The sequence below is a fragment of the Neoarius graeffei genome, chromosome 3 (assembly GCF_027579695.1).
Source record: "Neoarius graeffei isolate fNeoGra1 chromosome 3, fNeoGra1.pri, whole genome shotgun sequence".
In the NCBI taxonomy this organism is placed as follows: Eukaryota; Metazoa; Chordata; class Actinopteri; order Siluriformes; family Ariidae; genus Neoarius; species Neoarius graeffei.
This window is the reverse complement of record NC_083571.1, coordinates 2,021,586-2,093,674: the sequence shown is the minus strand read 5'-3', so window position 1 is coordinate 2,093,674 and position 72,089 is coordinate 2,021,586. Positions and strand designations below refer to the sequence as shown.

General features: G+C 41.8%; 1 protein-coding gene across 1 annotated transcript; it reads right to left on the bottom strand.

The window, feature by feature from the left end:
* Positions 1 to 15,112: 15,112 nt before the first annotated feature.
* kcnk10a (potassium channel, subfamily K, member 10a) lies at positions 15,113 to 63,768 on the bottom strand. The gene is made up of 7 exons (XM_060915596.1): positions 63,711 to 63,768; positions 58,425 to 58,807; positions 26,859 to 26,976; positions 23,558 to 23,718; positions 20,142 to 20,334; positions 19,173 to 19,315; positions 15,113 to 15,700 (listed from the first exon to the last, which is right to left on the bottom strand). The coding sequence occupies exons 1-7, from the start codon at positions 63,766 to 63,768 to the stop codon at positions 15,113 to 15,115; spliced, it is 1,644 nt and encodes a 547-aa protein (XP_060771579.1).
* Between the last annotated feature and the right edge of the window lie 8,321 nt (positions 63,769 to 72,089).

Here is a 72,089-nt window from a genome sequence, read left to right as displayed (position 1 = left end):
GCCGGCGAGGGCCTTTCTGTGCGGAGTTTGCATGTTCTCCCCGTGTCCGCGTGGGTTTCCTCCGGGTGCTCCGGTTTCCCCCACAGTCCAAAGACATGCAGGTTAGGTTAACTGGTGACTCTAAATTGAGCGTAGGTGTGAATGTGAGTGTGAATGGTTGTCTGTGTCTATGTGTCAGCCCTGTGATGACCTGGCGACTTGTCCAGGGTGAACCCCGCCTTTCACCCGTAGTCAGCTGGGATAGGATCCAGCCCGCGACCCTACACAGGATAAGCACTTATGGATAATGGATGGATGGAATATGTCATCCATATGAATCAGTCTATCTTTCAAGCAAAAAAATCAAGTTGACATGATAACACTGGCCAAAAATTTGCTTATGGGGGAAGGGGCGGAGCTTCCATAAGATCAGTTAATATCAGAGAGTTCAAAATACTTACACAACTGTCAATCATTCCAGATTCATGGGTCGGTTGGTTCATTTTTATTAATTTGCTTGTTTGTTTATTAGGGCTAAAAGGAGACTGTTGTAATGGTGTATTTCTGAGTGCTAAATCATAGCAGTGTGTGCCGATGTTAAAATCCGGAGCTCTGACGCAAAGTGTGTAAAGGTTGAAAGCTCTGGACTCGACTTCTCACTGAAGGTAAATGGAATGTAGAGAGATTATGCAGAATATAATCTCTCTACATCAAAAAGTTACGGCTGTCGGAAACAGAAAGGTGTCAGCATTAACTTCTTCAGCAGTTTGTGCTACAGTAGCTTTTCTGTGGGATTGGACCATATGTGCTAGCCTTTGTGAATCAGTGAGCCTTCGACACGCTGTCTCTGGGTCACCGGTTGTCCTTCCTTGAACCACTTTTGTTCGGTACTAACCACTGCATATATCCATATAGAATGCCTTCAGTGTATCTTGGGAATCATCTGGCAGAATTATTTGTTTCATACTGAGATACTTACAGAAGTATTGAGGCCATGATTACCCAACATCAACTGGGTTATGTCATGTTATTAAGATGCCCAAAAAGCTGACTGTCCTGGAGAGTGCTTTACAATCAATTACATTAAGGGTTAGATAAATGCTGAGAAGCTGGAGAATGTTCCTGCTAACTTCAACACCTGATGATGGCCTCCCTTGAAGAGACTGGAGGAGGACAGGACCGCTGGAAGACAGAGTAAGCAATGCATGAGGAGCACAGAAGGATGCTGCTACCACCAGGATGACTTACTCATGCTCCATATTCCAGGATTGGACTCTTTAACCAACCCAGAACTCACAATTAGAAGACAGTAGTGGACGATATCACTGGATTATAATGGACAACAAACAATAAAGCAAGCATGTGTGTGTGTGTGCGCGTGTCCGTGTCCACTTCTAGGAAGAGGATAAAAGCTCTCTGTGTGTAATGTGTAATGGATCCTGATCAATATTAACCTGATTACAGAATACTTCCAGGCTCACACACCCTTATGCACAGAACCTTCAGAACTAATTTTACTTTTTATTACAGACTCCATGCAGTGGTAATTAGTGTTCTCTTGATCACCAAGACCTTTGAACCAACCAGGGTACACTGTACTGCCATTTCATGAATGAAGAAGGAGTAGCCATGGCCTGATATTTAGAGAAGCAACTTTGGGACCAAAAGGTTGCTGGTTTGATACCTTGGACCAGCAGGAACAGCTGAAGTGCCCTTGAGCAAGGAACCTAACCTCCACCTGCTCCGGGTATGTTGTACATCACTCTGGATAAGAGCTTCTGCTAAATGCCTGTAATGTAATGAAGAACATCCATCCATTATCCGTAACCACTTATCCTGTGCAGGGTCGCAGGCTGGAGCCTATCCCAGCTGACTATGGGTGAGAGGCGGGGTTCACCCTGGACAAGTCGTCAGATCATCGCAGGGCTGACACACAGAGACACACAACCATTCACACCTACGGTCAATTTAGAGCCACCAATTATAGCCCAGGAGTAATAGGGTTATACCCGGAACAAATTAGTAACAAGCTGAAAATTTCAGAATATGTTCAGAATACCTTTAGGAATAACATACTAAAAGTCCCTGGAAATCCCCCTTGTGCTCTCTGAGAAATTCAAGATGGCGTCCAAAATGGCCACCAAATGGAGATCTGCCCATATCTCAGGCCCAAAACAAAATATTAATGCAATTAAAAGGTCAAAATATATGTTTTGTAGGGTAGGAGAGTAAATTCCAACATGTGTGTATTAACTACATTGTGTATTAACATTATATAATAACAATGTACACATTATTATAACAGTATATTTGTGTATAGTGTGGATCCATTGGTTACTCGTTCACTCCGTGTCATCCTATTCTGTTCACAAAACAACAAACACAATTACTAGGGGTTGGAGCACTTATTTTCATTAATATTAAAGTAAATTGGTGGTGTAAAATGAAAAATGGCATGTTAAAAGGTCATGCTGAGTTCAGTCATTTTTAAAAGGTCATGCTGAGTTTAGTCATTTTTTGTCCGAACACACCAGCATTGCTAGTAGTAAAGACTGGTGCTAGAAACTCAAAGATTAATTTTTTTCCACCCTTAAACAAGCTTGAATAAATTCCCGACTTCACTGATGGTACAACAAAGGTCCAAGCATTACAACTGAGACACTGAGAAGTGTTTAAGTCTACTCATTGTTTATAAGCAAGAGCTTTTATTGAGGCAGACCTTTTAGTCATGAAAGTCGGCGGAATGTTGAAGAAGTGTACTGAAACAGCTTGCCATTGTAGTTTTAGAAGATAGAGTTCTCAAATTTAATTTCCCTTTAATATTTTATCAAAGCTTAAAGATGCACTAAATATTAAGGAAATTGATGTCTAATTGTTGTCTTACATTATGTTCATGTATGTAGGTAGCCTACTAAGCTAATCTGTCAATCATGTCAACCATCAAATTCCATGTAATTTCCACATTAATGACCTTGTAATCTTGGTAAATTTTAATTTTAACAGTGTGACAATGGTGAATTTGCATTGCTTGTATGAGAGAACATATAATTTAACATTTTAATTGCATTTATATTATGTTCTATCCCTGAGATATTGAAAAATCTCCAATCGGCGGCCATCTTGAATTTCTCAGAAAGCACAAGGTGGATTCCTGGGGACTTTTAGTATGTTATTCCTAAGGGTATTCTGAACATATTCTGAAAAATTCAGCTTGTTACTAATTTGTTCCGGGTTGGGCTCAATTTTGAGCTAATGCTCTTGGGCTATTATCCTAACCTGCATGTCTTTGGACTGTGGGGGAAACCCACACAAACTCCACACAAACAGGCCCTCGCCAGCCACTGGGCTCAAACCCAGAACCTTCTTGCTGTGAGGTGACAATGCTAACCACTACACCATCCTGCCACCCTAACAAAGAACAATGAAAGCTTGTTACAAGTATAATTTTATAAACGTCTGGTGTTTCCTATTCAATGATGAAATAAATACAGTTAAATAAAACTCATATCTGCGCAACTTGTGTTTCAGTGTGGCCGGTGAGAGGAGGTCACATGGTAATACAAGATGTTTATCTGAATAAATTTGTCTAAATATAACAGTAACCTTGCTGGTTGTGTTAACGGACACAGACGGGACATTTGATCAGATTCATTGTGTCAAACAGCGCTGAGCTGAGATGACTTTGAGGAAAAATAAGGGCGGCTTTGTTTATGCCTCTGTTATTACAGAAATCTGAATGCCTCCAGCTGGAGGTTCTCCAGAGACCCAAACAATACAGAGAAAGGATCTTAAAAGAGCTTATTAGAGCTGTCGTTCATTCTGAAACGATTGTCCAACTCCTTCCTTCCGAAGCCTCCACCCCTTACTGTGAGAATTCTACATGGTTCCACGGTGAAAGGTGAAAACTCACAGATATTTGGAACATCTTTTTATCTTTTGAATTCTGGATTTTGATTGGTCAGATAGTGTTGATCAGTTGTTGGGGTTTTTTATTTATTTATTTTTTTAAATTGTAGGTCTGATCTTAGTGCAGCTGCAATTCACAGGTTTATCACGTTTCCATAGTAACAGCTTGATGTACAGTATATTGGAGCTGCATCATATGAACAAATAAAACAATGTGTGTAACTGTTGCTATGGTGAAGCTTTGTGTAAAGAGATTGTTTGTTATTTACCAGTTATGGAAGGAGTCTCCAGTGTTAGCAGCACTGTAACAGTCAGAGGTGAGGTTGTGGTGTTCAGTTTTTTGACATTGTCAGGACAGAGGAGTTTACGCTTTGCAGTTTTGTGTTCACATGATATGCTGCGTTTTTGCTCATTAACTTTAAGAGAGAGAAAACGAGAACATGGTGAAGGAACAGCATTAATTCAACAACATAAAATATAACCGTAAATGTAGAACAAAAGTATGATGTATGATGGTTGTATTCCTTATGTGACGCCATTTTCTCGTGTTTCTGGAGGAATAGGATGAAGGTTCATATTAAATTTTCTTAAAATAAACTCTTTCGGTTTAGGCCACACCCATTTCTGGTTCAAATATGAATACAGGTACAAATAGTGTCACTGACTTACACTATATATATATATATATATATATATATACACACATACAGTACATTATCCTATCCCAGCTGACTACGGGCGAAAGGCGGGGTTCACCCTGGACAAGTCGCCAGGTCATCACAGGGCTGACACATAGACACAGACAACCATTCACACTCACATTCACACCTACGCTCAATTTAGAGTCACCAGTTAACCTAACCTGCATGTCTTTGGACTGTGGGGGAAACCGGAGCACCCGGAGGAAACCCACGCGGACACGGGGAGAACATGCAAACTCCGCACAGAAAGGCCCTCGCCGGCCCCGGGGCTCGAACCCAGGACCTTCTTGCTGTGAGGCGACAGCGCTAACCACTACACCACCGTGCCACCTACCATATATATATAGTGATAAGAATTAAATGTGCTGTAAATTTGTTTTTGTCCTGTTTGTTATTTTAAATTTAAAAATGGACTGTTATCATGCTTTTAATCAAACAGAAGCTGGATACTTATAATACACTAGTGAAATTACTCACTCAACCCCACCCCTGTCTGTCTGTCTGTCTCTCTCTCTCTCTCTCTCTCTCTCACACACACACACACACACACACACACACACACACTTATTGGCTGAAAAATAAACATGAAGATGAATAGATGAATTTTTTTGCCAACAAGTGTTACCATGACAACCCCTCAGTGCCATGTCGAGCTTCATGCCCAACTACTATGCTCAAGGATTCTGTGTGTGTGCCCTCTTTCATCTAAAGATTAGTCTGTGCTAAAGGCATTTCAGAGGGGTGTGTGTGTGTGTGTGTGTGTTTGCAGAGGGACTGTTGCCTTGTCACTAAGATGTATTTGTATTTTGTCACATCCACAAAGAGAACCAGGGACTAGCAACATGGGAACAAGGCAATAAGCAGCAGGGAGACATGATAAGAAACAGGGTGACAACTGAAAAGGCAATAAATCACAGGACAATAAATAAGAGGGCAACAAGCAACAGGGCAAGAAGTCATATGGTGACAAGGCGACAAATGATGGGGTAACCACAAGCCACGAAAAAGAGGGTTTTATCACCTTAGGAATCCGAGCTTAGATGCTTCTTGTCTCTGTAAGACTCTGAAAAGCTGGTTCATGCTTTTATTTCTAATAAATTCACTGTAATGCACTTTTTGCTGAAGTGACAAAACAGGTGTTAAATAAACTCCAGTTAAAGACTGGAAAAGTTGTGTAATGCTAATAAAAAAAAAAAAAACACCTGGAGGGACATTTCACAACTACAGTCATCAGGTTAATTGTCAAAAGGTCAGTAAGATGATTGGGTATGAAAAGAGCATGCCAGAGAGGCGGAGTCTCTCAGAAGTAAAGATGGGGCGGGGTTCACCGCTCTGTGAAAGACTGTGTGGGCAAGCAGAGCAACAATTTAAGAATAACGTTCCTCAATGTAAAACTACAAAGAATTTGTGGATCAAATCATCTGTGGTCCATAATATCATTAAAAGATTCAGAGAATCTGGAGAAATCTCTGTCTGCAAGAGACAAGGCTGAAAACTGACATTGGATGCCTGTGATCTTCAGGCCCTCAGGAGACACTGCATTAAAAGCAGACACGTGTCTGTAGTGGAAATCACTGTATGGGCTCAGGAACACTTCAGAAAACCATCGTCTGTGAAAACACTTCATTACTGCATCCACAAACACAAGTTAAAATCAGATATAAACAATATCCAGAAACCCCGCCCCCTTCTCTGGGCCCGAGCTCTTTTACGATGGACTGAGGTGAAGTGGAAAACTGTCCTGAGGTCTGACGAATCAAAAGTAGAAATTCTTTTTAGAAATCATGGACCCCACGTCCTCCAGGCTAAAGAGGAGAGGGACCATCCGGCTTGTTATCAGTGCTCAGCTCAAAAGCAGCATCTGTGATGGTATGAGGGGGCGTTAGTGCACATGACATGGGTAGCTTGTACATCTGGGAAGGCATCATTAATGCTGCATGATATAAACATGATTTTAGAGCAATATGCTGCTATCCAGACAAAATCTTTTTCAGGGAAGGCCTTCATTCTTTCAGCAAGATAAGGACAAACCGCTTTCTGCACATATTAAAACTGCATGGCTTCGTCGTAAAAGAGTCCAGGTGCTAAACTGGCCTGCTGCAGTCCAGACCCGTCTCCCATTTAAAACATTTGGTGCATTATGAAGCACAAAATATGACAAAAGAGACCCCGAACTGTTGAGCATCTGAAATTGTATATCAGGCAAGAATGGGACAACATTTCTCTTTCAAAACTACAGCAATTGGTTTCCTCAGTTCCCAAACGTTTACAGAGTGTTGTTAAAAGTAGAGGCGATGCAACACAGTGGTAAACACGCCCCGTCCCAATTTTTCTGAAACATGTTGCTGACATAGGGGCGGCACGGTGGTGTAGTGGTTAGCGCTGTCGCCTCACAGCAAGAAGGTCTGGGTTCGAGCCCCGTGGCCGGTGAGGGCCTTTCTGTGCGGAGTTTGCATGTTCTCCCCGTGTCCGCGTGGGTTTCCTCCGGGTGCTCCGGTTTCCCCCACAGTCCAAAGACATGCAGGTTAGGTTAACTGGTGACTCTAAATTGAGCGTAGGTGTGAATGTGAGTGTGAATGGTTGTCTGTGTCTATGTGTCAGCCCTGTGATGACCTGGCGACTTGTCCAGGGTGAACCCCGCCTTTCGCCCGTAGTCAGCTGGGATAAGATCCAGCTCGCCTGCGACCCTGTAGAACAGGATAAAGCGGCTACAGATAATGAGATGAGATGAGGTTGTAGATTAAAAAGAGAAGGAGACCAAGAACTCATCCACACATAACAGGAGAGGTGAAGGACTTGTGTGGACCCAGTGTGATAAACTGTTGTCTGTTTGTAAGATGTGAGCTGAACCATTGAAGGGCTACGACAGTGATATCAATAGAGGAAAGATGAGAAATGAATATATTATGACTGACAGTGTCGAATGCTGCACTTAAGTCAGCATTTATGATAAGAGAACCACTTTCAGCAGACCAGAGGAGATCATTAACAACACGCAGAAGAGCTGCCTCAGTGCTGTTGTGAGTGCAGAAGCCTGATTGAAACGTCTCATACAGTGAGTTATCACGAAGAAAGGTATGGAGTTGTAGAGCTACCTCTCTTTCTATCACTTTAGCTAGAAAAGGAAGCTATGAGATTGGACTGGAATTGGAAAGAGTTGTTGGATCGAAGTTGGGTTTCTTCAAGATCAGGGTAACTGTAGTAGTTTTGAGGGCAGTCAGGGCAGAGCCAGAGGAGACATGTGTGTTCATTACTATGGCAATTGGAATACTGATTACAGATGAATGAGCAGTAGAAGGGTGTAGAGGGGTGTGGGCTTGGTCAAGCTGAGGCAAGGGTGTGGTGCTGTGATGCTCACTCAGCATGTAATATCATCTCATCTCGTCATTCATATTAAAGTATTCTTCAGTTAGCCCAGTGTTTCTCAATCCTCCTCCTGGAGCCTCCTGTCCTGATAGACATCTTCGATCTCTCCTTGCTCCAAAACCAAACGCACCTGATTGAAGTTAGTGTGAATAACATGCTCCAGGTGCTCAGCTAATCGAAAGTGCCACTGATGAGATCAGTCAGATATGGTAGGTAGATCAGGGAGCGGTGGAAACCATGCACAGCAGGAGAGCTCTAGGAGCAGGATCGAGAACCAATGTGTTAGTCTCAAGTGTGGTATTTGATCCATGATCTTTCTGTACAAATTTTGGGAATGTTTACCCTGCACCAAATTGGAGCGTTTTTCAAATGTCAAAATGTTCCAACCTGTCATGCCCCTGTTTTTTTTCTGAGATTTCATTTATTGCTTTTGGTTTGGTTTGTATCTGTATTGTTGAATCTTCACCATTTTACTTAATTAACAGTGAACAGAGAGAGAGAGAGAGAGAGAGAGAGAGAGAGAGAGAGAGAAATGCAAAGCACATCATGGTGAGATCTTTGAGGTGCCAATTTTTTTCACTAACTCACCTTCTCACCCAACTCCTGATACACCTAACACCTGTCAGCAGATAAACTTTTTCTGTTTATCCTGATCTTTAGATAATTTGGCTTCCATTAGAGTCCAAAGATATCGATCTTACTATGAGCGACTCAGTAATGTTTTGGATCCATCGCTTTCTTGGCCATCCTACAGGTCTTTTAGTCATAGGTTTCCAGATGAACCATTTCTTTGGTATTCGTTGGTCCTCCATTCTCATCATATGACCAAACCATCTAAGTTGGGCACACTCCACAAAAAGTGAGGACAGTCTCCACCCCCACTTCTTCTCATCTCATCTCATTATCTGTAGCCGCTTTATCCTTCTACAGGGTCGCAGGCGAGCTGGATCTTATCCCAGCTGACTACGGGCGAAAGGCGGGGTACACCCTGGACAAGTCGCCAGGTCATCACAGGGCTGACACATAGACACAGACAACCATTCACACTCACATTCACACCTACGCTCAATTTAGAGTCACCAGTTAACCTAACCTGCATGTCTTTGGACTGTGGGGGAAACCGGAGCACCCGGAGGAAACCCACGCGGACACGGGGAGAACATGCAAACTCCGCACAGAAAGGCCCTCGCCGGCCACGGGGCTCAAACCCGGACCTTCTTGCTGTGAGGCGATAGCGCTAACCACTACACCACCGTGCCACCCCCCGTCTAATGTTTTCATACCCGAGTTTGTACAGTTTGGTTACACCCTTGATCATTCTGAGAACTCTCATCTCTGCCGCCTCCACCCTGATCCTGGTCTTTGATGTAAGGGTCCATGCTTTGCAGCCGTAACATAGTATTGGTCATATGATGGTCTTATATATGCATATTTTCACTTTTTGAGGTATGTGTTTGTCATTTAGAAGGAGGAAGAACAGGTTAATATTTTTTGCTATCTTACTTGATTCGCACCAAAACAGCATTCACATGTGTAGCCTTGCTGTCAAAAATATTCCCTGAGTATTTAAATAGATTGGCTTAGACCAATTATAACACCTGTGTGAGAGGTGCAATGCTATATGCCAGTGAGTGTTGGGCCCTGAAGAAGGCTGACTTTTGTAAATTGCAAAGGAACGAGTGATCAGTGGTCAGGTGGATTTGCGGAGTGAGAGGAGACAATGATATCCCAACCTCTTCCCTGCTTGAGTGGCTTGAAATTATGGACCTGAAGACAGCCATTTCAGGCAGACATCTAAGATGGTTTGGACACGTGCAATGCAGCAATTCGTGGATTGCCAAGGTGACCAGCCTTAGCATGGAGGGACAGGTGCCTAGGGTCAGGCTACGGAAAACCTGGGCAAAGGTCATCTGGCGAGACCTCCATGAATACAAGCTGGAGGCCTCTGACACATTGGATAGACGGGGATGGAAAAGAAAAACCAAAACTGCATGCAACGTTGTACCTGCCTCTGGGTGAAGAAACTAATGTAAAACCAGATAGAGAAACGCTTGCTTCAGGATGACTCCATCAACTTCCACTTTCATCTCCTCAGCGTGCCTTGATACTGCCATCACCTCTGTTTTTTTCTAGGTTTGATTTTAATCCATGTTCCTTTAGCACCATGTTCCACACTAGGACGGAGTTGGTCAAGGTCAGTGGGTCAAACTCAAGAAGTGAAAGTGTAGGCAGATTTCTCTCACCAGCTATCACAAAAACCCCAAAAACCAAATGTTTTTTTTTATAGCTAATGAAAAGCAGATACTGGCATAAATCCAATGTGTTAAATGATAGTATTCAAGAATAACAATCTAAGGAACCTAAGGAAAGCTTTAGACTACCATTTGCACTGTGCAATGACAATAAAGATCTGTCTGTCTGTCTGTCTGGACTCTGTCATGTGATCTGACACCAGAACGTTTATCTGAAGGTGAAGGCTCCTTAAATATCTATTTGGAGAATACAAGAGAAAGAAAAAAAAAATCAGGACAGTCAAACTTCCAGAAAAAGAGAATGATATCTCACAAACATTCACACTGTACCTGATGAATAAAGCTTCTGACTGTGTTCACAATGCTACTGTTGGATAATAAAATTTTTAATCTGTAGAATTAATTCTAGCAAGGACCCAGTCATTATCTGGACATCAGTTCTAGTGTTTGAGGTGAAAAGCGGAGTCAGGAAAACAAAGAAATTTAGAGATCATCCTGGAAACTTCATTTGGTAGTTTTATTTATTTATTTTTTTCTAGAAAGGCACTCACTACATTGAAAGTAATGTTTGCACAAGTTTGTTATGCACAATTTCATTGCACAATTTTAAAATTTTTGTTTATATATATATATGTATAGTTTCAAATGGAGGACGTTCAGCATTTAACTTGATAAAGTCATCACATTGATCAACGCTCATTTTCAGAAGCACGTAGCAGTACACTCAATACCATACCATAATATATTAGCATTAAAGGCATGCTTTTAGGTTCCATGTCTTTTTTTTGTGGTTTATTTTAAAATGCTTTGAACATTTTAAAAATCTTCATAGCATCATCTTCAGGACAAACATTAAGTCCTTTTTTGTTGCATTCACACTAGACTACTGCGAACGAGAAGAGAAGAGAAGAGAAGAGCACATCAGGTGTGTAAAGCTCAGCAACAAGCACGTGTGTGAAGGACTGCGAAAGTGAGGTATTACGTAGGCATGTGCCAATAATCAGCTACACGATACATCACAATATTCAACACACAATATTTTTTTAGTGTGGACAAAATATCATATCGTTCCTCAACATTCCATTGTTCTTGGAGAACGAGCCATTCTGGACAGAACGTCGTGATCGTATCGGGAACCGTGATCAACTCAGATGAGGTGAATGGAATATTGTCACATGCCTAGTTCTTCAAGGGAATCATAGTTTTAATACAATCTCTTAGACAACATACACACACAGATCACACACACACTGTATTTTTACACACAGAAGGCATGTTATACATCAGCTTCACTTTTTAGTGAAATAAATTAAAACACAGAAAGCTTTTCAGCTTGAAAAAGTGCGAAGTGTGATGAGAGCATGTTTACACCAAAACATGAAGCGACTGTTCAGCCAAAACTGAAACGTTCATCATGTTCACTTTACTGCAAGTGATGTGTACCGTATGTGCAGTTTTACACCGGAGCTACAATGCTAATGTAGCTAACATGTGGAACAGAAGTATAAAGCCATCAGGTTAATATTGCGAGTGTGCTGGAGTAAAACAGACGATGTGAACGTTTCATTTTTGGCCATTCTTTTACCGACAAAAAGTGCATCATCGATCCTGATCTGAAACTTTTTCAACGCTATGGCTTCAATTCCGCTCCATTCTCAAAACATGTGCAACGAATGATGGGACTGTAAATACAGCATACAGGAAGCGACAAAAGTCTGAGTGCACAAATTTAATTCTTATCAGTGACTGAACACAAAGCGGAGTTGCTCTTATCACCCCAATGTTCATTATTTCAGTGTTTTATTCCTCTTACACCACAGCAATTACATTATTTTTTAATGAAAGAACATCATCATACTTTTTTAAAACCAATTTTAATTTACAGTTAATCTTGGGGAACATCCGTTCCTGTTTTCACTGGCGTTAAAGGTTAAGGTTATAGACGCAGCTATGAACACTTGTTCCCTCGCCAGTCTCTCTTTATTCTCTCTCTCGAAGTTAATAAGCCAAAAAAGCAGCTGTTTCTGAGAAACCGCAAAGAAGTGTAAACTCCTCCCTCTGTCCTGAAGATGTCAGAAAATTTATTTCGAGCTTCACCTCTGACCGACACACTGGAGACTCCTTCCAGAAAATGTCACCATGGCAACAATTACACACACTGTTTTTGTAATCCCTATTACTGGAACATCCGATGTACACTCCCCTGTTATTATAGAAATGATAACATAATGGAACAAGCGCATTAATATAAACCTGCACTACTGTCAGAGCTGCTGTTATCAAGAATTAATCAACACCTTCTCTTCTGGCCAATCAGAGTGCAGAATCTGACAGCGCTGGGATGTAAACAAGGAAACAGAATTGAGACTAGTTTTAGAAAAGTGACACAACAACAAACAGCTCCTGCGCAGACGTTTGGTCCTGACTGTATGCACAGCGATGAAGGATGGACTCCAAACCCTGAGATCTCATTGGTGATGAAAATGGACAGCATGTGTGTTTTTATAGAGGACAGTAAACATTCAGAATCATGCAGGTATGAGATTTGGTTCAAAATTGCAGGAGTTCATCCAATTTCCACTGCTACCTTTTGGGCAATATGATTTTTAGGGAATACAGTACATTAGGCATGTGCCAATAATCGGTTCTGTTTTTTATATATATATACTGTATAATTTATTGATATATTCTGCATAATCTCTCTACATTCCATTTACCTTCAGTGAGAAGTCGAGTCCAGAGCTTTCAACCTTTACACACTTTGCGTCAGAGCTCCGGATTTTAACATCGGCACACACTGCTATGATTTAGCACTCAGAAATACACCATTACAACAGTCTCCTTTTAGCCCTAATAAACAAACAAGCAAATTAATAAAAATGAACCAACCGACCCATGAATCTGAAATGATTGACAGTTGTGTAAGTATTTTGAACTCTCTGATATTAACTGATCTTATGGAAGCTCCGCCCCTTCCCCCATAAGCAAATTTTTGGCCAGTGTTATCATGTCAACTTGATTTTTTTGCTTGAAAGATGGACTGATTCATATGGATGACATATTCCATCCATCCATTATCCATAAGTGCTTATCCTGTGTAGGGTTGCGGGCTGGAGCCTATCCCAGCTGACTACGGGCGAAAGGCGGGGTTCACCCTGGACAAGTCGCCAGGTCATCACAGGGCTGACACATAGACACAGACAACCATTCACACTCACATTCACACCTACGCTCAATTTAGAGTCACCAGTTAACCTAACCTGCATGTCTTTGGACTGTGGGGGAAACCGGAGCACCCGGAGGAAACCCACGCGGACACGGGGAGAACATGCAAACTCCACACAGAAAGGCCCTCGCCGGCCACGGGGCTCAAACCCGGACCTTCTTGCTGTGAGGCGACAGCGCTAACCACTACACCACCGTGCCGCCCTGGATGACATATTTTGGACAAAAATTAGAAGGAGAACGTAGTCAATAATTCTGCTATGAAAAGTCTGAGAACTATAGGATGAGTTTAGCATAATATTCCAGTCAGCAGCTCGTTCCCTGTGCTCGATCGCTGCTCCCTGTGTTTCTTAAAGTAAAACTGTTCCTTTCACAAAGCAGCCACTTTTCTACTTTTCATGGTCACATTTCAGTACCTCATCTCCTGTCCTTCTTGCTAGAGACAATCTCAACAATCTTTTCATTGCACAACAACAAAAAATAGAAAGGTTTCAGCAAACATGGTCATGCAAGCGATCATTTATAAATGTATGTAAAGTTGAGGGCAGCACGGTGGTGTAGTGGTTAGCGCTGTCGCCTCACAGCAAGAAGGTCTGGGTTCGAGCCCCGTGGCCGGCGAGGGCCTTTCTGTGTGGAGTTTGCATGTTCTCCCCGTGTCCGTGTGGGTTTCCTCCGGGTGCTCCGGTTTCCCCCACAGTCCAAAGACATGCAGGTTAGGTTAACTGGTGACTCTAAATTGAGCGTAGGTGTGAATGTGAGTGTGAATGGTTGTCTGTGTCTATGTGTCAGCCCTGTGATGACCTGGCGACTTGTCCAGGGTGAACCCCGCCTTTCGCCCGTAGTCAGCTGGGATAGGATCCAGCTCGCCTGCGACCCTGTAGAACAGGATAAAGCAGCTACAGATAATGAGATGAGATGTAAAGTTATGCTTATTTGTGGTTGTACTTTGCTAAAAGTCATTCTGCGGTCAAAATTACTGCTTAATGGAACATATCCTCACCATTTATAAAGCATGTTGTTTGCTGAGCAGAAACTCACTGCACTAACCAGCGAGCAACATTACTGAGTGAACATTAGCCTTGCTGTGTACAGAACCAGAAAAACAAGTACCGCAAGTTCTAGATCTGCTTTCACATCATCCGATAAACAGCCAAGTGACCAGCAGCACACTGAAAGTGACATTTGACATAAGATGACACCACGCCCGATATGGAATATATCCAATATTTAATAACGTGATAACATCCTTCACTATGATAAAAAGTCAAGGAGTTATCACAATTTAAATTTTTATATCAGCACATGCCTAAAGTACATCGTGTATTTCGTTTTCTGTTGCATTAAATAGTTTTCTTCCTTTATCTTCATCAGCACTTTGAATTTATTTTATTTTCGTATCTTCAAGTTGATTGTGGAAAGAGTTCAGTATCAACATTCAGTCTTTCAGGCCAGTACCATAAATGTCATTTTATTTCGCTACAGTTCACTTGCTGAAACTTTGCTAGCATCCTTTTTCAGAAACTGTTTTCCTTTTACTGGTCTGTCGGATGATTTTTTTTTAAATCAAGTTATCAGGACACAGTGAAAAGTTTCACCAACATTAAAATGGGATGTTAGAATTTTCCCATCAGCATCAATGAGAAATAAGGCACTTTTATTTTCAAGAAAGATGATTTCTCCCAACTAGACGTTCATTTCTACATGAAACTGCTCAAATTTGTTTTCCTTCTCCTCTTCTAATTCTTCCTCTTCTTCTTCTTTGGTCTTTGCTGGCACCATCACGAATCCGTTCTGTGATTTCGGGCTCTCAACGAACAACGGCAGATCTGACAGGCTGGTGTTGACCTCCTTCTCTAACTCTTCCTCCTCCATTTCTTTCTTCTCCTCACTGCTGGTTTTCCGTCCATCTCCTGGGATGTTCTTCTTCAGTTCCTTGTTCTTGGCTCGTTTGGCCAGTTTGCTCACAGAGCCGAATCGGTTGAAGACGTTGTCGTTTAGCTTTGTGTTGATGCTCTCCTGTGAAGATGTCTTGAAATTAGTCGCCGCATCCAGGATGTTGAAGTTTGCGACTCGTCGCTCGTTAGGATGAGATAAGATGTCAAGCGATTGAGCACGTTGGTCCAATCCAAGCTGACGACGCTCCATGTTGCGAATCGTAGCGGCACGTTGGAGTTTGTCATGAACCTCCACACTCAGGCGACGCCTTGTTTCTCTGAATTCAGCCCGAACATTTGCTTTCCATTCAGCAGCATGAGCTTTGAACTCACCAACCTGAGAAGACAAATAAACACTTTGTAAACCTTCTGTCTCTTCATCTTTTATTTTTATTCTCAGGAGGATGCTGGAGCATGGGGAGAGTTTTTGTGGATCTATTTCCATCAGTATTGTTTTTATTGATTAGCAATGAGATGCAACAAAAGAACAAATGTTTCAGTCACACTGTTTTAAAATCTAAACGCTGCTGTGTATGATGAATAACCCTGGACCTTGTTTATCAAAGTAGATACAATATCTGACAGGAACATTAACACATGAAATGTGGTGTTGATGAATATCTGGTTTGTTCAAAAAAATGATGGTACCAATTGACTGTGTAGATTTTCATATACGGAGACTCACTAACGTGATCCTGGATTGATGGGCTTCAGAGGGTGTAAGTGTTGACTGTGAGCTTATCTACAGATTACATTGTCAAGTTTAAATCGCTTATTTATTTATTTATTTATTTATTTATTTAAATTACACACCAATTTAATGTTGTTTCATATTAACGACCTGAAAGAAAGACATTCCAAAACAAATCCATGAATTAAGACAAATAAGATTACCCCTTCAACCAGGACACAGGTAATTATGCCAAAGGTGTTAAAGTAGGCAACTGGACTTGCTTGAAATCCTTGAAGATGTTTCACCTCTCATCCGAAAGGCTTCTTCAGCCCATGTTTACATTAGACCGTATCAGCGGATCATCAGATTAACGTTTTTAAAACGATTCGCGTGCACACAGCAACACCAATACACGGATACGCTCGGCTCCGTAGGCATCCTGCGCTCCAAATCACTCCGCCCTGCACAGCGAGTGCCCTCTGGAGGGTGCGCACTCCGGCCCTGCGCAGCTCACACAGCGCGCGAGTGAAGTGCACAAGCTGTGATTCGGGACTGAGCCGCTGTGTGTGTGATCCCAGCGCAGATCACTTACCACTTGCAAGTGGAAGGATGGCAAGCCTAAAGACAATCATAACTACACAATGGGCAGTATTTGCATCAGTATTTGCAGTATTTTCATACTTTTATACTCTTTAATGAAAGGTGATACAAGGCGGAAGTCCGCACCGTTTTTCAGCAGTCGCGTCACATGACCAACACCAGCGAATCAGGAAGGTGGATGTCACAGTGACGTTGTCCAATGACGATGCCAGCTAGAGCTCAGCACAGCGTATCCGCGTATTCTGAATGTTTACACAGCACCGGAGCTGACACGATCTGGATTGAATACGTGGACGCTGGCGGATTCCCGTTTCCCAGCATTTCCAGGCGGTTTAATGTAAACGGACAGTGCATCCGCGAAGAAAATGAGACAGATACGGTCTAATGTAAACTTGGCCTCAGTTCTGTCTGACTAGTGGTGAGTTACAGGTTTTTATCCTCGAGTGGACCAAACGCAACCCTAAAGAGAGTCGTTGAGGTCACTGACCCTCCCAGTCATCCTGTAGATTGTTAGGGTCACTGGAGGCTGGGTTTGAATGGTATTAGCAGCCTAGAGGGTCATTAAAGTGGGTCGTTGGCTCTCTCTGCCATCATGTGACTAATTGAAGTCAGCTGAGGCTACATCCACACGACAACGGCAACGAGATGTTATTTAAAAATATATCGCGTCCAAATGGGCAATGATCAGTAAAATATCAGGTCCATATGGCAACGCAACGCTTGCTGAAAACGATGCAATACACATGCCACACCTCTAGGGGCGCTGTAAGACGGTCCCTTCGGAGACACCAGAACAATAGAAGAAGTAAGGACGCATGCGCATAAACTATTATGCGCGAGACTTCATATTAGCCACAAAGTCAGGAAAATCTGTTTGTAAAATTACATTATAATGACCAAATACAATGAAAAGTATTTTTCCAGTCTCACCTGTGAAAGGTAATCCCATGTGATCTCGTTTGGACGGTAAACCTGTTGGTACAGTTAAACGCAGCTAATCTTTATTCTCCGCTTTGACCTATCCAATATGGCGGCGAGGATGACGTATGATTCTACGCGGAAGGCGGCGTCTTTAATGGTCCGGAATAAATTGAATACTACACGTTGATGGATTACTTTGTTCTTTTACGCCCTTTTTGAGGAATGTATTGTCGGACTTAAACCATCATCTGAAGAGGTGAGATCACTCCTTTTTTTCCCTATTTTTGCTGGTGGGATTGACTCTGCCCTAAGGGTTATTCTCTCTCTCTCTCTCTCTCTCTCTCTCTCTCTCTCTCTCACTTTGCACCATTACACAATAAATATTCACAGTGAAAATATTTTGTAAGCGCGTTTCATGAACCAAGTTATAGGATTTGTTGACAACTCGCATCGAGTTCGTTACACTTCTACCCGGTGTGAAGCACTCAGTCATGTGGTTGTGACGTCATCGTAAACAAATCCGTTCTACTCATCCAGACGACTTCGCAATGGCAACGTTGCCAGATCTTTCCACTCTGGAACTCGTTCTCAAAAAGATTGCGTTTTGGGCACCCAAAACGCTGGTGCCGTGTGGACACCAGGCCTAAACGATAAGCAATTGTATCGGAGTCACCTGAATCCGTTGCCGTGTGGACAGGGCCTGAGTCTTGGTGTGGATGTGTATTCAGTGTTCTGGGAAGTGTGCCAAGGATTGCATTGTAGGTGGCTGATAAGTGGTGTCTGTTCAGTGATGGTCATTCCAGGTTGATGATGGCTTCTTTTACTCCTCTTTCAAACCACTGGTCTTCTCTGGCTAAAATGCGAACATTCCCAGAATACTGAATACACATCCACACCAAGCTGACTTCAATGACTCGCATGATGGCAGAATGAGCCAACGACCCACAGATCACCCTAATGACTCTCTAGGCTGCTAACATCGTTCACACCTGGCCCCCAGTGATCCTAACACCAACAGGATGACTGAGAGGGTCAGTGACCCATGTGACCTCAATGACTCCCCTTAGGTTTGCTTTTGGTCCACTAGAGGATAAACGCCTGGAACTCACTACTAGTCAGACAGAACTGAAGAAACCTTTCGGATGAGAGGTGAAACGTCTTCAAGAATTTCAAGCAAGTCCAATTGCCTTCTTTGGCACCTACAGTTTACGATGACCTGGATGACTGAGAACCTTCACAGACAGGTAATGATGCCCTTTAAAAGGGAGGAGAGTTGGTGTGTGTTAAGCAGTCGGTTACAAATGCAGTCAACAGGAACTGATTGCAGGCGAGAATAAAATTTGTGAATTGGGAACTGAAGGAATGTCGGACCACAGGATTGGTCTGAGGAGTCATTTGAAGTAATCGTTTGTAAAATGTTGACCTGCCATCTTCAGGAAGTAAGAGAAAGTGTGAGAGGCAGCCAGAGATGCCTCTCTACTACCCAGTGAATTGTTATCAAATCTAAATAACTAACTTGAGGGAATTTTCCATTTGGTTAAAAAAGATTTGTATCGTTCCTCAACTTTTATGATCATTCTTCAATGCAACAGTTTGACTCGTACAGATTTCTTACCTCCTCTTTTGTCTTTTTGGACAGGACTCGTAGCCAGTCGCCGATCATACTCAGTACAGCAGCGAAGTACGCCAGACCAACCAGGATCCAGAACCAAACCAGTGGCTTGTACCAGTTATAGTACTCTTTTGACCTGTTTCCTCCTGCAAGGTCCATCAGTGTGATATGTTAGTCTGAGAACTAGTGTAAGGACAAAAGGTTGTGTTCTTATTGGCTGAAAATAATAGGGACACACAGTATACTGCATAAGAAAGTTGATATCAGGTCCAGTCAGATATACTGTACATAAAGGTTTTCTGACTAATAAAAATCAGCTGAATAAACCAGGTGTATATCAGCAGAGTAAATGTCCCCAACAGAGACTTGTGCTACAGTGGCAGTAAATAAACTGTCAAATCTCATTACCACGAAAAAGTGTCCGATAATTGTGGGATTGGTTACACTGAAGTGGTTTCTTTCAGTTTGGAAACATAAGTAAAGCAAAATCAATATGAGATCAAGTGTGCATCAGTCCACAGTCGGATGGCATTATAAAGTTCTGCAACATCTGATACATTTTCCAATTCAGATCCATCATGGTGTATAAATCTGTGACTAATATTTATGCTACTCATGCTATCATCTCAAACAAAGGATGTGTAGGATACTACATCAAAGTGTTTTGGATTTTTTACATAAGCATTGAACTTCCTTTTTCTTTTGGAGCACCTGTGGAGTACCTCAGGGCTCCATTTTAGGCCCGGTCCTATTCATTTTACATGAGTGCATTATAAGAAATAACAAGAATACTAAACACTAAAAGACTTTTTAAAGGGGTCAGGGAGTCTTAAGGTGTGGGTAAAGCAGAGAAGGAACAGAAGTAAAAATGGATTCTGGTTGACAAGAAGATAACTTCTTTTATTATTTGATTAAAAAATTGTGTTTTAACGTAACCTATGAAAGAGAAGCGCTCTGAATATTCTGTAATACCTGCAACATAGTCCCCAATGCCAACGGTCGTTAGTGTGATAACAACAAAATAAATTGCATCAAGCGCCGTCCATTCTTCAATTTCTTTGAAAATAACTGCAGGAATTGTGACGAAGACGATGCAGCCAGCGAGGATGAAGAGTAATGTTGAGGCCACGCGGATTTTCGTCTGGCTGATTTGATTATTCTTGTTCTGGTGGCAGAGGAAAAAAAAAAAGGCGTATTAGTGTAGACATTAACATGTAGTTCCTCTCTCTCTCTCTCTCTCTCTCCTCTATCTCTCTGTTTCTCTCTGTCTGTTCACACACAGGCCATGAAAATTTATATGAGGAAATTGTGATGTGATTTTTGTCTTTTATGTGCTGCAGAACAGGAACCTGCTGCTGGAAACCAGTTTTCACCGAGTCCAGCCCATTGAACTGGAACTGAAATGTCATCTCATCTCATTATCTGTAGCCGCTTTATCCTGTTCTACAGGGTCGCAGGCGAGCTGGAGCCTATCCCAGCTGACTACGGGCGAAAGGCGGGGTTCACCCTGGACAAGTCGCCAGGTCATCACAGGGCTGACACATAGACACAGACAACCATTCACACTCACATTCACACCTACGCTCAATTTAGAGTCACCAGTTAACCTAACCTGCATGTCTTTGGACTGTGGGGGAAACCGGAGCACCCGGAGGAAACCCACGCGGACACGGGGAGAACATGCAAACTCCACACAGAAAGGCCCTCGCCGGCCACGGGGCTCGAACCCAGACCTTCTTGCTGTGAGGCGACAGCGCTAACCACTACACCACCGTGTTGCCTGGAACTGAAATGTTACTTTTAATCTTTTCCTGTATAATAAATAAATGAAATGAAAAAAATGGACGACAGATTCAGATGAAAGTCTGTGATGTACGCCTGGAAGTGTTTACTGTGTCATGGACAGATGGAGGAATAAAACTTACCCTGAACCCAGACAGCTGAATGCCAGAATGTGAAACATTAAGTATTTTATATCTACTATATTCACAGCTAATCTGTGCTGCTGAGGTTTAGAGGAACGTCATCTCGACTGACATGTAACACAACTCGTCTCTCATCATATTAAAACGCCTTTCCCAACACTGGGACATAACATGGACATAACAGCTCGAACACTGGGAAGAGTAAAAACAGGAAACAGTTTACCGGTAATGCTTTCTCCTAGTTGCTATTAAAAATTTTTGTGCAGTCTGGATGAATAAAAATAAAATCTGTAATGTATTAACACTTTTAGAATAATAACTAAAATCATTAACTGACTTTAAGGGATTAATAATGGACGTGATCTTCACAGAGATGGCGTGAGACTGAGTGTGACATCTGTCTTGCCATCAGGGACATGATAAGTGAGTGATGATGAACTGTAGAATAAATTTAATGACATTGCCTAGATTGTGACATTTCATGACTGTGAAGGTGAAGCTTTGTCCTAATGAAGCCTAATTAATCCTAATAATGAGCCATTTCACACTGTTCCTGTCCAAATGACCCATTTAACCTTGTTAATGATGCTGAAGGATTTACATGCTCAGCTCAGGGTCGCCACAGGAAATGAGCTGTTTATTAAAGGCATAGTTCTGGTCCAGACATGATGCTCAGGTGATTTTACAACTAAAGGCCTCTGCATGCTCTTGCAACAAGGCTTTCGCAGATAGCTTTTCGCAGACAGTTGTAATTTATCGTTGAGCGGGGAGTAATAGGCGTGCGCGATGTTATTCACCGCCACAACGCAAGGGGGCGCGAAGTCGCGAAATCACTAGGAGTAGTTGGTGGGTGTGGTTAGTGGAGTGTTTATCCTCCGGTTACTTATAATGACTAGAACTGGAGTCGTATAGATGTACGTACTTCCTCACTTCCTCGATCAACCGCTCTTCGTGCTGCTCCATCTTCGCTCGTGTTTTTAAAAATGGCGGTCGTGAAAACAAACTAAACCGGGAAAGTAGGGAAGCGGAAGTGCGTGTACAGCGGATGTAGAGTGGACCAATCAGAGCCCTCTTGTCTGCAACGCTGTCTGCGAGGCTTCTGCGGTGGTCACAATTTTTGGGAGGTGCGCGCAGAGCGTCTGTGAAGGTGGGGGGGGCTACGCAGACGCTATCTGCGACACCGTCTGCGAGGACTGCGTTGTCAGCATAAATTGGCCTTAAGAGATGCATTAAAGCTGTCCTGCCTTTCAGATTTTTCAAGTGTAGGTCATAAAAAGAATTTTCCCGACACCCAATTAATTTTGTTTAGTGACTGAAAGCTACTGAATTTGAATCACAGACTTCCAATTTTATTAGTTTTTTTTTAATAGGACAATTAATGAATTTATCTCCACGTGTCCCTAAATTCTCCGCTATTTTTTCCTGCTTCACCATGACTCAATTCTAGATACTACGTCACGTATCATATGGTGGGCTTTCCCCGTTCACGCAAGGCATTGTGGGATACAAATTTGAAACAGGAGAGAAAAATGGAGGACGTGCGTGTGTGAATGAAACGTGAAAGAGCGACTACAGTAACGGAAAGAAAGCGAGAAGAAAAGACGTTATGTTCTATACGAAGGAAAGGAAACGCAGGACCAAACTAATAAATATTGGCGCTCAGCGAGCACCTCGGTGTGATCAGCTGTTCGTTTAGCGACAGAATGATGGAACTGTCAGTGCACGCTCAAAGGGAAACCTGTAGATGGCAGTAATGCGACACTGTGGATGCCAGCTGCCGTAAAACCCAAAAGAAGAAGAAGGTAAACCTGCGCATGCGCACACGAACTTCCTCTGTCTGCTTGACTGCGCCAAGCGAGCGATTTCATGCACATTATTTGCTTTAATCCCCTCAAATTAAATAACTTCCCAGCCACAGAATGGCCTGAGATTTTGTGAGATATTACAGAAATAAACAGATATCACAATCACCACATTTCAGACGGAACTAAATTTCACCGAGTTTATGAAATCGAAAGGCCGTCTACTTTTAAAAGTTAAAATTCATGACAGTTTTAATTGAAGAGAAACATGCTTCATTATGCACATCTGTTTTTTAATTGTGTGTAGTAATGAAGTAGCAGTGGGTTATTACTGTACTGTATGATTTTAGAAATATTTCTACTTTACATTTCTTTGTCTTTTATTTTATTATATTATTAAAATCATGTGACTTTTACGATGATTAATTTTCTCAGATATATTGACTTACTGCATTACTCACGCCTCATCCTATTATTTTCTCTTTTTCATATATCAAATAGGTTTCGATCTTTTTAATTCTTTTTGATTCACTCCAAGAACTGATTCAAAGAGCCAATTTAAAGAGCTGATTCATGAATCATTTTAAAGAACCATTTCATAGAATCAATTCAAAGAGCCTATTATTATTATTATTATTATTATTATTATTATTATTATTACCCTGAACATCTTCTCCACTTTGGCGATGGTCTTTACAAAGATGGTGCCAAGCTGATCTCCAACTCCAGCCAGCAGGAAGCCGAAGAGTGGGATGCCAAATATGGCATACAGAATGCAGAAAGTTTTCCCTCCCTCTGTCCTTGGAGCGATGTTCCCGTATCCTGCAGGAAAGTGAAACAGGAGAAAAGTTGGAGATGTTGCATGATCAATAAGAAACCAGGCCAATTTTCTTGCAGTGAAAGCATTTTTGAAGTATTTTGCAGTAACTCACATTTTTTTTCAGTCAATTTCCATGATTTCTATACACAGCTGCAAAAGATTATACACCCCCCAAATCAGAAAAAGTTAGGATGGTGTGTTGAAATTGAAAACTGAAACTGATAACAGTGATTTGTAAAGAATCTGTGACCTGTATTACACTCAAAATAATACAACAGCACATTATTTGATATTTTACTGCATGAATTTTATTTATTTTCCAAAATAAACACTTATTTCAATTTTGATTCTTGCAACACATTTAAAAAAAAGTTGTTACAGTAAATCATTTCCCACTTTATAATGTTCCCGTTCCTTCTCTCAACACTTAAAAGCTGTTTATGGACTGAAGACTCCAAGTGATGAAGTGTTTCAGGTGTTGTTTTTGTCCCGTTCTTCCTGTAAACAGGTCTTAAGGTGTGAAGCAGTTCGGGGTCGTCACTGTCTTATTATTCATTTCTAAATTCTCCACATATTCTCGATTGGGGACAGAGGGGACACGCCCTCTTCTTCCACAGCCACGCCTTTATACTGTGAGCAGAATGTGGTTTTGTGTCGTCTTGTTGAAATCTCCCTGGAAAAGACGTCGTCTTGAAGGCAGCAGATGTTGCTCCAAAATCTCAGTGGACTTTTCTGCATTAATGCTCCATCACAGAAGTGTAAGTTACCTTTGCCAAGGGCACTGACCCAACGCCATACCATGACGCACCCTGGCTGTTGGACTTGTTCCTGCTAACAGTCTGGATGGTCCTTTTCCTCCGCAGAGCCCGTGGCGTCCATTTCTTCCAAAAAAGTCCTGGAATACCGATTCGTCTGACCACAGTACCCGTTCCCCCTGTGTGATGGTCCATCCCAGACGCTTCCGAGCCCAGAGAAGTCGACGGCGCTTCTGGACACGGTTAACATAAGGCTTCCTCTTTACACAGTAAAGTTTTAACTGGTGTTTGTGGATGTAACACCGTATTGTAGCTTGATAAAGGTTTTCCAAAGTAATCCTGAGCCCATGTGGTTCTATCAGCTGTAGATGGTTCTTGATACCATCTGATGGATCAGAGATCACGGGGGGTCAGATCAGGCTTGAGCCCTTGACCTTTACTTACCTGCAAATTCCTTGAATGGTTTAATGATATTATGCACCGTAGAGGGTGAAATATCCAAATTCCTTCCTATCTTTCTTTGAGGAACATTGTTTTTAAACATTTCAATAATTTTCTCATGCATTTGTTGATAAACTGGAGCTCCTCGGCCCGTCTTTACTCCTCAAACACTCGGCCTTTCCTGGATACTGGTTTTGTACCGAATCGTGATTACAGTCGCCTGTTGACATCACCTGCTTCACATCACGTCATTATTTAATTGCTTTACTTCATTACTCGCCCTAAATTGCCTCCCATCCCAACTTTTTTTGGAACGTGTTGCAGGACTGAAACGCAGGAATGGATGGATATTAACAAATGAAATGGAGTTGACCAACAAAACATGAAATATCTCGGGTTCATTCTGTCTCCAATGAAATACAAGTCAAAAGTACATTTACAAATCACTGCTTTCTTTTTGTTATTTGCATTTTCCACAATGTCCCGACTTTTTCTGATTTGGGGTTGTCTGTTTTTTATCATTGTATTTATGACCAACCAATGTATGCCATTTATCAATCTTTCAGTAAAGCTGTGTGCAAATTTTGGGCCAAAAACTGAACAAAAACTCCTTCTAGGTCCACAAAACATTTGCTGATTTTCTTCATACTCATACATACAGCACCAGTCAAATGTTTGAACACAGATTCAGTGTTTTTTCTTTATTTTTATGAATTAAAAGTCACTTCATGTCTTAAAGTAATGATGGATGTCGTTTCACTTTATGCAGTTGTTCAATTCTTGACATAACACTTTATGGATTACTACAGTTGTGGTGTGGAATAGGGCTATTTTATTATTTGTATGTTTATTATTTACTATTTACTGTCTGACCTCACTGTGACCCTGTACAGGATAAGTGGCTACAGATAATGGATGGATGTTTGACCTCAAACGCATTAAAAAGGCAAGAAACTCGTCCACTAATGACCTTTTGACGAGATACTTGTTAATTGAAAAGTATTCCCGGTGACTCCCTCATGAAGCTGGTTAAGAGAATGACAATAGTGTGTAAAGAGTTATCAAGGGAAACGCTGGATACACTGAAGAATCTAAAATATGAAACATTTTGGGAGGGTTTTAAACACTTTTTTGTTTACCACATAATTCCAGATGTTATTTCATAGTTCTGATGTATTCAGTTTTGTTCTACACTGGAGAAAATAGTCACAATACAGAAACACCTGCGAATGAGTAGAGTAGGGGTGTACAAACTTTTGACTGGTACTGTATATGCTATTTGACCAATCAGTTGATTTATATTTAACCACGCCCACAAAATTATGTAAAAGGCACAGATGAACAACAAAATGGTTATTAAACAGTGAAAGAATGCAAATGCAATATGTCCTAAATTTTCCAATAATTCAGCTCAGCCACTGCTGTGCATCGGCTACCATCGGCACACATTAACCCCTCCCCCTTTATAGGGTGCCATTACTTTTGCCTGATTTAATAGTTGGTCTTACGTGTGTTAAATTATGGATTTGTTTTGAAATTGCTTCCTTTCAACTCATTATTTTGAAAAGATAATATTCACAAAACGCTTATTAAATTGGAGTGTAACTGAAATAAAGAAGTGTAAACTCCACAGCGTAATCCGTCGAAAAAATCACAGCAACTCATTCACAGTAAAACGATCTGAAGCCGATCAGCTGAGGTTCGCATCATACAGATGTGTTAAACTCATCACATAATTTTTATGAACATTACAACATTTCTTGTGTTAATGCTCCTGAGAATAATATATGAATAAATTAGCATATTCAATTAGATAAAAGAGGCCCAGTGAAAAGACAGACTTGTCAAGTATGTTTGTAGCCCCGCCCCTCCCTGTATGCCCATTTTATTGCTCAAATCAGTCGGTTTCATCTGTAACAAAGTGAAAGTGTGTGTAAAATACACACCTATAGTTGTAATCACAGTACCAGCGAAGAAGAACGCACTGCCGAGATCCCAGTAGCTGAAGTTGTACGTTGTGTCTCCTATCGGACTCACGCCAGCGCTGAACGCATCGACGGAGTGCTGTGGAGAAGAAACACACATTAAACATTAAAACAGTAAAAGTACAGAGACGGTATGTGGGAACAGCACCAACACGACACCAGTCTCAGCAGTAATGATGTCATTAGCATTAATGAATCGTTATTTTAGACACACACTGAGGCACCCAGTGGGCGGAGCAGATGTTGGCCCCGCCTCACTCTTCTCTGCCTGACAGGAAGTCCAGGCAACAGATGGGGGAAGCAACAGGAAGTCAGTGAGGTGTGAGAACCAACAGCAAACCAAGCTCAAGGGCGTGTAACCAAGGACAAATGAAGAGAAATCCATCACACACACACACTAAGCTAAAAACCTCAAGAGTGCCAAACTCGCTCCATGTGAGTGAGACGATGATGACATCATCATGAGAAAGACTCTCAGTCTATCACTTACTCTGTGTGTAACAGAAACAAGATTAAAAGAAATACCTTGGACTATGTGTCTGATCACAACAATCACGTATACGCTGAAAAATCTCTGTGTGGTCCGTGTTTTAACTGCAGGATGGTGGTCTGTATTCTGCCTCTCTGTCCTTATCACTACTTTGCTGAGTGGACAGAAATAAACTGTTGAAATGTGTGTTTTTGAGGAGTGTGTCAGTGTGTGGTGTAGTGTTTGTTTAAAGCGCATGTGCGTTAATGTATTTGCATTATCACCTGTGTGGTGTTAAAACATGCGCTGACTCACGATGAATCACTGCTCCTATTGCCGCTAATTACACACACACACACACACCGTTTCTTGCAGGTCGTCACCTAACACTTTGGTCCAATATGAAAACAAACCAACAATTACACTCCTGAAAGAAGTTTTTATTAAAAATTTTAGATTTTTTAATTCCTTTAAAAAATGAATCTTGGCGCTGTTTAAGATTGAGCTCATGAAGAAGATTAAAGTCCATGATTTCCTGGGTGGAGTTTCCCTTCTAGTATCCAGCGAGCCCTTGAGGAACCCTTCATGCAGTTGGATTATCGATGATACAGGTGGTGACTCAGGGAGATGACTGTGATTTGTTTCACTGATTTGTGTCTCTTGGCCGCAGCTGTAACCGTAATTCTACCCCACACCTTCCCACACGAACTTTATTTACATCTGAGTTCAAAATAAATACTGAATAATATTTCATCAGAGGCTAAAGAACTGAACAGATTTAGGATACGTCAAGTACAGCATTTACAGCAATAGAAAAACAACCTGTTATTGAACTTTACATTCTAAGTTCAACCAGAAGTGCATTTATTCTAGAAAACAGCATCATCCTTTTAGCATCCAACTCAACCTTATATTCCGAATCCCTGCATCCTCCTGGGGGTCACGTCTACACCAAATTCGGTGTCGAACTCCATCCCCCAGAATGCACCTCTGCCTATGACTATGGCCACCATGGACCCCAACTCCCAGCTCACACGTTCAAGCACACACACCTGGACTTGATTACACACACTATATAAGCACACTCTTAGGAAGGTTCCTAATGGAGTGAAATGACCTGGAAGGATCTAACTGGCAGCTGTGATAAGAGCTGTTTGAATTCTCTAAACACTAAGAAAAGGTGCATCAATGCATCCTTTAGCAGAGGGTACACTGAACTACCCTTTATGAAAGGAAAGGAGATAATGCCGTCCCATAATTCCTTACGGCAGCAAGGAAGTGACGAGCCATCGGTGTACCATTATAGTGTATGTACAGTAGTAGATTTATAGGCCTAACGTCATGCCTCTCTGATGTAAATTTAACCATTATTCTCATACAATAATTGGGATTCTTCTTCCCTCCTCCTAAACCTCATGCCAGCATGGCGTTGAGTCCACCAGTGCCATTGAACTCTGACATCTTTCACGGTCTTGGCTGAGTGCTCCGACATCCTCCAGTCTCAAATTAATCTGCTGGAGGTCTTGGCAAATTACATCATTCCAAAGGGTGTGTGGTCGGCCGTGAGGGTGTCTCCATCCCACCGCTGGCAACTCAAACTTGCAAATGGCTCTCGTGTGGTGGTCGTCTGTGCAGCGCAGGACATGTCCAAGCCAACAAACATGGTGCTGTGTGATAGTGTGGAGGATATTTGGTTGGTTACTCCTCTAGCAGAGCTCCTCATTGGAGACACAGTCATACCAACACATCTCCTCAATGGTCCTGAGGGTACAGGTCTTGAAGCCAAGATCTTGCTGAGAGGCCAGGTCTCTGAGCCATCGAGCAGCACAGACAAAACTGCAGCATTTTAGCCCCCTAGCTTGGTGCATCCGGAGATGTCACGTTGTCTCCAGAGTGGTCTCCAAAGGCTTCTCATGATGCCTGCTGCCAGTCCATGTCGCCTATTGATCTCGGTAAGGAGGTCGCCATTGTTGGCAACATCTGATCCCTGACGATGGGTGGTGCGTCAATAGTTGGGATTCATGTCAGTAAATATGAATGAACAGGAAGGTGAACATAAGCAACCATTCCCAATGTGACAATCATTTCCTTTCTGCTTTGTGACTGGGAGTCTGCATAAAACAACACGGTAAGCACATACAGGGCGAAGATAAAGGGCACAATTTTTGTAGTCTATTTTCAGAATATTGTAGTTTTACACATCAATAAAATTGCCATTGCATAATTGAATGAATGAATGATTCTTTAATGACCACACTGCAAGCAGGTGGAATTTTTTTTCAGTACGGCATGGTACAGGTTCCAACATATAACATAAAGACTAGGGACACAAACTAAAACATATATAAGACACATATATACATACAGATAGACACAGACAATTCCAACATCAAACAATTTTCAGTCCATGATCAATGTTTATCTGCAAGAGTTCAGAAGTTGTATGGCAGTAGGGATAAAACTATTTTTGAAGCGTGTTGTTTTGGCGGCAATTGACCTGTAGCGCCTTCCAGAGGGCAGAAGCTGAAATGCATAGTGTGCAGGGTGAGTGGGGTCTGAGACGATTTTGTGGGCTCTGCATACTGTTCTTTTGTAATGTAGTGATTCCAAGGATGGAAGGGGAGAGCCAATGATTTTTGAGGCTCTATTGATTATGCGCTGCAATTTCTTCCGGGAGAGTGCGTCAAGACTACTGAACCAGACTGTGATGGATGAGGTGAGAATGCTTTCAACAATGGCTGTGTAGAAACGGACCAGGAGATGAGGTTTCACTCTGAATTTCTTGAGCTGTCGGAGGTGGAAGAGTCTTTGCTGAGCTTTTTTATAGATATGGTCTGCATTTATTTTCCATTTGAGATCATTGCTGATATGAGTGCCGAGGAGTTTGAATGAGTCAGTGATGGAGATGGGTTCACCTTGAATGTACAATTGCGTAGTGGAAGGTCAGCGTAAGGTCAGCGTAAGGTCAGTCGGATTCTCTTAACACCGCAGCTGTCTTTTCCTACATCCTTATCAATTCTCCTTCACGTCTTTCTTTTACCTCATGACATTTTCCATCAAGGTTAAGGATAAATGCTTCGGAAATGACGCTGGACGGAGTATTCAGATGCGGCCTCGGACTTTGTGAAGTCTTCATTCAACTCTGTTTCACAGCTGGCATACCAAGCCTTTGTATCAGTTTTCTCGGTCATGTTTTTTTTATCTTGTCTATTTTTTGGATTTTGTGATTTTTGCCTTCTGACATCATGGTTGTATTTCACCTGAACTACTGTCTGTCTTTCACTACATTTAAGCCTAAAGTATTTTTTAATCCATTATTTATCTGCCAGTTTTAAATTTTTAAAAAAGCATTTCCCGCAGATGTTGCTGACATCAGTGCAACAATATTCATAATTTTTTTTCCGGTCGAGAGTACACTGTGCAAGTTTTGGCTGTCGCTTCTCACTGGAGCTTTTTATTTTTTTCCCCTTTGTTTTTCTTTTTGTGTTTGTATGGTTTGATGTTTGTTCTTTGTTTGAGTGTTTTGTCCGCTGGATGTGGTGTAGCTCCAGACCCAGTTTTGGGCGTCGGTTTCCTTCAGGCCTTGGTCCACCATGGGTGATGCCTGTGCTCCTCGCTATGGACTGCACTGAGCTTGTTGCTCTCTTTAGCATCGGGGTTGTCCAGTGATCTGTGCAGCAGTGCTTTTGTACTTGGCATGGTGTTCTGAGCGATGTTGCTTGGTGGCGTCGCGGTGACTGTGCAGGCTGTGTGGGGCATACCCTTTTGGTAAGACTGGGCAGTGACACCACTGGAATTACATCCTGACCCTCTTTTGGTGGACCTTTTTTTTGTCATTGTAAAGTGACCTTAGGTGTGAGAAATGTGCTATACAAGTTCAACTTTATTATTATTATTATCTCATCTCATCTCATCATCTCTAGCCGCTTTATCCTGTTCTACAGAGTCGCAGGCAAGCTGGAGCCTATCCCAGCTGACTACGGGCGAAAGGTGGGGTACACCCTGGACAAGTCGCCAGGTCTATTATTATTATTATTATTATTATTATTATTATTATTATTTACCTTCTCCTGCACATTTGTGAGCAGTTCCTTAAAATATATTTACGAAGTGTTTTTTTTGTTTTGTTTTTTTTGAAGATGTGTTTGAGTAGAAGCTACATAAAAGACACCTGAAATTAAAATCTCTTGCAATTCCTCATCTCCCCCACAACAGAATTCTGAGCCACGTAAAAACGACCTATGGAATCTTTCATAATTAAAGAAATTGTTTTCTTTTTGTTTTCATAAAATTAGTTTTTTAGGACCTTGTTGGGGCGGCACGGTGGTGTCGTGGTTATCACTGTCACCTCACAGCAAGAAGGTCCGGGTTCGAGCCCCGGGGCCGGTGAGGGCCTTTCTGTGCGGAGTTTGCATGTTCTCCCCGTGTCCGCGTGGGTTTCCTCCGGGTGCTCCGGTTTCCCCCACAGTCCAAAGACATGCAGGTTAGGTTAACTGGTGACTCTAAATTGAGCGTAGGTGTGAATGTGAGTGTGAATGGTTGTCTGTGTCTATGTGTCAGCCCTGTGATGACCTGGCGACTTGTCCAGGGTGAACCCCGCCTTTCGCCCGTAGTCAGCTGGGATAGGCTCCAGCTCGCCTGCGACCCTGTAGAACAGGATAAAGCGGCTACAGATAATGGGTGGATGGATGGATGGATGGATGGATGGATGGAGCTTGTTGGTTTAGGAATCTGTGTATATGAGTGTGCAGTTGTAGTAAAATAACCAACTTTGGGTGAAATAACAGTATCTCTGCTTCATCACACCACTCAGTATTTTACTAGAACAGCAACACACACACACACACACACACACACACACACACACACACACACACACACAGCTGTATAGCACATGCTGTAGTCTTTAATAAAATAAAAAGCTTTTCTTCTTGTGTGTGACTCATACAATTGTTTTTCTTCATCTCTTTATTTTTAGTGTGTTCTGTATTTTCTGAGCTTGAGGCTTTTCACAGTTCAGTGACAGAAAAAACCCCAAAGCACACGCAGAGTCACGAGAGCCGGAAAAAAAGCCACTGCATTGCTGCATCCCACACACACACACTCCACAATCCATATTTACTGCTGGCAGCTACAAAAAATTAAAACGCCGAAACGCCATCAGCGCCGTGATTCGGTGGTTCAGCACACAGTCTGATCATCATCTGGTGGCTTTATTTATTTATTTCTGTCTCACGTCGTTTATCTGTGTGGAGGGAAAAGGTCAGCATGTCACGCACCAGATCGATTTTCAATCAACAGTTGGAGCTCTGCAGCAGTTTGTCTCACACTCAAGGTTATTGTACACCGTGAAAAAAACCAGACTGAGAAATCCTAGTCAGAAAATGGAATGTCTAAATTTCTCTTCACACATTATTCATTTTATTGTTTTTGTGGTTAATTTATTATTAGACAACAGACAGAATCTAGAAATTTTGAAGATTACATCTCTCCACTGTCCAGGAAATAAAAGTAACCTCAAACCACAAACTGTCATATTAATTATATAAGTCTACATAAAATATAAAATATAAAATACCATTTGAATCAGTTTTGAGCTCAGATTTACAACGGCGTATTTAGGCCATTGTTGGTAATCAAAAAAAAAAAAACAAGAGCTGAGGGATGGGGTAATATTCCAAGAAAAAAAAAAACTCAGAATTTCTGAGATTTTAATTGTAAATTTACAATAAAAACTGATATATTCTCTGAGATTATAAAGTCATAAGTTTGCAAGAAAAAAAAAACAGAAATTCAGAAATTAAAATGTTACAAATTTATGTGAAAAAAAAATATTTATTTATTTATTTATTTATTTATTTATTTATTCTCAAGGAGCCGGATCGCTTGCCTTGGCATGTCTTTGACATGGTGTCTGACCACACAGACCCCGTGGCTGAGCCGAGAGTTACAGGAAACGCAGTCTTTCCACTTCAATTGCGCAATATAAAAAAATAAAGCATTGAGATTTTTAACTACATTTCCCAGAATGCACTAGAGCCAGGGCGCATGCGATTGTTGTCTCAGAGAATAGCCAAGTTTATTTCTTACAAATGTATAACTTCATAATCTCAGAAAATTTCCACGCTTTTCTCATAAATCTAGGACTTTAATCTCAGAAATGATGAGTTTCTTTTCTCAGAATATTACCCCGCCTCTGCTCTGTTTTTTTTTTAAATTTATCCTATAATAACCCTAATGGCACAAACGAATCTCATCTCATTATCTGTAGCCGCTTTATCCTGTTCTACAGGGTCGCAGGCGAGCTGGATCCTATCCCAGCTGACTACGGGCGAAAGGCGGGGTACACCCTGGACAAGTCGCCAGGTCATCACAGGGCTGACACATAGACACAGACAACCATTCACACTCACATTCACACCTACGCTCAATTTAGAGTCACCAGTTAACCTAACCTGCATGTCTTTGGACTGTGGGGGAAACCGGAGCACCCGGAGGAAACCCACGCGGACACGGGGAGAACATGCAAACTCCGCACAGAAAGGCCCTCGCCGGCCACGGGGCTCGAACCCAGAACCTTCTTGCTGTGAGGCGACAGCGCTAACCACTACACCACCGTGCCGCCCACAAACGAATCTGTGTGATTTATTAAATTTTCACATCAAAACAAGCAGTTATTTGAGTGCAAATGATCAATCTTATTCTCTTAGTGTGGAAATAAGCTCCACCCACTAGTCACCCTGTTACATGTCAGATGTATAAAATACTACAAATTTATCCTCATATACACTATATTGCCAAAAGTATTTGCTCACCCATCCAAATTATCGGAATCAGGTGTTCCAATCACTTCCATGGCCGCAGGTGTATAAAATCAAGCACCTCAGCGTGCAGACTGTTTTTACAGTTTGGAGCTGGCCCTTCCTCTTCCAACATGACTGTGCACCGGTGCACAAAGCAAGGTCCATAAAGACATGGATGACAGAGTCTGGTGTGGATGAACTTGACTGGCCTGCACAGAGTCCTGACCTCAACCCGATAGAACACCTTTGGGATGAATTAGATCGGAGACTGAGAGCCAGGCCTTCTCATCCAACATCAGTGTGTGACCTCACAAATGCGCTTCTGGAAGAATGGTCAAAAATTCCCATAAACACACTCCTAAATGTTGTGGACAGCCTTCCCAGAAGAGTTGAAGCTGTTCTAGCTGCAAAGGGTGGACCGACGTCATATTGAACCCTATGGATTAGGAATGGGATGTCACTTAAGCTCATATGTGAGTCAAGGCAGGTGAGCGAATACTTTTGGCAATATAGTGTACACTCACTGGCCACTTTATTAGGAACCCCCTACATCCACCTGCAGTTCTGTAATCAGCCGATCCGTCCACAGCAGCACGATGCATCAAATCCCACAGATACAAATCAGGAGCTTCAGTTAATGTTCACAATGTTCAAACATCAGAACGGGAAAAACTGTGATCTCAATTTTTGTGTGACTTTCTCTCACTGTGGTCTGGGTGTTGGTTTGATCCAGATGGACTGGTTTGAGTATTTCAGAAGCTGCTGATCTCCTGGGGTTTTCACACACAACAGTCTCTAGAGTTTACACAGAATGGTGCAGAAAACAAAAAACACTGAGTGAGTGAGCGACAGTTCTGTGGGTGGAAACAAACGCCTTGTTGATAAGAGAGGGTCAGAGGGGAACGGACAGATTGGGTCGAGCTTTTTTGCCAGGAAGGATATAGCAACTCATATAATCACTCTTTACAACCGTGATGAGCAGAAAAGCATCTCAGCATGCAACAGCAGACAGAAGAACACATTGGGTTCCACTCCTGCAGCCAAGAACAGGGATCTTACAATCAACAACAAGTTCCTATTAAAGTTGCCAGTGAGTGTATGTACGTGCATCCAATTCCATGACACACAGCCTAATTTGTGCAGGTGTTGCAATAGTGAGCCAGTGAAAGGAAAGCAATTAATGGCAACTCAAGTATTTTTTCTCAAATTTTGCTTGGTTCTGATTGACTTTGTTCTTTTGATCTGATCTTGAGTCTGTCAGGTGTTAATGTGTTTATGTTTGGTGTGTATTAGTGTCTGTTGGTCTGTTATTTTAATCACAGTGTCAAATATTTTAAGACAAATCATCTCATCTCATCTCATCTCATTATCTCTAGCCGCTTTATCCTTCTACGGGGTCGCAGGCGAGCTGGATCCTATCCCAGCTGACTACGGGCGAAAGGCGGGGTTCACCCTGGACAAGTCGCCAGGTCATCACAGGGCTGACACATAGACACAGACAACCATTCACACTCACATTCACACCTACGCTCAATTTAGAGTCACCAGTTAACCTAACCTGCATGTCTTTGGACTGTGGGGGAAACCGGAGCACCCGGAGGAAACCCACGCGGACACGGGGAGAACATGCAAACTCCGCACAGAAAGGCCCTCGCCGGCCCTGGGGCTCGAACCCGGACCTTCTTGCTGTGAGGTGACAGCGCTAACCACTACACCACCGTGCCGCCCAAGACAAATCATATAAACTGAAATATCCTCAGAAATATTTTTTTTTTTGTCAGTTTATTCCAGCGACCCGGCTGAATGAGAAATTTCTTTTTTGTAATATGATCATTTTAGTCTTTTCAGTGTTTACTGTCAGGGTCCAGGTCTAACAGTACTGCTGCAGCAGGTCCAGGTTCTGCTGTGGACCCTGAACACTGGGGGACAGAATGATCACGTCATCGACATACAGCAGGAGTCAAACCAATGAGACTTGGAGCTGGAGATTCCTCCACAATTGGAGCCAACACATTAACATAAAAATGAAAGTGTTTACTGTGTCTCACACAACATTCCTGAGAGGTGTTGATTTTTGACACCATGCCACACTTGCTCCGGATGTATACTGATTTGATCAGGTAATAGGTTTTACCCCGACACCACTTAATACATCAGGTGCTTTTGGACCAAACAGTTCAAGGCACTTATTGAGACGAACCACCCACTATGGAGCTTCTCCAAGAACGACATACTGTACCATCAAGGGCTTTTTTTCTGTTTGTATCCACACCACCAGTAGGAACGCTGAAGTGACATAAACTGGCTTGCCAGCATGATGTTTGCAGGAAAATGCTAGTGAAGATTTTTTATATTTTGCTTAGACGCATCAAAATCACAGTGTTTTTCATCCATCGCATATACGCTCAATAAAGCCTGGAGTTCACTCACTCAATTTGTCCTTGTTGTTTTTTTTTAATGCTAATCTTAAGAGCTATTGTTTACACGGCTAATGTTTGACACAGATTTTTAAAAATGGTGGTTGCCGGTGCTGCACTGGCTCATGGCTGACCAATCACTGTGCACTTACATCACTCACGGTTCTTCTTGTGCTGGGAGAGAACCTACCCTAAAGTAGGAGCTGAAAAGCTCCTCAAAACAGTGTTCCAAGAACTACGATTTTTCTCAGGTCCTTCAGTGTGGACACACAAAAAAAGTGGAACTTCCTCCAACAGTTCTAAGAACCATGAAAAAGTTCCTACAGTGCAAAAGCAGGAATTAAGACACAAACTGTTTCCTCATCTCCATTGTGCCGGAGCGAAATGCTGTCAGCTCCTTATGGCGCAGGTAAGGGTTTGTATAGACAGCAGACAGTTTTTTCAGCACTTTGGAGCTGGATAATCAGACTTTTATTCAAAGATCAATATTTGGACAAGTTTTAGAAAATGTATTCAACCTCCAAATAGAAGGAGATAGCATAATTTACACCATATATTGGAATGTCAGAGTATTATAATGGGTTTGTACAAATTGTGTATTTGTTTTGTCTGTAATTGTGATTGTGGTAATCTGTAATTATTATTGTCTGGTTAATCTCACAGTCAGAACTTGTGGTGTCAGCAAACAGATGATCATTTAATTACAAATTATCCAGTAATTTATTAAAAGATTGTTAAGGACTTTAGAAGTCAGGCGTTTTTACTCAGTGACGCAGCATCAGTGTGATTCATGAGATGGTGCTAAGTTTAAAAAGGACCTCAAGTAAACTCTGTTTCATGTGTAATGGAGGAACGTTAAGGTACGAATGACTAATAAACATCTCAAGGTGCAGTTTCACATCAGACCTAAATGGACTATCAACACAGATGCTGTGGGCAAAAAGGTTCCAAGCCATCATTACTTCCTGAGGAGGTTCAGGTTCTCGGGTGTCTGGAGGTCACTCCTGCAGCTCTTCGCTGTTGCTTGTGCCATCTGCTTCAAAGTGTCAGGAAGTTTGTTAAAGTTACACTCTGTAAGTGAAAAGTCTGAGCATGGATTTCACCTGCGTGCCAACTGGCCATGTATTATGATATAGTGAAGACTGATGGGGTGATTTTTATACACATATAGTCCACTTGCATGTGATGTCACTGCCAATCCAGATTGTAAACAGACGCCATCTTGTCGGTCAAACGCCATATTTCCGCCATCGCAATTTACCGACACTGACTTTCGTTGTTTTTCGCCCAAATCTGCAAATATTACCATGCCACAATGCCGGAGAGTTGTATGGCATATATATACCACAACAGGAGAGGTCAGAAATCAGGAAGAAAGTTTCATAGGCTGCCACAGGCAGGGGCGCAGATAGGATTTTTGAACTGGGGGGGACTGAGCTGTCAGCAAATGATTCCATTTTGTGTGTGTGTGTGTGTGTGTGTATATATATATATATATATATATATATATATATATATATATACACACACACACACACACACACACACTACCGTTGAAAAGTTTGAGGTCACTTTGAAATGTCCTTATTTTTGAAAGAAAAGCACTGTTCTTTTCAATGAAGATCACTTTAAACTAATCAGAAATCCACTCTATACATTGCTAATGTGCTAAATGACTATTCTAGCTGCAAATGTGTGGTTTTTGGTGCAATATCTCCATAGGTGTATAGAGGCCCATTTCCAGCAACTCTCACTCCAGTGTTCTAATGGTACAATGTGTTTGCTCATTGCCTCAGAAGGCTAATGGATGATTAGAAAACCCTTGTACAATCATGTTAGCACAGCTGAAAACAGTTGAGCTCTTTAGAGAAGCTATAAAACTGACCTTCCTTTGAGCAGATTGAGTTTCTGAAGCATCACATTTGTGGGGTCGATTAAATGCTCAAAATGGCCAGAAAAATGTCTCGACTATATTTTCTATTCATTTTACAACTTATGGTGGGAAATAAAAGTGTGACTTTTCATGGAAAACACAAAATTGTCTGGGTGACCCCAAACTTTTGAACGGTAGTGTGTATACATGTTATTTCACCTCCCTCACTGCCATCACCAGGAACTACCTGCAGGCCAGGACAATGATAACATTTTAACATAGCCTATGGAAATCCAAAGTTTACACATTATCATCACGCACAGAAACTGCAAAACTGCTGTAGGTATCATGCCGCCATCTTGTGTCAGAACTACAATTCCCAGTCCACTTCCGTGTGACCTACGTCACGCGTGGGCGGGATCATCTACGTCATCATACAAGGAAACATAAAACAATGGGACAACGCTTCCATCTTGGTCTCTCACGTCTGGCTTCCGATGAATCTGGATGTATAAAGAGGCGCGCTCTCCACCCAAAAAGACGTCTTCTTTCTTGCAAGATCCATCACTCAGCGCGATCTTCTTACCCTTGGCAAAGGTAAACTCTAGAGTCGCGCGATCTTTAAACTCAACCTGAGTTACAACCGGTTTACTTGCATTAGAAGTGACGTCACGACTGCAGCCCAGGCAGTCAAAAGTTAAGAAGCGATTGAATCCTTTTTAACTCAAAAGCGCTGTGCATCTTATTCTGATCAGAGACTTTTCCTCACGAACGCTGAGGTTCGGACCAAGAATCCTCTGCTTTCCACGGGAACCACCCAAGTGCTCCGCTGGACCCGAAAGTTTTCTACACCTCCATCCTGAGCAGCTCACGTGCTCCCACGGCGAGGCCCGAGACTACACCGGCGAATAGTTCTTCATATCTTGCTAAAGGCAGGATTAAGTAAGATTTTGGCATTTGGGCATAATTAGGATAGTCTTAGGAATTTGCTTTTATTTGAAATAGTGTGAATTTAAACCCAGGTTTATCTGTTACACTGTTAGACACGCAGCGTGTTGATTTATTTTGGTTCTATGTTCTCTCAATTGTTTAATAGATAGGCTGCGCATGCTTCTCTCTTTTATTCTTTACTACTAACATATAGTTCTCTTATTATACATCTTGATCTCAAGATTTCAGTGGATTCAGTATGGTTATGAGCTAGTGGGTTAGCTACAGCTTCCCTTTTGTCTGCTTAGCAACACAAAGCTAATCAAGGCCTACCATGTGCTCAGCAGGCCATCAGGCCTGATAAACCACACCTCAGCTAGAAATCCACAAGCTAGCTTTTAGTTAACTACGGCTAATACCCTTGTCTTTAGCAACACGTGCTCAGTAGGCCTCACCAGGCCTAACAAACACACTTTAGCTAGGCCAAAGGGCCTTTAGCAAACTCACACTAGCAACACAAGGCTAAACACAGAGCTAATCCTTTGTTCTGTTTAGATAACATTCTTTTTGTTTAGCTACCAACAAGCTAGGCCTCCACCACGTGTAGTTAGCTACACGAGGCTAAACACATGGTCAAGTCCTTCACACACACACACACACACACACACACACACCTCACTGCTTGTATATATTGATTTATTTTTCTTTTTATCTTTGTATAATAAATTCATTTATTAAACAAACTGTGTTTATTTGTGTGAACAACAATATATACATGAAGCCCCCAATCTCCCTTGAATTCAAAAGGGTGCATGCAAATGTTATATAATATGGTAAGTGATCTTAATAATTTGGAAATGTACCATAATTTAGCTGTTTGGTAATTTATTATTAAGCACCAGGATTAATGGTACGATTCACTAAATGATTCATTGAACGACTCACTAAATGATTCATTGAACGACTCACTAAATGATTCATTGAACGATTCACTAAATGATTCATTGAACGATTCACTAAATGATTCACTAAACGATTCATTGAATGATTCACTGAATGAGACTGATTCTATGGTATGATTCACTTCAAGTGAGTCAAAGTAAATGATTCAATGGGATTGATTCATTTTAATTATTAACCTTCAAAATTTAATGAGACTGATTTAACGAGATTGATCACTTAATTTCAATAATTAACTGATTGCACCCACACTGCAAAACTAGTTTTAAAACCGCTAAGTTCCAACTGTTAACCATAGCGAGAGGCTGGGCTACGTGTGTGTGTGTAAAGTGTAAACCAGTGCATCCTGACTTTCTAACTATGCCTGTGTGTTGCGTGAGCGGCAGTCAGTCAACAACTCTTCGCAAAGTTTCCTTATGAAACACTATGCTCGCTGAAATTATGGCAGGGAACGCCAGATTAAACATTAAAACTGCCTTCTGAGCACTGTATCTACAGGCTACCACCGAAAGAAGGAGGCTACCAGAAAGGCTTCTCTACTCCGTACGATTTTACTTTCACTACGACATTACTTTGAACAGACTATCAAAAAATGCAAGGTGATATGATAAAGTAAGGCACAGTTTACTTACAGTTTTTTTTTTAAACGATGCAATCGTTTTCTGCCTTTTGGCACCCTTCATCATGCCGTGTTGGGGTCCTGAACTAGGAGGCGCTGTCCCCGATATGCCTGTCAAACTTGTGGGTAACCATAGCAACCAAGCTCGAGCTCGCAACCTGTGCAGTCTGCGCAGTTGCAACTGTCTGTACTGCTGTGCACCTCAATAAACCGAATGGTAATTAGTCTTTCGAGTTTTCCGTGAGGTTTGCCTTATGCAAAGAAAGACAGCATAGACCTTTTTTCCTCCCTATCAGTGGGGGGGACCGAACGAGGTGAATTTAAATCTGGGTGGGACGAATCCCCCCCGTCCCCCCCTCTATCTGCGCCCGTGGCCACGGGACCCTGACAGGCGTGCAAAATGGATTGCTGCTATCAGGTATACCATATATACAGTAATAGTGATAGACTACTGATACTTGATCTAACTCATCTCATCTCATTATCTGTAGCCGCTTTATCCTTCTACAGGGTCGCAGGCGAGCTGGATCCTATCCCAGCTGACTACGGGCGAAAGGCGGGGTTCACCCTGGACAAGTCGCCAGGTCATCACAGGGCTGACACATAGACACAGACAACCATTCACACTCACATTCACACCTACGGTCAATTTAGAGTCACCAGTTAACCTAACCTGCATGTCTTTGGACTGTGGGGGAAACCGGAGCACCCGGAGGAAACCCACGCGGACACGGGGAGAACATGCAAACTCCACACAGAAAGGCCCTCGCCGGCCACGGGGCTCGAACCCAGGACCTTCTTGCTGTGAGGCAACAGCGCTAACCACTACACCACCATGCCGCCCCTTGATCTAACTGATAATATAAAATATTCAACCATAATTGGCTGGTCAGTGCTATAGTAGATACTACTGATATATCTAGTATCAGTACTAGTACTCAATACTTAAGTGACTTACCCGTCCAATGAGGATTGTTATTTTCTTGTTTACAAGTTGCCACATCTGAGGGGGGCTGACAAATCCTGAAAGTTAATGAGGTAATTATACACATCTGGGTATTCCACCCCTGGCAGTTCAATATCCACTGACACGGTCGTGAAAACTACGTCCGGTAAGTGATAAGGGTCACTAATCTGTAGGTCGTTTATTTTAGACATATATCTAGTTATCTGTTCATTAGAAAAATGAGCCGTGTAGTCCGTCGGTTGAAATTGATCCATTTTGTATACGAGTGCAACAATATTCAGCTGTGTTGTTGACCGACAAGATCACGGCTGTTTACATTCCAGCCGGGATTCGGTCACGTGACTGCAAGAGCTCCATACAGTGCCATGGAACAGCATTTCCTTACTTTCTGATTTCTTCTGTTTTTACACATTTGTCACACTTAACCTTTTCAGATCTTCAAACAAAATTAAATATGACAGTGACAGCCTGAGGAAACACAAATACCACTTTTAAACAAGTGTTTATTGAAGGAAATCAAACACAATCTGACCCAGTGGGAAAGAGTAACTGTCCCCTAAATTTCTCAACCAACCAATCAACAATTAAATTAATTATCAGATTTTATTGATAATTGGGTTCAGTTACACAAGACACACCCAGGCTTGATTACCATTTCTGTTTCTGGTTAAGAGTACATTGTGTGCATTTTGGCTGCCACGTCTCACTTTGTATAGTTTCATGTTTGTTTTTTGTTTGAATGTTTTGCCACCGGTTGTGGTGTAGCTCCAGACCCAGTTTTGGGTGTCGGTTCTCTTCAGGCCTTGGTCTGCTGTGGGTGATGCCTGTGCTCCCTGCTATGGACTGTAGTGGTCTTGTTGCTCTTTTAACATTGGGTTTGTCCAGCGCTCTGTGCAGCGGTGCTTTTGCGCTTGGTACGGTGTTCCGAACGATGTTGCATGGTGGCATCATAGTGGCTGTGCAGGTGATTTGGGACAGACCAGCACTCTGTACGGCGGTGCTTCTGTGCCCAGTTTGTGGATCCATGGTGTGGTATTCCGAGTGATGTTACCTGGTGGCATCACGGCAGCTGTGCAGATGGTGTGGAATTCATCTTCGTGCACCTTTTGGTGGGACTGTGGGTAGCTACGCCACTGGAATTACTCTTATTTTTCCCTAATTGTAAAATGATCTTGGGTGTGAGAAAGGCGTTATATAAATTGAACCTATTATTATTATAATTATTATTATTAATAATTACTATCAGCTCTTTAAACATCACTTAAATAGAACCATTATAGCCATGAAGAAGGTTAAAAAGTCTCAACAAGCAGCACAATATAGCATGATCAAAGAGATGAGAAAATACTGTAAGTTATTGAAATAGATCAGCCTGGAAAGGGTTTTTGGAAGCTATTTCTAAAGCTCTGGGACTGCAGTGAACCAAAGTGAGAGCCATTATGTCCAAATGGAGAAAACTTGAAACAGTGGTGAATCTTCCTATAAATGGGTAGCTGACCAAAATTCCTCCAAGAGCACATCGACCTCTTATCCATAAAGCAACACAAGAACCTAGACAGATATCTAAGGAACTGTAGGCCCCACCCATTTCAGATAAGGTGAGTGTTTATGATTCCATTATTAGACCTCCTGAGACCCAGTAATGCATTTCACAGTATTAAGTCCTGTTGTTCTATAAAAGCCCAGTTGTCCTCTTTATAGAACAACAGGATGTAATACTGTGAAATGCATAGCATGAGAGACATGAGCAAAAAAACACAATGTCTACTATCAGGACAAAAATGAATTACTGGGTCTCAGGAGGTTAGAAAGAGACTGAGCAAAACTGGTATCCGTGTGAAAGTTGCACAGCGAAAACCACTGCTAACCAAGAGGAACATAAAGTAGAATCTTTTGACATTTTGCAAAACATGGATCCTGTTACAGCTGGTGTAAAGTGAACATAGCATTCTACAAACAGTCAAGCATGATGGTGGTAATATGGCGGTGTGGGGATGCTTTGCTCCTTCAGGGCCTGGCTGAAGTGTTGCTATTAAAAAACAGTTATTAAATTCAAGGAGCCATTACTTTTTCACATGGGTGATATTGATGTTGCATAAGCTTTGTGTTTGTTTAACTGTTACATGTTGCATAACTGAGCTTTGTGTTTCATCATGTTCTCTGTGTCATATATTTAATATTGTGTGAGAATCTAAAACCATTATACCCAACTTGTCTAGAGTTCTTGGAAATGTGCATGAGCATTTTGACTGAATTAAATAATTCTGAAGATTTAAAAAAACCTTCCTGTTGCCTGAGAACAATAAGCTCAAGTGAATAATGTACCGGTACCAGTGATATGGCAGCTAATATCGGACTGCAAGTGCGGAGAACCACCAGATTGATGATGTAGAGGGGTGCCAGTACTTTCTACAGTGCAACAGATGGATTACTGTCAGAAACTCTACACTTACAAAGTGACATTTAATAAAACACTCTTAAATATCTCTTACCAACTAATCCTGACTGAATTAGCACACTCTTACGTGCTATTAGACAGGTAATGGAGAAGCATTGTGTATTACCAACCTGATAAAATAAAAACATGTGAGCAGAATTCAAGCTCTGATTGGAAATAAAGCAGCCTCCTTTCAGACAAACTGTTTTTTTTTCCTGTGTAGAAATCTAGAGTTACTTTGACAGCTAATACTTTTGCCCGAGACACAAATCAATACTTACAGGAATTACGCTACCTTTTTCACTCGAGTTCGAAGCTCTTGCTGAGAGCTTTTGCTGCTCAAAAGCACTTTTAACTGACGCACCACTGATGTTTTATTTTATACACAGTTCCACCTCGAATTCCCATATTTAGGATTCTGTCTGGTGTCCTGTATTTATGACACCAACAAAAATTGCTATTATGAACATTTGGCTTAAATATTAATGTGTTTTATGCAGTTTGTTACATCAATTTTTATGTTCTTGTCAGTTATTGATTCACAAATCTCTGAAATATGTGATAATGACTTGAAATATGTCACCTGTTGTTGTTGTTGACTTTACAATCCATGAATCATGTTTTCTATCACTTGGTTGCTAATAGTCTTCCCTTTAATATTTAACATACTAATGTTGATCTTCAATAATGTTTTAGGGTTGTTGTTTTTTTCCTGTAAGTACACAACATTTTCATGTCATACTTATTCCTGTTCAGAAAATATCCTTTTAGAGAAAGTCTCAGTGAGCACAAACTAAACAAAAACTGACGTTTATAAGAAACGGGTGACAGCTGTCAGAGTTAATTCTGATCAAACGCACTGCCTCTGGACCAAGTTTATTATTAAACACATTTACATAGTGTTTACACAAGCACAAGCAACAAATATGTAGAATAAATCATGAAAGTTAAAAAAAAGTTTATTTTCTATCACAGTATCTTTACAGTCTAAATAATGGAACAAACATGCAAAATTTGTTTTTATTATAAAGGATAGCAGGTAACCACGAATAAATATTTGACCAATTTAAACATAACATGTCAACAGAAAGTGTTTGTCACCTAACCAAACACGCTGCCTTTACCTCAATCTCCCAAGCAAACATGCTTCCTTTACCTCAATCTCTAAACCAAACATGCTTCCTTTACCTCAATCTCCAAACCAAACACGCTGTCTTTACCTCAATCTCCAAAGCAAACATGCTTCCTTTACCTCAATCTCTAAACCAAACATGCTGCCTTTACATCAATCTCTAAACCAAACACGCTGCCTTTACCTCAATCTCCAAACCAAACACGCTGTCTTTACCTCAATCTCCAAAGCAAACATGCTTCCTTTACCTCAATCTCTAAACCAAACATACTGCCTTTACATCAATCTCTAAACCAAACACGCTGCCTTTACCTCAATCTCCAAACCAAACACACTGTCTTTACCTCATTCTCTAAACCAAACATGCTGCCTTTACCTCAATCTCCAAACCAAACATGCTGCCTTTACCTCAATCTCTAAACCAAACACGCTGCCTTTACCTCAATCTCCAAACCAAACACGCTGTCTTTACCTCAATCTCCAAAGCAAACATGCTTCCTTTACCTCAATCTCTAAACCAAACATGCTGCCTTTACATCAATCTCTAAACCAAACACGCTGCCTTTACCTCAATCTCCAAACCAAACACACTGTCTTTACCTCATTCTCTAAACCAAACATGCTGCCTTTACCTCAATCTCCAAACCAAACATGCTGCCTTTACCTCAATCTCTAAACCAAACACGCTGTCTTTACCTCAATCTCCAAAGCAAACATGCTTCCTTTACCTCAATCTCTAAACCAAACATGCTGCCTTTACCTCAGTCTCCAAACCAAACACGCTGTCTTTACCTCAGTCTCCAAAGCAAACATGCTTCCTTTACCTCAATCTCTAAACCAAACATGCTGCCTTTACATCAATCTCTAAACCAAACACGCTGCGTTTACCTCAATCTCCAAACCAAACACGCTGTCTTTACCTCATTCTCTAAACCAAACATGCTGCCTTTACCTCAATCTCCAAACCAAACATGCTGCCTTTACCTCAATGTCTAAACTAAACATGCTGCCTTTATCTCAATCCCTAAACCAAACATGCTGCCTTTACCTCAATGTCTAAACTAAACTTGCTGCCTTTATCTCAATCTCTAAACCAAACATGCTGCCTTTACTTCAATCTCCAAACCAAACACGCTGCCTTTACCTCAATCTCTAAACGAAACACGCTGCCTTTACCTCAATATCCAAACCAAACACGGTGTGTTTACCTCAATCTCTAAACCAAACACGCTGCCTTTACCTCAATATCTAAACCAAACACAGTGCCTTTACTTCAATCTCCAAACCAAACACGCTGCCTTTACCTCAATCTATAAACTAAACATGCTGCATTTACCTCAATCCCTAAACCAAACATGCTGGATTTAATTCAATCTCCAAACCAAACACGCTGTCTTTACCTCATTCTCTAAACCAAACATGCTGCCTTTACCTCAATCTCCAAACCAAACATGCTGCCTTTACCTCAATGTCTAAACTAAACATGCTGCATTTACCTCAATCCCTAAACCAAACATGCTGCCTTTACCACAATCTCCAAACCAAACATGCTGCCTTTACCTCAATCTCCAAACCAAACATGCTGCTTTTACCTCAATCTCCAAACCAAACATGCTGCCTTTACCTCAATCTCCAAACCAAACATGCTGCCTTTACCTCAATCTCCAAACCAAACACTCTGCCTTTACTTCAATCTATAAATCAAACATGCTGCCTTTACCTCAATCTCCAAACCAAGCATGCTGCTTTAACCTCAATCTCCAAACCAAACATGCTGCCTTTACCTCAATCTCCAAACCAAACATGCTGCCTTTATCTCAATCTCCAAACCAAACACTCTGCCTTTACTTCAATCTCTAAATCAAACATGCTGCCTTTACCTCAATCTGTAAACCAAGCACACTGTCTTTACCTCAATATCTAAACCAAACACGCTGCCTTTACCTCAATCCCTAAACCAAACATGCTGGCTTTAATTCAATCTCCAAACCAAACATGCTTCCTTTACCTCAATGTCTAAACTAAACATGCTGCCTTTATCTCAATCTCTAAACCAAACACGCTGCCTTTACTTCAATCTCCAAACCAAACACGCTGCCTTTACCTCAATCTCTAAACCAAACATGCTGCCTTTACCTCAATATCCAAACCAAACACGGTGTCTTTACCTCAATCTCTAAACCAAACACGCTGCCTTTACCTCAGTCTCTAAACCAAACACTCTGCCTTTACTTCAATCTCCAAACCAAACACGCTGCCTTTACCTCAATCTCTAAACCAAACACGCTGCCTTTACCTCAATCTCTAAACCAAACACTCTGCCTTTACTTCAATCTCCAAACCAAACATGCTGCCTTTACCTCAATCTCTAAACTAAACATGCTGTCTTTATCTCAATCTCTAAACCAAACATTCTGCCTTTACCTCAATCTCCAAACTAAACATGCTGCCTTTACCTCAATCTCTAAACCAAACACTCTGCCTTTACTTCAATCTCTAAATCAAACACGCTGCCTTTACCTCAATCTCTAAACAAACATGCTGCCTTTACCTCAATCTCTAAACCAAACACTCTGCCTTTACTTCAATCTCCAAACCAAACACACTGCCTTTTCCTCAATCTCCAAACCAAACATGCTTCCTTTACCTCAATCTCTAAACCAAACACTCTGCCTTTACTTCAATCTCTAAACCAAACACACTGCTTTTACCTCAATCTCCAAACCAAACACGCTGCCTTTACCTCAATCTCTAAACCAAACACTCTGCCTTTACTTCAATCTCCAGACAAACACACTGCCTTTACCTCAATTTCTAAACCAAACACGCTGCCTTTACCTCAGTCTCTAAACCAAACACTCTGCCTTTACTTCAATCTCCAAACCAAACATGCTGCCTTTACCTCAATCTCTAAACTAAACATGCTGTCTTTATCTCAATCTCTAAACCAAACATTCTGCCTTTACCTCAATCTCCAAACTAAACATGCTGCCTTTACCTCAATCTCTAAACCAAACACTCTGCCTTTACTTCAATCTCTAAATCAAACACGCTGCCTTTACCTCAATCTCTAAACCAAACACTCTGCCTTTACTTCAATCTCCAAACCAAACACACTGCCTTTACTTCAATCTCCAAACCAAACACACTGCCTTTTCCTCAATCTCCAAACCAAACATGCTTCCTTTACCTCAATCTCTAAACCAAACACGCTGCCTTTACCTCAATCTCCAAACCAAACACTCTGCCTTTACTTTAATCTCTAAACCAAACACACTGCTTTTACCTCAATCTCCAAACCAAACACGCTGCCTTTACCTCAATCTCTAAACTAAACATGCTGCATTTACCTCAATCTCTAAACCAAACATGCTGGCTTTAATTCAATCTCCAAACCAAACATGCTTCATTTACCTCAATCTCTAAACTAAACATGCTGCCTTTACCTCAATCTCTAAACCAAACACTCTGCCTTTACCTCAATCTCTAAACCAAACACGCTGCCTTTACCTCAATCTCTAAACCAAACCCTCTGCCTTTACCTCAATCTCTAAACCAAACACGCTGTCTTTACCTCAATATCTAAATCAAACACACTGCCTTTACCTCAATCTCTAAACCAAACACTCTGTCTTTACCTTAATATCTAAACCAAACACTCTGTCTTTACCTCAATCTCTAAACCAAACACTCTGCCTTTACTTCAATCTCCAAACCAAACACGCTGCCTTTACCTCAATCTCTAAACTAAACATGCTGCATTTACCTCAATCCCTAAACCAAACATGCTGGATTTAATTCAATCTCCAAACCAAACATGCAGCCTTTACCTCAATCTCCAAACCAAACATGCTGCCTTTACCTCAATCTCTAAACCAAACACTCTGCCATTACTTCAATCTCTAAATCAAACCCACTGCCTTTACCTCAATCTCTAAACCAAACACGCTGCCTTTACCTCAATCTCTAAACCAGGGGTGGCCAACCAGTTGGAGACCAAGAGCCACATTTTTTACTGTATTACCGCAAAGAGCCACATCATACACATGGGCACACGAACATCACCCATCCCTTCCTCTCTCTCTCACACACACACACACACACACACACACCTCTGCTCAGCCAGATTAATAGTAAATGTCACACACCAACATATTTACTCCTACAGTACTAAGACCACAGGCTGAGGCCAGTCATTTTTAACAATGAACATTGTGTGCACTTACTATGCATGCTGCTTAGTGGGACTCATGGCATTACCAAAAAAAAGCCACACCATACACATGACCGCACATGAACATCGCCCCCCCCCTCGCTCTCGCTCGCTCTCTCTCTCTCTCTCTCACACACGCACACGCACCTCTGCTCAGCCAGATTAATAGTAAATGTCACATGCCAACATGAGAGAAATGTACTCCTTCAGTCAGTACTAATACCACAGGCCAGTCATTTACAGCAATCAATATTGTGTGCACTTACTATGCATGTTGCTTAGTGGGACTTCTGACATTCCTTGCCTTGAACAATCCTCTTCAAATCTGCCTTGTATTCCGTCGTTGCCACTCGAAGCAGTTCTTTCACATGAGTGTCAGTCAGAACAGAACGATGCTTTGACTTCACGTGTTTCATGGTAGAGAACACAGACTCGCAGACGTATGTTGACCCAAACATTGACAGTATCTTAAGCGCAGCCCGTTTCACATTCGGGTATTTTTCCAATGGCACACTTTTCCAAAACTCAATGGTGCCTTCCTTCAAAACAGGTTTCAGTTGGTCTTCCTCACGAAGATTGATCATCTCCAACTCAGCCGCAGCCTCATCTGTGACTAGCGGGGCTTTCAAACAGTCCATCTCCGCATTGAATGGGTCGACGAGGAACGTAACCTGTGGCATTTTCAGTTGTATATCACGGAACCGGGTTACAAAGCTTGCGTGCAGGTTTTCAATTAGTGTTGCATATCTGGCTCCTTGCTTATTCAGGGAGGCGGGAAGCTTTGAAATGAGCTAATGACGACTGACATATAAGGCAGAATGGCTTGTCATTACGTTCAACAAAAAAGTATAAACTCTCCCACTCTGTTAAAAATGTCCTATGTTCGTCTGCATATTTTCGTTTTGCTGTGCATTTTTTCATTGCCATTTTGAGAGGCTACTTGACACAAGATACACCTTGCCCAAAAACTTAGCGATTATCTCACGCACATGTGCATTTGACATGACCTGAAAATACCGTAATATACCCAAGCAAAGTGAAGATGCATTTGACGAAAATACCATACTGAACTCAAGCAAAGCGCACACGCACATAAAAAAAAAAAAAAACACACACACACAAACTTCGATATGAACGTAAGAGCCGCATGACACCGGGCAAAGAGCCGCATGCGGCTCGCGAGCCGCGGGTTGGCCACCCAAGCTCTAAACCAAACACTCTGCCTTTACTTCAATCTCCAAACCAAACACACTGCCTTTACCTCAATCTCTAAACCAAACACACTGCCTTTGCCTCAATCTCTAAACCAAACACTCTGCCTTTACTTCAATCTCCAAACCAAACACGCTGCCTTTACCTCAATCTCTAAACCAAACACACTGCCTTTGCCTCAATCTCTAAACCAAACACTCTGCCTTTACTTCAATCTCCAAACCAAACACACTGCCTTTACCTCAATCTCTAAACCAAACACACTGCCTTTGCCTCAATCTCTAAACCAAACACTCTGCCTTTACTTCAATCTCCAAACCAAACATGCTGCCTTTATGTCAATCTCTAAACTAAGCATGCTGCCTTTACCTCAATATGTAGGTACATTCAGTCCGTCTCTTTTAACTACATTGCCCATCAGCCAACTTCCGCGTTGACCTATGTCACGCGTGGGCGGGATCACCTATGTCACATCCTCCAGGAAGGCATAAGTAATCCGGAAACTCCTAGCTCCTCCTCTTTCGGCGCCGTGAATTCAACACGGACACAAGGAGGATCGCTCGCTCCGCCGAGCAAACCCAAGAACAGACGTCTTTTCTTTTCTTTTCCTCAAGAACCAGAGTTTCGCGCTTTCCTTTCACCTTTGGTCACGGTAGATTCTCGGATCGTGCGATTTTAAACTCAGCTTGAGTTACAACCGCTTTTCAGTTATTCATTATACGTACGTACCGACTGCTGCCCAAACAGTTCAATTAAAGTTTAGAAGCGGCCGGACCCTTCTAATTAAAACCGTGCACATTGTCTGATCAGAGAACTTCTTTTCTTTCATCACAAGCGACCACGCGTCGGACCAAGAAATTCTCTGCGCCTCACGGAAGGCTCCACAACAGTGAAACTCCAAAAGTCTCGGAACATCTTCCCATAATACCGCGTAGAGATGAGATATTGAAGTATGACTTAGCAATTTGGGCATAAAACGAGTCTTAGGAATTTGCTATTATGAAGCAGTGTGAATTTAAACTCAGGAACCAGGGACGTCACTAGGTTTGAGAGACAGGGGTAGCTTAGCACCCAGAGGAGAAAAGGTATTGTGCGCGCGCAGCGCGCGCCGAACATTTTTCAGAGCACCTACTAAGGCTGTCAATCAATTCATTATTTCAAGAGCATCACACCTTGGGGACACACTTCCCACCATTTCTATTCTATTTTAAAATTGCTTTCATCATTTAATTGCTTGCTGAAGCAACTTCACCAGCTAAACTACAAAAATGTGAAAAAAACAATGGTAGGTGTCATGCATTCCTGCGCAAACTGAAGAGGGCAAGTGCTTCACAAATCATCATGTAAACATTCTACAGAGGACTCAATATAGCCTAGGTAAAGTTAAGCAAATGCAAACCACTGACATCAAATTACAATCTCACCGTGTGTGTCTGCAAATGAAAGCATAGAATTCTGACTCTCTGCAAACCCAACTCAATGGAAGCCCGCACCGCGCCTGCTGCAAAATGCCCGCGTAGTTTTTTAAGTCCTACTAGCCTACCACTCGACGTGACGCTTGACACAGAGCCAATGAGGAGGAATCATAACGATATTAATAATATTGCATTAAACAATAAATAAGCAAGCAGAAACTGTTGTTCGGATTAACTTGCGTTCTTCATGGCTCATGTTCAGTGCTTTACTGCCTTTGTTTTTTTGGGGAAAAAAAAATAAAAATATAAATAATTTAAAAAAGGGCAAAAAATATAGGATGGCTTTGCCATAAGATAGGGTGGCTGGAGCTACCCTAAAATGGGTCTGGCGACGTCTATGTCAGGAACTGTTTAAGTGTGCACACTGATTTTGTGTTCCATAATTGTTCTATGTTCTCTCAATTGTTTAATAGATAGGCTTTGCATGCTCTCTCTCTCTATTCCTGGCTAACACTTTGATTTCATTATTACACGTATCTTGACCGCATCAAGATTTCAGTGGATTTAGTACTGTTATAAGCTAGTGAAATTAGCCTAATTCTTTTATCCCATTAGCCTCCAGGGCTAAGGATATTGTCTCAAGGGAACACGTGGCGGCCCTCCCCCACACTCACATACACACCTTTTGTTTTAACTCCACGAGTTAGGGTCCTTGGGCCTTAGCTAGCCACACGGCTAATTCCTTTGTCTCGTTAGCAAGCTAGGCTAACCTTTTGCGTAAGCCACAAGGCTTACACCATGTGGACACATACACACACACAAACATACCTAGCTAGCATCCCACGCTAGCCTTTTGCTTAGGCCACAGGCCACACACAAGCACACGTTAGCAACACGTGCTAATTCTTTGTTTTACTTAGCAACACGTGGTCTACTCCACCACGTGGCCACAGGCCCCACAAACACACCTTAGCTAGCTTTCCTTTGTCTTAGCTAGCAACACAAGGCTAATCTAGGCCTCCATCACGTGGACACACACAAACATATCTTAGCTAGCCACACAAGGCTAATCTTTGTCTCCACACGTGGTGACCCCCCCCCCACACACACTATATGTTTCATGTTTAATGTTTAATTTCTTTTTAACACACACAAACACACGCACGCGCACACACACACACACACACACACACACACACACACTCATCAAGTATATATCATATTTGTATATAATGATTCCAACTGCTAATATTAATTTTTACCTTTGTTATAATAAATTCCATTAATATTGAAACTGTGTGTCTTTATTTGTTGTGCTTAATATTCTCTGAAGTCATCCAATCTCAAAAGAATTCTAAAGGTGCATTATGTAATATGGTAAGTGATCATAATAATTTGGAATATACCATAATTTAGCTGTTTGGTAATTTATTATTAAGCACCAAAATTAATGGTACGATTCAATGAGAAGGATTCAATGAGACTGATTCAATTTAAATGATTCAATGGTATGATTCAATGAGACTGATTCAATATAAATGATTCAATGAGACTGATTCAATTTAAATGATTCAAGGAGATTGATTCAATGATTTAGTGAGACTGATTTAATGAGGTTGATCACTTAAAACCAATTGCACCTACAAATATCTAAACTAAACACACTGTCTTTACCTCAGTCTCCAAACCAAACACTCTGCCTTTACCTCAATCTCTAAACCAAACACTCAGTCTTTACCTCAATCTCCAAACCAAACACTCTGCCTTTACCTCAATCTCCAAACCAAACACACTGCCTTTGCCTCAATCTCTAAACCAAAAACTCTGCCTTTACTTCAATCTCCAAACCAAACATGCTGCCATTGCCTCAATCTCTAAACCAAACATGCTGCCTTTACTTCAATCTCTAAACCAAACATGCTGCCTTTACCTCAATCTCTAAACCAAACACTCAGCCTTTACTTCAATCTCCAAACCAAACACATTGCCTTTACCTCAATCTCCAAACCAAACATGTTGCCTTTACCTCAATCTCTAAACCAAACACTCAGCCTTTACTTCAATCTCCAAACCAAACACGCTGCCTTTACCTCAATCCCCAAACCAAACATGCTGCCTTGACCTCAATCTCTAAACCAAACACTCTGCCTTTACTTCAATCTCCAAACCAAACACACTGCATTTGCCTCAATCTCTAAACCAAACACGCTGCCTTTACCTCAGTCTCGAAACCAAACATGCTGCCTTTACCTCAATCTCTAAACCAAACACGCTGTCTTTACCTCAATCTCTAAACCAAACATGCTGCCTTTACCTCAATCTCTAAACCAAACACGCTGCCTTTACCTCGATCTCTAAACCAAACACGCTGCCTTTACCTCGATCTCTAAACCAAACACGCTGCCTTTACCTCAATATCTAAACCAAACACGCTGCCATTGCCTCAATCTCTAAACCAAACACGCTGCCTTTACCTCAGTCTCGAAACCAAACATGCTGCCTTTACCTCAATCTCTAAACCAAACATGCTGCCTTTACCTCAATCTCTAAACCAAACACGCTGTCTTTACCTCGATCTCTAAACCAAACACGCTGCCTTTACCTCAATCTCTAAACCAAACATCCTGCCTTTACCTCAATCTCTAAACCAAACATGCTGCCTTTACCTGAATCTCTAAACTAAACATGCTGCCTTTAATTCACTCTCCAAACCAAACATGCTGCCTTTACCTCAATCTCCAAACCAAACATGCTGCCTTTACCTCAGTCTCTAAACCAAATACACTACCTTTACCTCAGTCTCTAAACCAAACACGCTGCCTTTAATTCAATCTCCAAACCAAACATGCTGCCTTTACCTCAATCTCTAAACCAAACATGCTGCCTTTACCTCAATCTCTAAACTAAACATACTGCCTTTACCTCAATCTCTAAACTAAACATGCTGCCTTTAATTCAGTCTCCAAACCAAACATGCTGCCTTTACCTCAATCTCTAAACCAAACACACTGCCTTTACCTCAATCTCTAAACCAAACATCTCATCTCATCTCATTATCTCTAGCCGCTTTATCCTTCTACAGGGTCGCAGGCAAGCTGGAGCCTATCCCAGCTGACTACGGGCGAAAGGCGGGGTACACCCTGGACAAGTCGCCAGGTCATCACAGGGCTGACACATAGACACAGACAACCATTCACACTCACATTCACACCTACGGTCAATTTAGAGTCACCAGTTAACCTAACCTGCATGTCTTTGGACTGTGGGGGAAACCGGAGCACCCGGAGGAAACCCACGCGGACACGGGGAGAACATGCAAACTCCACACAGAAAGGCCCTCGCCGGCCACGGGGCTCGAACCCAGGACCTTCTTGCTGTGAGGCGACAGCGCTAACCACTACACCACCGTGCCGCCCTAAACCAAACATCTCATCTCATCTCATCTCATTATCTCTAGCCGCTTCATCCTTCTACAGGATCGCAGGCAAGCCGGAGCCCATCCCAGCCGACTACGGGCGAAAGGCGGGGTACACCCTGGACAAGTCGCCAGGTCATCACAGGGCTGACACATAGACACAGACAACCATTCACACTCACATTCACACCTACGGTCAATTTAGAGTCACCAGTTAACCTAACCTGCATGTCTTTGGACTATGGGGGAAACCAGAGCACCCGGAGGAAACCCACGCGGACACGGGGAGAACATGCAAACTCCACACAGAAAGGCCCTCGCCGGCCCCGGGGCTCGAACCCAGGACCTTCTTGCTGTGAGGCGACAGCGCTAACCACTACACCACCGTGCCGCCCTAAACCAAACATGTTGCCTTTAATTCAATCTCCAAACCAAACATGCTGCCTTTACCTCAATCTCCAAACCAAACACGCTGCCTTTATCTCAATCTCTAAACCAAACATGCTGCCTTTAATTCAATCTCCAAACCAAACATGCTGCCTTTACCTCAATCTCTAAACCAAACACACTGCCTTTACCTCAGTCTCCAAACCAAACACACTGCCTTTACCTCAATCTCTAAACCAAACACGCTGCCTTTACCTCAATCTCTAAACCAAACATGCTGCCTTTACCTCAATCTCCAAACCAAACATGCTGCCTTTACCTCAATCTCTAAACCAAACACGCTGCCTTTACCTCAATCTCCAAACCAAACATGCTGCCTTTACCTCAATCTCCAAACCAAACATGCTGCCTTTACCTCAATCTCCAAACCAAACATGTTGCCATTACCTCAATCTCTAAACCAAGCACACTGCCTTTACCTCAATCTCTAAACAAAACACTCTGCCTTTACCTCAATCTCTAAACCAAACACGCTGCCTTTACCTCAATCTCCAAACCAAACATGCTGCCTTTACCTCAATCTCCAAACCAAACATGCTGCCATTACCTCAATCTCTAAACCAAACACGCTGCCTTTACCTCAATCTCTAAACAAAACACTCTGCCTTTACCTCAATCTCTAAACCAAACACTCTGCCTTTACCTCAATCTCCAAACCAAACACACGATGAATGCACTGTTGAGTGCATTCGTCATTGGATACTGGAGCTACAGATTATTTCTAGAGCAGGCTAAGTTTCCTGTATTTTGCCGATCGTTTTCATGATTGGAATACTGTGTGTTTTTCTGCTGCTTGTACCTGTTGAACACTCTTTATTAGGCGCATGCTATGCCTCATGTTTACCTTGTATTTACATCTGGTTTGCTATTAGGTGGGATTCGCCCTTCAGTTTCAACTGCACAAGTAATCAGCTGTTCTTCATTTGCTAATTAGCTGGGCTTTTAGTTTGGTTTCAAGTGATGCACTCCTTCCCAAAATCCCTCCCCCCTCCTACATTTCCCATAACTTCTTCATTATGTGTCTCTGCCTCAAATTTAATTACTAGACCAGACACACTGCCTCTACATTAATCTGATTCAAGCACACTGCCTCTATTTCAAACACCAGCTCAAACACATTGTCTCTACCTCAATCACTCTGGACATAAGTCTCCATTTACATTATTGTTTTTTAATCTTTTGCCAAAGTTAACATTCATAACTGCTTTGAGATTAGCTCCAGAGTGCTGAGGCACTCGTGTTTCACATAAACCAAGACTCCACAGGAGATTTGGAAAATCAGCACTCCCTAAATAATGTCACGATGCCTGTGTTCTTTCAAGTGACTTGAGAAGCAACATTTTCAGGCAACATTTGTGCTTCCCGGGGTAGTCTGCCCCTTTTTGATGGGAGTACAAAGATGACTATTTTGTGGGATTCTTAATTTTGGGCAAATTTTATGAAGCAGTGTATGGATGGACCAGATGTTATGCTACACTTCTGCTTTTTCTGGTATTTAAATTTTTAACCATTCAGGTGATCGCAATAAGTCTCAGAGGAGCCTCAGAAACATCAGGAAAACCATATTCTTAAAAAGCACCTTTACCTTTGCCATGCTGACTTCACTTCAATCACCAGATCAAACACACTTCTCTCAAACATCTCAAACAACGGCCTGAACACACTTCCTCTCTCTCAATTACCAGACCAAACACAGATCAAATATTCACAAATCTTCTTTCACACTTATTTTTATCCACTGCTTCATTTTGCCTGGACAACCATGTGGGATTAGTTTCAGGTCGATGCGACTCTCTTATTTCTCTGGACTTAAGACCCCACAGGAGACTCAGAAACTCTCCACTAGCTACACATCCAGCAGTGTTGGATTATACAGTACAGCATAATGTATTCAGATATTCATTGCACATTATGTTGTTATCATGAACACTCCAAAATGGCTTTGAGTAGGCCACAATTGAAATGTCTGTGATAGGCAGATTTTTGGACAGAGGGAAGATCTGTCACATTTAAAAGGCAGTAATAGTACCGATGTCTTCTAAAGGTTCTCGGGATTTGGGAATATGTTGAAAAGTTTAAGTTAACTGCATATTGTTTTGTTAATGTTTTCTAATATAATGAGACCTGACAGGGAAGTTGTCAGCATACTTTCAGTACAAAAGCTGAAGATCATGATATCATTTGTAAACCGTTTTATATAAAATAAAAAAAAAGTTACCTTAATGAGAATCTCCAGTTCATCTGGTGTGACACAAGGATGCTTTTGCAGGAACGCTGCCTTCTCGGCTGTAATCGTGTCCTTCTGGTTTCTTTCAAACGGCTGCTCGAGGGCTCGAAACGCCAAACCACCGGCCACTAAGTAAATCACCACCACCACGAACACAGCCAGCACCGTCTTCCACTTCATCACAGTCAGAAGTGCCGAGCCATCGGCCCCTGCCTCCATACTGGCTACCATGCTCGCAGGCCGCGAAACAGAGAGGCGAGGAAGTGAACATCCCATTGGGTTCTGCATTGTGGCCACACTGGCCTGCACCAAACTGGACTGCAGCATCCCGGGTTGGACTTTTTTCGGGGGAACGAGGTTGGTCTGGACTGCCACTGTGGAAAATAACACAGACAATAGGACTGAAAGTCTATGACTTGTCCACCATCCCATAATATCCACATAACAGCCCAAAGTCTGAGTTTACATCAAGAACTGCATTTTTGTTTTTATTAGAAATCTAAAATCTAGGAATAATCTGATTAAAGTTGAGTGACTGAGACCTTACACCTTGTCTGTGTACAAACAATTTCAGTAAAAAAAAATGTTATCATCAGCAACCTGCCGTGGTGTAAGAGGAATAATACAGTTGATGTAACCACTTCATCAGTCTGTATTTTACTATAACAGGAACACACACCGTGATATTATTATTATTATTATTATTATTATTATTATTGTTATCTCATCTGGCCAACAGGCGATGAGTTTATGTCATCATGTGTTGTCTGGCGTCCATCTGGCATCGCCCACGTTTCACACAAATCACTTCTCCTCTCTTGATTCTTCACCGATTTTTATTCTTTTTGGTAGGAAGGTGGGTCTGCCTGGGGTGCATATGGCTTCTACCCAAATTTGCATAATTGCAATTAATAATGAAGATATGGAATAATTAATCAATCCGTAATGAGAAGTTTCCACACAAATCACTTCTTCTCCCTCAGTTCTTCACTGATTTTGATTCTTTCTGGCATGAAGGTAGGGGAACCTAGGGTGCATAGAACTTCTACCCAGATTTGCTTCATTACAATTATTAATGAAGTTATGGACTAATTAAGCCTTAATGAGCAGTTCAACAAAAATCGCTTCTTCTTAGTCAATTCCTCGCCATTTTGGATTCTTTCTGGTAAATAGGTCGGTATTCCTAGGGTGGATATCGCTTCTGTTTATAGCTTGTATATAGTGTATATAGCTTGCAACATTTATTGTGCAAAGTGGCCCACTTTAGATCGTTCCTTCTGGACTAGACGGGGCTGGAGTGAGCTACACTGTCAATGAAGGTATTATTATCTCGTCTCATTATCTGTAGCCGCTTTATCCTGTTCTACAGGGTCGCAGGCGAGCTGGAGCCTATCCCAGCTGACTACGGGCGAAAGGCGGGGTTCACCCTGGACAAGTCGCCAGGTCATCACAGGGCTGACACATAGACACAGACAACCATTCACACTCACATTCACACCTACGCTCAATTTAGAGTCACCAGTTAACCTAACCTGCATGTCTTTGGACTGTGGGGGAAACCGGAGCACCCGGAGGAAACCCACGCGGACACGGGGAGAACATGCAAACTCCGCACAGAAAGGCCCTCGCCGGCCACGGGGCTCAAACCCGGACCTTCTTGCTGTGAGGCGACAGCGCTAACCACTACACCACCGTGCCGCCTCAGTATTATTATTATTATTATTATTATACCACAAGAATTTGCAATGATTGCAATTTTTTATTCAGTATTGACCTATATATGTCATACTTTTTATCCATTTCCAGAAGCCTTTAATGTTCTGTAACATCCATCCATTTTGGCATCATATTCGATTTCAAACTCAGGATCGATTCTGGACTCATACGGGTGTCCATGTCATCATCATCATCATCATCATCATCATCGCGGGTTTGTTTACACACAAACACACTTCCTCCAAACTGCATACTGACTGTGGAACTTTATACACCTTCCCTGTGAGGCGAACAGAAAATAACAGGTTCCATCCCTTTATTAATCTTACTCTTCATTATTAATTAGTTGATATCATTTATTTAGTTTGTAGGGTTTTTTGTTTGATTTTTGTTTTTAATATTGATTTGTGGTTCCGGTGAAGGCTTTCAGCCAAAGCCGCTAGCCTATACAAAAATCTTATCTCTCATCTCATTATCTGTAGCCGCTTTATCCTGTTCTACAGGGTCGCAGGCGAGCTGGATCCTATCCCAGCTGACTACGGGCGAAAGGCGGGGTTCACCCTGGACAAGTCGCCAGGTCATCACAGGGCTGACACATAGACACAGACAACCATTCACACTCACATTCACACCTACGCTCAATTTAGAGTCACCAGTTAACCTAACCTGCATGTCTTTGGACTGTGGGGGAAACCGGAGCACCCGGAGGAAACCCACGCGGACACGGGGAGAACATGCAAACTCCACACAGAAAGGCCCTCGCCGGCCCCGGGGCTCGAACCCGGACCTTCTTGCTGTGAGGCGACAGCGCTAACCACTACACCACCGTGCCGCCCCTATACAAAAATAAAATTAAATAAATAAATAAATATAATTTATAAAAATTGTATAAGTGCCGTCACTTTATATATGACAAAGACACTTCGTATCCAATCCCCAGGATCAGATCATATTCACGCCGAAGTGCTGCTGCTGAGAATCCCAGACTGTTTTTCAGACCACGCCTGGGTTCAAAATTCTTGGTCCACACAGACTCCTGTCTGGAACACAAGTACAAGTGTAAAACACTGTCATAATGCGAAACGTAATTCAATCTCTGGCACTTGGGCAGGTATTAGTTTACTGTACAGTCATTAATTTTTGGATATTAAGTGTGTGGTATGTCAGAGTTGTGGGTGAGCAGGTCTGCGGCAGGTAAAAAAGACCAAAATATTAAAAGTTTAACCCGAAGGCACTGAAATACCGGAGACATTTTAAGTATATATCGTGTAAGAGTAAGGTATAAACTGTGACGTATTTATTTTTGGTAAAGACACCAGAGACAGTAACAGATGCAAGGCTTTGTAAGTGGGTTTTAAGAATTAGGTTGAAAATGATTTTGTTTGTTTGTTTGTTTGTTTGTTTGTTTGTTTGTTGATGTTAAATGTACAGTATTTAACATGTAATCCTGCAGAAAAATGGCTGCTGCCAATGTTTTTTTATTTATTTATTTCCCCCCCTTTCTTCCCAGTGGAGCTTCTAGCATTGAAAATCACAGACATTTTCAGAAAAGTCAAATGTCAGATCAGGTCACTGAGTGTTTCAGTAACTAACTCCTGTGTAATGACTTTATCAGTGTAAAATAATCACCAGCACTTCACAATAATGGATCCTGTGGCATGATTTCTTTACTACACACACACACACACACACAGTGGTGTTTAAATGGCTTTATGAACTGTTGGAAAAGCCATTAAGGTATGAAGATCACACACTCAGACTCGCATACAGAAATACTGCAGAATATTCAAACAAATTACACACTGCTGGCATTAAACAGGTCATCCTCACAACTTATTATTATTATTCTTTTGTCATCTGTGATCTGTACAGAATGTCACTCACAACCTCCATCATCTCATCTCATTATCTGTAGCCGCTTTATCCTGTTCTACAGGGTCGCAGGCAAGCTGGAGCCTATCCCAGCTGACTACGGGTGAAAGGCGGGGTTCACCCTGGACAAGTCGCCAGGTCATCACAGGGCTGACACATAGACACAGACAACCATTCACACTCACATTCACACCTACGCTCAATTTAGAGTCACCAGTTAACCTAACCTGCATGTCTTTGGACTGTGGGGGAAACCGGAGCACCCGGAGGAAACCCACGCGGACACGGGGAGAACATGCAAACTCCGCACAGAAAGGCCCTCGCCGGCCACGGGGCTCGAACCCGGACCTTCTTGCTGTGAGGCGACAGCACTAACCACTACGCCACCGTGCTGCCCCACACTCATATATCAGTTTAATACAACTGAATTGCAAAGTAAAATGCAATTGTTTAAAAAAAAAGGAGAGAGGAACAGATGATAACTCTGCATTTCATATTCGTATTATGAATGTGATGGAAGAATTTCTAGATCTCTCCATCCTTGTTCTGTGGAACTGTAATTGATTACTACAACCACAACAACAACAATAATAATAATAATAATAATAATAATAGGCCATATAATTTAAAAGTAAATATTGTACCTAAATAGTGCTTAAATAGCCTGATTATGAGAAAAAAATAAATATAATATTTGATAATATAAACTAAATCTGGACTAAGAGGCTATATTATTTTTATTATTTTTAACTTTTTTTTGTTTTACTCTGATCAACATTAAAATAACTGTGTTTAACAGACTTGTTAACTCGTAAACACACACACACACACACACAGACACACACACACTGCAGGTGTTAATTGGGCTCTGGGGATTTTCACTGTTTTGTGTTTTGGTCCGGGTTGTAAGAATTTGTAAAAGCTTTTCTGGGAGAGAGAGAGAGAGAGAGAGAGAGAGAGAGAGAGAGAGAGAGAAATGCAGTAGAAACGTGAGTGACATGTCTGATGTCAACACCGTGAGCTCATGCCGTAGTGTCCGGGTTGCCAGATTGGATTTGTTTGGATGTATTGATCGGTTCTGATGGATTCTGTATTAATCCAGATCAGACTGTAAGGATCAGACTGATTCCAAAAGTCAGGACTGTAGTAGTTTGGGGCGGCAGAATTGATGAAATTGCTGACAATTTTGATCAACAACACACACACACACACACACACACACACACACACACACACACACACACACACACCCCAGTGCGCTTTAAGCTCCTTACAGAAACTCCCCGCTCCCATGAGCTCATTATGCAGTAGCTGTAGATCAGGGTTGCCAGATTGTTCAGATTTGACTTAATCAGGGTTTTATTTATTTTCCTGTTTTAATTTAATTTACTGATCAGATTCAGGAATTTCAAAGTCGATATTTTCCAGCACCATTTCTCTTTTAATACCTTACCTTTTATTAACGTGACTGCACACACACACACACACACACACACACACACACACACACACACGCGTTATTCGTGTATGATTATTATGATGAGAATATGAGATGTAATGCACCAGTGTGAATGCATGTAATGGAATAATGCACGCGCAAGTGGTCCAAGTTGCATTAGCGCGCTTTCACACACACACACACACACACACACATTAATGCACCCACCTGGAGGAGGATAATAAACCCACCTGGAGGAGGACTCCAGCTGCTGCTCGGTTTCCTCTGATTTTCCGCCGGAAATTTCATGTTTTATTCCCGAACAGTTCACTGACTTCACATGAATCACAAACTAAAATAATAAATCCGGGCGAAACGCGCTATGGTGTGTGTGTGTGGTGTGTAGTGTGTGTGTGTGGTGTGTAGTGTGTGTGTGTGTGTGACCGGGGCTTCATCTCCGCGCTGCATCAGTAAACCCACAGCACGCGCATTTCCGCTTCTTCTTTCTCCATGTCACGGGAGGAGAGACGCTCGCGCGCGCAGCTGGTCCTGTTGATCTTAGAGCATCTCCATCCTTCAGGTTCCTCTTCAGGTTCCTCTTCAGTTCCTCTTCAGGTTCCTCCCAGCAGCTGCAGTGCTGAAGTGTTACACAATAAGCGTGCTCTCTCTCTCTCTCTCTCTCTCTCACACACACACACACACACACAGAAAGAGAGAGAGAGAGAGAGAGAGAGAGAGAGAGAGACCCCCCCACACTCCTCCTCCTCCTCCTCCATCCTTGCACTATGCACCAAGGAGCAGATCATGCATGAAACTCCTGCTTCAGGAAAACCTCACTGTATCAAGAAACAATTGCTGGTTACAAAAATAGATTCGGAACTATGATGATGATGATTATCGATTATAAAATATTTTTTCTTGCTACAAATACCAAAATCTTGACCATGAAGAAATGTCCATGATAATGTATACTATTTCTAAGATTATTATTATTATTATTATTATTTAGAATGTTATCAATAAGAATTATTATTTTTGAAGAATATCTGATTAAGTCGACACATGATGTGCTTCCATCCCCAGTTAACTTGGTGAGGTGGAAAATTGGAGAAGACGAAAAACACAAATGCAGCGAAAGACGGACTGTTAAACACATCCTGTCCCACTGTCCTTTAGGCCTGCACTGAAAAAAGTAACCTATAGAATTTACCCAATAAATCTGAGGTAACAATTTGCATTGACTTGTTTGGGGTACACTGTAAAAAATGTCCGTAGAATTAACAGGGAATTTATGTAAAATCATGACATAAAAAAACTGTAAATACAAAAACAATGAAGCAGTGTGTAATTTACATCAATATACTGTAAAACTCCTCACCAAATACCACTGTTAATTTAACAGTAAGAATATGTTGAATTGATCATATTTTTTTGTAGAATTTACAAATTGTTGTAGTTTAAACACAGACAAACTGTAATACTAAAACAGAATGTGATAGTTAAAATTACATAATTGCCCTGTTAAAAAAAATACAAAAACGGCCACTGTCGTGGCTCAGTCGACTAAGGCGCCATACCGTGAATCTGGGGACCCGGGTTCGATTCTGACCCAAGGTCATTTCCCAGTCTCTCTCTAGCTCATTTCCTGTCTCTACACTGTCCTATTCAATAAAGGTGAAAAAGCCCCCCCAAAAAAATATCTGTCTAGTAGATCATTGAAACCAGCATACAAAAATCCCGTTGTTCTTACGGAAAAAAACTGGCAGCTGGAGTCACCAGAAAAAATCCGTAAAATATACAGCAAAACGGTAATTGCTTTTACGGTACAGCTTGTACATTTTACAGTTAAATCCAGCATATAAAACACTGGACTTCTGTTATATTTGCTACTTTAAACTGTAAAATGTACATGCTGTGCTGTAAAAGCAATTACCGTTTTGCTGTATATTTTACGGATTTTTTCTGGTGACTCCAGCTGCCAGTTTTTTTCCGTAAAAACAACGGGATTTTTTTTACAGTGTAGATTTAATTCCATAAATTGAGTATAAAATAACTGAAATAAAAAGCTATGAAATACTTAAATAAATTGGGTAGAATTTACCTCACATTTATGTATTTTTCAACAGCTACTTTCTCATTGAAATTGGGTAAAATTATCTCTTGTTTGCTAGTAGGTAATACCTGATAATTACTAATCAAAGGTAATTATTATCAGTTAGTAACCATTACTTATTCGGAGAAGGTACGATGTACCCCCCCCCCCCCCCCCCAAAAAAAAAAAAAGACTTTCAGATGGTTCATCATCTCAATGTTTTTAATCCATAAAATCATCAAAAAAAAACCAGAATAAAGTGCAGTACAACAGCTTCACACAACATTTCAAGTAATGAACCTGTTTTATAACTCACTAACTAACAGCCGGAGAGAGGAAGATGGCGGTCCGAGAGTTCCCTGTCCCGCTCACTCAAACGCGCGCTCTGACGCATGCGCAATTTGGAGCACAGGACTCACGGCTTTGGGGTAGATTTTACTGTATTTTTCCATGTAACGGTTGTTACTGTTAACGAATAGGTAGCATATGTATAATTTACCCATTACTTTATAATTCCTTGGCTGACTGAGTAAATTTTATCTGGTTTGTATAGATTATATTTACCACTCTCCAAAATCACTTCTTACGGTGTGGAAAGAAGAACATGGCACCACAACAAGGTATTGAGGGTGTTAAAAGAGAAGTTGGAGCTGAAGATCAAAGAATTTAACATTGGGAAACTGCTGAAGATGGAGAAACAGGAGAAGGTAAACTTCGTGAAGGCTGGAACAATAACTGGACTGAAGAGGAATGGGTGCAAGGCAGTGGTGACTGACAGGAGATGGCAAGGACAGTGGCAGATTAGTGTGGATCTGGAAAACTTTATGGTGTTTCCTCTGATAAGGACAACAGAAAGACCGGATATTGTTATATGGAATGAAGAACGGAAGATTGGGATGGTTATGGAACTAACAGTGAGTTGGGAAGACAACATTAAAGATGCTGAAGACGGAAGGAAAGAAGATACAGAGAATTGATTGAGAACTGTGAGGGTACAGGTTGGAAGGTAGAATACCATCATATTGGAATTGGTGCAAAGGGATATATCAAAAAAGCTTTAGTTAATCTCTTCAGATATCGCTTTTGTTTTAGTCCTACAGAGACTAGAAAGCTCATGACAGATGTGCAAGGTGAAGTACAAAAGGCATTGTTATGGTTGTGGTTGAAAAGAGATGACCAAGTATGGTTTGAGAGTTAGGTGAAAGTAGTTAACACCAACGCATGACACCTCCTGATGGAGGGGCCCTGCCGTACCAGTGCTATCAGTCGAGGATAAGGGGCCGAAACTGGCTGGTACAGTATCCTCCTGATGATGTCGCTAGTCAGATCCAGGGATGGAGCTGGCAGCTATGAAGCGTCTCCTGTAGGTGTTTGTGACCCCCTTAGATCCAAAAACAGGGATGTTTAAACCAGAATCCTTGTGATTACAACCCTACAGAGATTTGTGTAACATCTTGTGTTTATCTCTGCGGTATGAGCTCAGAGACTCAGTGTTATAATGCATGTGAGCTTTTATTTCTTGGTGCTCGTGCACCTTGGTACAGTCACCAGACAGTAACATACACCTCCAACCAAAAGCACGTTCTTCTCTGCTTGGGTTTTGCCCATCTGACTGCTTGTAGTGAGAGCGAAAATAGAAATAGGGTAATCTGAAATAAAACAACTAACACCCGTTCAACTCACCTCCCAAATCAGACTCCCAGAAAACCACACCCCCATCTGTTACCCCCTGGCTCAAGAACACAGTAAATGTAAAAGGTTATAATGGCAAAGGCCAAACCTGGTCTGGACTGGCATCCTTCATGCTATGAGGTCACTGCAAGTGGGTGTGGTCTGAAGAGAAAGTGAAAAGGTAGCCTATCTCAGTAGCTAATGCCAGTGAGCGAGCATCACCCACTTGATGGTGAGACATTCCTTATTTTTGGTGCACTCTAAAAAACCCAGACAGAAGGGTCTAATGCAAACAGGGTGGATGTTTTGGACTCTGGAGAGTTGAGAAAGTTGATTTAAGAGCATTTGCTGCCTTTCCTGATCCTGGAGCAAGCAAGTGAAATGTGACCCAGTGTGTGGAGATTTACTCTCCGGTACAATTTACACTGAACTTAATTTTTATTCTTGAAGTACACTTCCAGGTTGACATCAAACAGCCCACCCCAACTCATGCTGACAAAGCATGGGAATCCCTGGAAATAACAAAAACAGCAAAACAGCACCATAGTCATCCATGCATTATCTATACTGATGATCCATCAGGGTCATGGGGAAGGTAGAGCCAATCTCAGGTCACTTCAGGAAAGAGGTGGGGTTCACACTGGACTGGTCGCCAATCTATCGCAGGGCTACACAGAGACAAACAGCTATTCACACTCACAGCTGGGCAATTTAGGCAATTTAGAGTCGCCAGTTGACCTAATCCACATGTTTTTGGACTGTGGGAGGAAACCGGAGCACCCGGAGGAAACCCACACAGGCATGAGGAGAACATGCAAATTCCACACAGAAAGACCTGAGTCAGCTATGAAAAGTTCAAACCCAGAAGCTTTTTGCTGTAAGGTGACAGTTCTAACCACTGTCACACATTCATTCACTATGGATTTTCACAGGGGCGTAGAGCACGCCGAGCCCTTGCCAAAGAAGGCAGCCACAGCCGGCTATGACCATGGCTCGGCCCGGTCTGTTGGTTGAGTGTGGTTGTAGTCCATGCAGCTGGCTAGCGGTAAAGTAAACAAACACCCCATGACCAAGTGGTGCACATATATTTCTGCACGCGCATCAGTCTGGATCCATCCCTGGTATATTATCAGTGTCTGACCTGGTGAATTGTAATTGGCATTCAGATGCACTGTAGGTTCTTCAGTGTATATTGGAAGGAAATACGGGTAACAAAGAAAACACTGACGTAAAAGAACAATCACCGATGGTTCTTTAATGGGGCGTTCGATTGAGCTTCAGGTCGACTATACTCCAGATAAGAGAATTACTCAGAACGTTTTGCGTGAAACTCACTCATTTGAAATTTCTGAAGTTTTATTTCATGGTAGTTTCATTTTCATTTTTGCGCTCGGAACGTGAACTGACCGGAAAGAGAGATATTGCTGTGCAGACAGATGAACCAGTCAGTGTTGAAATCCAGACAGAGACAGTTGTCTTCGAAGACAAGATTATCCAGTGTTCTTTTTTGGTAGATGAAAGCGTTTCATTAGATGATTCGTTCGAACTCTACTAGCAAAACCACGATGTAAGCAGAGGATATAAAGAGCCGAGTCGCTCCAAGCTTCCACTATGCCATGTCATCACATATGTCACTTCCTCAGTTGGTCCATCTGGTATTTTAATAAAAATTAATTTTTCTCGAACGCTATTTGGTCTCCAAAAATAAATGTTTGACTGTTGAAATCTATGAATACTTTTACTCAACATAAGTTTAAGAGTAAATCCCCTGGAGGATCCCTTTAACAGTCTATCTCTCCCTCTCTCTCTCTCTCTCTCTCTCTGTTGAATTACACGTCACTCCTGAGATACCAGTGATGCTGACCTCTCCTGCTCTTCAGACCTGCCTGATCCTTCCTCATGTCCTACTTCTGGCTGAGGTTCTCATTACTTTGCTCCTGTGGTGTATGGCCCCATGTGGACAGCCTAAAGCTACACTTAGAAGATGGCTCTGGACACTTAATACAAACCGTTTTGCTACAATAGCATAGGACTCCAATTGCCTTGATAACTTTACGACAGTATCTGCCATGAATAGTTTTCCACTCAAGTCTCCAACAATGAACAGTTTATAACTTCAACAAAATAGACTTCATGCCAAAACTATAATTAATTTCCTGGTTACACAATTGCACTTTTTGACCATTTAGAACACACTTATAGAAACTGCTCAAAGTTTCTTCCTCATGTCGTCTCAGAGAATTTTTTTCTTGCCACTGTCACCTCCAGTTTGCTCATTCAGGATAAATTTATTAATGAATATGTTTAAAATCTGGGCGGCACGATGGTGTAGTGGTTAGCGCTGTCACCTCACAGCAAGAAGGTCCGGGTTCGAGCCCCGTGGCCGGCGAGGGCCTTTCTGTGTGGAGTTTGCATGTTCTCCCCGTGTCCGCGTGGGTTTCCTCCGGGTGCTCCGGTTTCCCCCACAGTCCAAAGACATGCAGGTTAGGTTAACTGGTGACTCTAAATTGAGCGTAGGTGTGAATGTGAGTGTGAATGGTTGTCTGTGTCTATGTGTCAGCCCTGTGATGACCTGGCGACTTGTCCAGGGTGAACCCCGCCTTTCGCCCGTAGTCAGCTGGGATAGGCTCCAGCTCGCCTGCGACCCTGTAGAACAGGATAAAGCGGCTACAGATAATGAGATGTTTAAAATCTATATTTTTTGTAAAGCTGCTTGGTGACAACGTTTTTTGTTAAAAGCACTATACAAATAAATTGGCTTCATTAACACACACTGTACATGATAAAGATGAGCTTTTGTCTCAAACTGCATACATGTCAACCTATACGGAATGTCCGTATTTTATACGGATTTGATTCAATAAACGTAGTATACAGGCGTACAAATAAAGTTATATGGATTCTTTAAAAAAAACTTCAATATTTATTTAGAGCTATAATCAATTCCTACGATGATAAAAGAGCGCATAACATTTACAAATGTACTGTACACCACAGACACCCAGTAAAGAGTCTTATGAACTCGCGCGTTATCTTGTGGTAGCAAGACTTCGTTCCACTTTTGATTATGCGCACACCGCATTGTGAGAATCCCGCCAACCGGGAAGTAACATTTTGTTTGAAACGCGTATTTCCACCTGAGCAACTTTCACTAGCGACTGAAAAGATTCTGAATGGGCACTCCGGCAAGATCAACACAGACACTTGCTGTGACATGCAGCCTCGTGAGGTATTGGTGCAGAGCGCTAAAAAAGCTGTCATGGAGTACAATTCAGAACATTAGAGTGACACTTTGTGTTTTTGTTGAACATTGGAGCTTTGTATTCATTCTGAAGGTTTATTGTTATTAATATTGAATAAAAAGTAACTGGGATATATCATTGTTAATTATCATTCAAATTTTAGGTAAATTATTTTAATTTGCATCTTATAAGGATTTTATAAGGGAAATACGGATTTTTGAGGTTGGTTATACAGGTTTGATTGACCAAAGGTTGACATGTATGAAACTGAATACCTAGAGGGTGAACAGGGGTGTCGTAAACCGCCGTAAGCTTAACACATTGTTTAAAATCCCAGTCCTGGGACACAACACTCCTGTAGCTGATCCATTTATCTCAAGTGTAGTGTCTTTTTATTGCACTAGTTTCATTTCTGTTTTTAATTTATACTGACATCTATAATCATCCATCCATCTATTATCTGTAGCCGCTTATCCTGTGCAGGGTCGCGGGCTGGAGCCTATCCCAGCTGACTACGGGCGAAAGGCGGGGTACACCCTGGACAAGTCGCCAGGTCATCACAGGGCTGACACATAGACACAGACAACCATTCACACTCACATTCACACCTACGCTCAATTTAGAGTCACCAGTTAACCTAACCTGCATGTCTTTGGACTGTGGGGGAAACCGGAGCACCCGGAGGAAACCCACGCGGACACGGGGAGAACATGCAAACTCCACACAGAAAGGCCCTCGCTGGCCCCGGGGCTCGAACCCAGGACCTTCTTGCTGTGAGGCAACAGTGCTAAACACTACACCACCGTGCCGCCCCCATCTATCATTAATAAATCTTTTATTCCCCACATGTAGTACTTTCACATTAATCCCATCTGTAGCATAGTGATGATTCTCACAGATGTTTACAGTGCACCATCTTGTGGTAAAAAATGTTTTATCTCAAATTTTCAGCCTGTGATTTTTTTCTAGAGGGGAATTGTTTTTTTTTTCTTTTTTAAATAAACACGTGTTTCAATTTTTATTCTTGCAACAAATTTCAAAAAAAGTAGTGACAGTAAAGCATTTACCACTTTTTAATGTTGCCATTCCTTCTCACAACACTTAAAAGATGTTTAGGGACAGAAGACACCAAGTGACGAACCATTTCAGGTGCTATTTTTTCCCGTTCCAGACACCCCAGAGCCCAGAGAAGTTGATGAAGCTTCTGGACACAGTTAACATAAGGCTTCCTTTTTGCACAGTAAAGTTTTAACTGGTGTTTGTGGATGTAACTTATAGATGTAACTGTACCTTGAAAAAGGTTTTCCAAAGTAATCCCAAGCCCATGTGGTTCTATCAGCTATAGATGAATGACGGTTCTTGATGCAGTGCTATCGGAGGGATTGGAGATCACGGGGATTCAGATTAGGCTTGAGCCCTTTATGCACTGAAACACCTCCAGATTCCTTGAACCGTTTAATGATATTATGCACCATAAAAGGTGAAATATCCAAATCCTTTCACTTGCTTATTTGAGGAACATTGTTTTTAAACATTTCAATAATTTTCTCACACATATGTTAACAAACTGGAGATCCTCGGCCCATCTTTACTCTCCTGGATACTGATTTTGTACCAAATCATGA

Excerpts from the sequence above, each read along its gene's own strand:
- kcnk10a (XM_060915596.1), bottom strand. The coding sequence starts at position 63,768 with ATGAAATTTCCGGCGGAAAATCAGAGGAAACCGAGCAGCAGCTGGAGT. Across the intron at positions 58,808-63,710 it reads CAGCTGGAGTCCTCCTCCAG|TGGCAGTCCAGACCAACCTC; the intron begins GTGGGTTTATTA and ends TATTTTCCACAG. Across the intron at positions 20,335-23,557 it reads AAGTGGAGAAGATGTTCAGG|AACAAGAATAATCAAATCAG; the intron begins GTAATAATAATA and ends CTCTGCCACCAG.